Below are 71,585 nucleotides of genomic sequence, written 5' to 3' on the forward strand. Positions count from 1 at the left end.
GGAACTGAAGAATAGCAAGAGTAAAGTGAAATGTTTCCTTACAACCATCCCCAGCAGACTTCACCATGCTGAAGAATCAGCAACCATTTGGAACCATGCAGTCAGGGGAGGAAGACAACTCGGCAGCTCTCAGAGGAACTGCATCAAGCAGGCCTGCACACACATTGTCAGAGCCCCGGAAGGTGAGGAAGAGAGGAACTCACAAAGAAATGATGGGCGAAAGCTTTCTAAAACTTAGGAGAAAAAAGGGGTCCGGATGAAGATCAAAGGACCCCAAAAGGGACCAATCCAAAGAATCAAATTGTCAGAAGCCAGAGGCAAAGGGAATTCTGAGAGGAATGAAGGCAGGCACATGCAAGGGGACCCCATTACACTATAAGCAGCAGCCCAGCAGTCTAGGAGAGCGGAGATGAGATAGTCAAAAGCCATCATGAATGCGTGAAGTTCCCATCCCACAGTGGGAGCACACTCAGGAAAGACTCTCCTAACCTTCCACTGCTCCCTGCTCCCCGAAGTCCACAGGGAGCTCTTTCCTCCAACCCCCATGAAACTAGCCTGCACTTTTTTCATATAAAGTGATTTTTATGCTAGTCCACCATCTTTCAAATATAGGCACGGGCCTGGCTTGGGACTTTCCTGTTTCAGTTTTGTTAATCCACAGAAATCTTCTTTATTGCTTATTATTTTTTTATAGCGCTGGGAATCCAACCCAGGGTCTGTGTATGATAGGAAAATTCTTTAACCGTGGAGCTATATCCCCACTATTTGTTTGTTGTTTTTTGTTTTTCTTAAAGATTTATTTATTCATTTCCTGTATGTGAGTACACTGTGGCTGTCTTCAGACACACCAGAAGAGGGCATCAGATCCCATTACAGATGGTTGTGAGCCACCATGTGGTGGCTGGGAATTGAACTCAAGACCTCTGGAAGAGCAATCAGTGCTCTTAACTGCTGAACCATCTCTCCAGCCCTGTTTATTGTTTATTTATTATAATTTTCATTTCTCTGTACAGAGTACCTATCTGCTGACTCTTACTGACATGAACCGTAACACTCTACATCTTTGAGGGTCTCTTCCTTTAATTCCATGGCCGTGTCTATAGTAACTGCTCTGAACTCACAGGCTTCCATGATAGCTTTGCATTATTTTCTGGTCACTTTGTTTTTGTTGTTGTGTTTTAGTTTTGCTTTTTTTTTTTTTTCTTTTTCTCATGTCTGTAACTTTTGATGGAAACTGGGCATTGCATTGCAATGCTTGTGGTTTTGTTTGATTCTCCTGAAAGTTACTGGTGTTTCGGCTTTAGGAGCCTACTTTGAATTAGTTTATAAAATGAGCCCCCTGTGTGGCACATGAACACTAGTATCTCTACCCAGTGTAGTATCAGCATTTATTTGAATTTTTAGGACTTATTTTTTATTACTTTAAATTTGTATTTGTGTGTGTGTGTGTGTGTTCAGGCACCTGTGGAAGTCGGAGGTCTTGGATTCCCCTGGAGTTGCAGTTATGGTCAGTTGTGAGCCACCAGACATGGAGCTGGAAACTAAACTCAGGTCCTCTGCAAGAGCCTCTTTGCCCTGAGCCATCTCTCCAGACACTTTACTTTACTTTGTAGTTGGGATCCCCAGGGGCTAGTCTCTTTCTACATTGTAAGATAATCCTTTGAACGAGGGCTTGCTCAGACACCTTGCACAAGAAGCCCTCCACACTCTGCTGCCGAGCTGGGTGTGGCTGGGGAAGCAAGCCCTCCCATGTCCCTTTGAGCTCACTTTTGGCTGTACTCTCTTGTGTCTCCCCCACCCCAGCCTCCGGCATACTTGTTTCAGAGATTCACTCGGTGTATAAAGAGATTTTAGTATCTTGGCTCTACCTTGCCTGAAGGATCTTCCGATTCTGGCTGCGTTTCTTTTTTCCCTGGATCAAAGCTATAACCTTAAGCCAGTAAACTTGTAGTTTTCCCAACTTCTTGTCTGCAACTGAATACATAGTCTTTAATCTGTAAACTGCAGGTTCACTTCTGCACCCCCCAAGACCAAACCCGCTTCCTCTACTTAGTGCAGTTGCTGGTTTTCATTGGCCCGTGGACCAAGCCTACCGCAGGTACCAGCAAACCTATGATTTTTCTTATTCAAAATAGTACCCTGCGTGCTAGGCAGCACGGTAAGGCCACAGACCAGTGGCCAATCTAGCACAATAGAAGTTATTAATGGTGGAGCATTTTCACATGAACTGAAAGTTGTTCTTTGTATTTGTTTAGTTGACAAATTCTGTCTGACATGATACTTGTTGCTGCTAAAGGGGACTAGCTAATGTCTCATGTTCACCTTTGAGGTGAATCTTGGCTTGGATTATCCAAATGTTTTTTAACTTGAGTGTTCTATTGCTTACATCTTTTGATTTCAATTATAGACAAGTTGTTATCAGGAGGTTGGTGTAGAGTCATGGAAAGAGAGCCCTGAGATTTGCATAAGTCACCTCAGATGCACAAAAATAAATGGGGAAAATGACTGAGGGAGGCAGTCAGGCTGAGCGCAGAACGCGGAGAGTCAGAGTGAAGGTCTGGTTTCAGTCCTGCCCGACAAGACCTGCTGAGGCTCCCTAACTTTATAAACTGACTGACAAAGGATACAGTCTAAGCTGATGTTCACCCCACACCGGCTCTCCCCTGGGTCTTCTCCCCAACAGCTTTCTCAGGGGCCCTGGGACTTTGTGAAGGTGAAAATAGCTGAAATTAGCTTTCACTTCTGCTCAGACATCTGAAGCCAACATCATTTTCCTGTTATTTTCTGAGTGGTTCCTGGAGTCCATCTGTGCGTTCGTGCGTGCGTGCGTGCGTGCGTGCATGTTTGCGCGCACGTGTGGTGTGGGTGTGTGTGTGTGTGCGCGCGCGCGCGCGCGCGCACGCATGCTTCCAACATCTGTGGTAAGCAGAAGGGTGAGTTTTTCTCAGACTATACCAAGGCCATAAGCAAATTGGAATCTTTCTACTCTCAGCAAACTCTCCCATCCCTCCCACTCTGCCTCTGGGCAGATGAACCAGAGTGGGAGGAAGCTGGTTCCATGACTCCCTTCCTGTTCTCCCAGCCTCAGTCAGGTTCAAGTCCAGACATTCTCTGTTCAAGATTTGGGAAGATGGTTCAATTGGCAAAGTGCTTTTATTGCAAGCAAAGGAGCCATATCTGGTCCTCAGAACTTGCTATAAAATAAAATAAAATAAAATAAAATAAAATAAAAGCTGGTATGCAATTATGATCCCAACCCCTAGAAAGCAGAGACAGGAGGATTCCTGGGACTGACTAGCCAGCCATCTTATCCTGCTTAGCAAGTTTAAAGCCAATGAGAAACCTTGCCCAAAACAAAACAAAACAAAACAAAAAAACCAACAATAGCAAAAAACCTGATACCTGAGGAATACTTTCTGAGATAGCCCTTTGTTTTCCACACATGTGTGCCTATTTGTTGCAGCTGAGCACTTCAGCTGTTTACTCTAACCTAAAAACTGTGATAGGAACTTTTATATATGTTCCTATCAAACCTTTGGGGACAAGCAACAGCCCATAGAACCAAGAGCTCCAAGCCCCACTGCAAAGAGCTTCTGATTGCTCTTTCCTACCAAGACGTGCAGTGAACACTCTTTTAGCCCTGAACTCCCAGAAATGATGCTCCCTTTGGGTTGTGGTGTAGAAACTGGCAGACTGATGATATAATCGATCAAGGCTCCTAGACATTAAAGAGAAAGGAGATCTGCCCACTGGCCCCCTGCGGTGTCTGGGTGAGCAAAGTGACCAGCTACGATGTTGTCTGGGACAGCAAGTCCTCTCAACAACCTTCCTGGCCCCATTTGCCCCTCCACTGATTTAGGAAAGGATACACCCAACCATGGTGCCACAGTCCTTCCCCGTCACTTCACTGTCTCGTCTCTGAGCTTTTACTGACAGGCAAAGTGATCAGTTAAAGAACCTCTGAGATCAGATTCACACGCTGGCCACACCACTGTCAAACATGGAGGGATTTGTATGTACTGAGCATTGATTCCGTACGCTCCGGTCATATCTGTTCTGTCACTGAATGCTCACACCATCCTGTGACCTCACTAATATTAGCATCATTTAAAAGCAAAGCAAAACCAACCAACGGACTGAGAGGACCCCGCCCTAGTTCCCACAGGTGGCCCAGACAGAACTGTCTGAAAAATACTTTTTGGAGATAGTGGGAGGTGTCTTGACCCTAACAAGCCAACTGAGGGAAAACACCAGCCACGTGGTGAACTAAAACCCATGAGAAAACTCTGGGGTGGCAGAGGAGCATCATGACCATGCCAATGGAACTTCCTCAGAAACACCTCTAGGGCTGAGGAACCAGACATCTCCAGAAGACGTAGCCGGAGGGCAAAGATCACATTGGGCTGCTTCTTGGGGCTGTTGATGGAGGTCTGATCACAACGAGGGCACACACACCTCTGCATGCTGTTAGCAGGAAGCCACAAGCCACCAAAGCTGACTAAGATGAGAAGGAAGAATCCATCTGGGGATGGAATTTGTTTTTCTTAACTGGGTCCAGAACTTCTGGTTGCCTCTAGGAGGTCCTTCAACCACATGCACCCTAGGATCTGAATAGCTATGTTGAGAAGCTACTGAAGACCTGCAAGGTAGGTCTGTCAGCGGGCTTCTGGGCAACTCATTTCTCTATACAGCGTGAACAATGCTCTGAGGCCCGTGGGATGGGTGACTGGGCAGGAAGATTGCTTTGGATGTTAGGGATAGAATTCTTGTGCTCCAGGAAGAAGGCACCCAACTGTTTGTTCCTGAGAGGTCTTTGGATTTATCAAAGCTTACCCATCCAAGGCAGATTGTGTGTCTACGGCTATAAGATGGTAAAGGCAGTGAAGGTCCCCCAGAGGACATGGGATGTGGGAGAAGATGCCTGGGGACATAAAGATCAGCTATAGGGCTAGAGGCAAGTTCCCCCAGCCTGCCGAAAAGAAAGGTAGCTGGAGCCACTGTGCAGAGCCCAGTGAGGTCGATGTTAACGTCTGTACTGTCTGGCTCAAGGTCCATGTGTCTGGTGGTTACTCTCTCTACTTTGTTTTTAAATGAAATTGTCTGGCTTTTCAGGTATTCAGGGGTAGGGTGATGGAACTAATTTCATAATACCTTTTTGGCCAAGATATATTTTGTTAGTAAAGTTAACTTGAGGAAAGAATAGTTGATAACACTTTTTGAAGGGATGTTTAAAAGTATCTCAGACTTGGGCTAGGGAAAGAACTCAGTCAGTGAAGTGCTTGGCTTGAAAGCATCAAGACCCAGGTCTGATCCTCTAGCACACAGGTGAAAAACCTCAGTCCTGGGGAGGTGGGGAAAAAGGACACCTGGGCTCACTGGGCAGCTAGTCGCACCTACTCCATGCTCTCTACCTCAGTGAGAGATCTAAAACAAACCAACAACTATCAATAACCCAAGGTGGATAGGCCCTGAGGAAAAACACCTATGCATATGCACACACAAACACACACAGGCGGTGCTTAAAGCATTGATTGACAGCTTCTCTTTTCACTTTGTAATTGGTCATTGATTTCATCCTCTGTGGCTCACACCAACAAAAACCCAGTGTTGCTAATGACCTGGAACTGTGGGGCATTCTCTTGCCATGTCTGCAGGAGGGAGGACTGGTTCTCCTGACCTGACAGGGACCTGAGCCTCCAGTATGAGAGGCAGAGACAGTAGCTATATAGGGGACAATAAGACAGATCCCAGGTTAGGCCAAGTTACCAAGATCAACTTTACCAGGGACAGGACATATTGCTGCTGTGAACTTCTGCCACCATGCACCTCATTCCTCAAACCCACAACACAGCCCAACCAGAGGGAAGACCATATAGGTCCAAACCGTAGGGCGTTCTACAAAGTATAAACCCTCAGGACTGCCAGGAACACAGAAAACAAACACAGGTGATAAAGATACAGTGTCCCTGGTGCCATAGTGCCAGGAATGTATATTAGTTCTGGTGACTGCCTTTTTCTACAATTCTAGAATTGCTTCAAAGTAAAAAGTTCAAAAAATTGTACTCATCTAGCCTCAGAGCAGGAGTGGTCACAGGATGAGGACTCCCAAAGAAACTCGTCTTTGGAACACAGGAGGCCTTTGCCTCCCTTTCTCTTTAGCCAGCTGTCTATTCTAGGATCATATCGTGTTTCCTGCTCCTTACTGTATTTTTCTTCTGTTGGATGTACATTTTTTGAGCCCTCCCTTGTGTCAGGGGCTGTGGGGCTAGGCCCAGCCTGAGCTGCTCTCTATTACTCATGGTTTAGTGTGGATTCAGCCTCAGAAAGGAAGTAGGAGACAGAAAGGGGCAATGGAGCACCTAGACCTACACACAGTGCCTCTCATCCAAATGGAGCCAGTCATCCTTTGAGGTCCACTATCCTTCAGGAATCCATGGCTAGCCTGACAGGGCAGATACACTTCCCTCAAGAGCGACGACTCTGCCAGAGGAAGGAAAAAGACTGATAGATTTGCAGAAAGATGACACATAGATTCGAATCACAGCACTGCAATGATTATCAGACAGAACAGCAAGGGATTACAACCTAGCCTGAGGATGCTTCCCACCAGCGTGGCCTATGTTGTGCTGTGTTAGGGACCTCTCCTACTTTCTCATGGAGAATCCCTTTCTCCAGATTCATAGAGCCATTGCTTACAATGCTCCAAGCCATTTTGTGTTCCTACAAACATCAGCATCTGCTGAGCTCTGCCTTGCCTCTACCAGCCTCTTTAGACCTAAGCTCCCTGGGACAGGGACAGCTTTGCCCATCCAGCTGGGTCCTAGTACCCAGCATGTTGCCACCTATGAGGTGCGATGTAAAACTACCTTTCCTTTTTTTCTATTTCTTTCCTTCCTTCCTCCTCTCTCCCCTCCATTCTCCTCCCTTCCCCCTTCCTCTCCTTTCCCTTCTCTTCCTTTTCCTTCCTCTTCCCTCCGCTCCCCTCCCCTTCCCTTCATCTCTACAGCTAGGAATTGGACCTAAGTTCTCATACTTGCTAGGAAAGTTTTGTGCACTGAGCTAACCCAGGCCCTTGGATTTCTTTTATTCTGAGATAGACTTTCACTGCGTGTTCAGGTTCTCCTTTACCTTGCTCTGTAGCCCAGACAGGAAAGAGACTTGTGGTCCTCCATCCTCAGCCACCTGATTGGCTGGAATCCCAGACCTTTGCCGCCAGGCTTGCAAACCATTCTTGCACAAAAGAAGCAAGAATGAAAAGCTGGGTGCAAGGGAAGGGTAGGGCATGAGGAGGACAGCTGCAGGGGGAGGGCTGAGCTCTAATCATCACTGCTAACCTTGGAGATCCCCATGCTGGTCTCCGCGGTCTGTGCTGTGGGCTCTGAAGCAGCACAGACAGGGGACACGGCATCACGCACTTCTGACATCCTACTTCCCTTGAGGTGGTGCGGTACAGAGGTCTAAACAGGCACATGGCTTGGAACCTGCCAGCTGCGAGAAACTGAGCCGGTGGCTTGGTCGCTTTCTTTCATGTCAAACAGTAGCCACAGCTCGCTCCAAGCAGAGATCTAGGTACCAAACAGAGCCACAAGATGGAGTAGAGGTTCTACTGAAAATCAGTCTCCCCCAAGGTGACAGAGTGGCCCCCAGCCCTCCCTCACCAAAAGGGCAATATTTCTACAACCCTCCAGCAAGAAGTTCTTAGGAGGCCTTGTCATCTCTACCTTGCTTGGCCTCTGTGCACCTGACACCTGGGATGCTGCCACGGACCAATCAGAAAAAATCATGACACACCTGGTCTCCACAATTAATGCAGGGAATGCATAAGTACACAACCTCACAGTGGTATCAACAAGGGCTTTAGATGTGCTGGGCTTCACGGATTAGATCATCTCTGATCTTTAAGACCAGGCCTCCTGTCGTATGTATTGGAGCTGTCAAGTGCTCTGAGCCTATAGTTTTGACTAAAGGCTGCTAATAGATGGTGAAGGAAAAGGTCTACAAAGAATGAGAAGAGAGGTCTCTAGGAGCTGGTGTCATCTATGGAACAGTGTGTGGCCTCTTGCATAAAGAGCCCTTGGGTTTGTAGAGGCGTCCCTTGGGCAGCAAGGTTTGGGCTTCTGACACGATCTGCAAATGGATGATTTCTGATTAATTCCTGTGGGTGGGGCACAGCCCTGCCTCTTGCTCCTGGGTCAGAGGAAAACTATCCCTATCTCTGTCCTGCACACTGTTGTGGAGAAGCACACTCTGCAGAGGCCTTTGTTTGCCATGCCAGCAGGAGGCAGGAGGCTGAGCAGGTATCTAGCATGGCATGGCTCTGTACTGTTAGAAGGGAGAAGAGTGTTGTTAACTTCTGGGATGGGCAGAGACACTTGCTCTCTGATGCCCAGGCCTGGCATTCCCTTTCATATGTGCAGGCTTGGAATGGGGACAGTGATGGGACAAAGGAGACAGGCAGACAGTGGAGAAGGGATGGCGGGGAAAGATGGTTGGTGCTGAAGGATGGATAGGAAAAAGTTTTAAAAGAAGAAAGCAGTGGGGCATAGGAGGGCACATGTTTAATCCCAGCGTTCAGGAGGGAGAGAAAGGTAGATCTCTGTGAGCTCAAGGTTAGGCTGGTCTAAATAGTGAATTAAAGCCCCAATATAGCAAGACTCTAACTCCAAAAAGTTGAGTTAGTTAGTTAGTTAGTTAGTTAGTTAGCTAGCTAGCTAGCTAGCTAGATAGGTAGGTAGATAGATAAGATAGACAGACAGACAGACAGACAGACAGGGGACAGAATGTCTGATGATTCTGCCTGGAGCCAGCTCTGCCCCTTGATCTGGGCTATCTAGCGGGGCCACTGTGAGGTGTGGGTGCTGGTGGAAGCTGTTGAGTGTAGGGCCTGTTACTGTCACTGAGAAGGGCAGATGTAGCACTCTGGCTTCAGATGAGGGCATGACCTCACTGCAAATGGGAATTTGAGGAAATCAGTGTTCTAAAGCAGGCCTGTTCAGCCTGTGGCTAGCTATGAGTGCAGCCCCAACACAAAGTCATAAATGTAATTAAAGCATTATGAGTTGAGGTTTACAATTTGTTTGTTTGCTTATTATTTATGTTTTTGCACTTCATTATAGTTCTAGAGCATGGCTCCACTGGAGTGCAAGGTTCAGGTTAGACACTACTGAGCATTTGAAGTTAAGCACTTTCTAGAAGCTGACCTGAAAGTAGAGGTAGTTTCTAAAGTCTGTGTTGATGTCTGTCTGTCTATCTATCTATCTATCTATCTATCTATCTATCTATCTATCTACCTATCTATCTATCTCAGAGCCATAGCCTAGGATTGGCCAGACATAGGGTGCTGCTGATACGGACAGGACAAGATGGTGACCTGGGTTAAGACCAGAGGAAGAGTCAGAAGCTAGGAGAGAGCTGGAGGTGGACTGGTTCATTAGTCTCTGAGACTTCACTGCTAGAATGGAGCTCTGGCCGGGGCCTTAGCTGGGCAACTTCCTCTTTCTGAGCTTGTTTCCAACAATGCTTTTTGGGGGAGGGGAGCTAAGCTACCTCTCAAACTACTTGTCAGACCTTAATGGCTCTGTGGGTATAGCATGCACTCAGGTGAAGGGTGGTGGATAGGCACCTGGATATATACCAGGATGCCCTGTGCATGGTGGTGGGAACCTACCCAGGGCTCCAGAGCTGGGAGGGATCAGTGCTGAGATGCACACTCAGGGTTGCATCCTTAGAATCCAGCATTAGCCTGCACCTTAGCACAGCAGCGAGGTAAGGAGGTAGGGCAGGGCGGGGCCAGTCGGTAATGGGAGTTGGGGGGTAGGTGTGGGTCATTTTAGAGGTGAGGGCTGAGACAGGCTGCTCCATGGTCTATACACAGAGACTGTGATGTTAGGAGCTAGGATATGATGAGCTCCGAGCTCTGCTCATGTAAGACCTTGAGCTGTGACCTATGACCTCTGGCTGAGGGCGTTTTTACCCCCAGGAGACTCTGGCGCCAGCTGGCCTGAGGACATGATCCTGCTGAGACTGCTACTATGCCCTGTGGGCTATTTGCGTGGTAACCTTCTCTTGTTCCTCTAGGCTGCTTAGTAGCTTGGATCTTTCCTGTTTTAGTTTCTTCGAATCTACATCCTGCCTCCTTTGGGGTTAAGTTTTCCCCCAGATTCCTCAGCCCCTTTAGCTCTCTTGTCAGAGAGCAGGGCACTATGCTGGGCCCAAGAAGCACAGAATTGAGAGTGGTTATGAAGTCAGTCTTGCATGCCAATCATTCATTCCTACAGGAGTCCAAACGATGGGACCTGGGACCGTGGCACTGTCCCTGAGGTCCTTCAGAGTACTTTAGGACAGCAGAGAAGGAAGCAGGTTGCCTGTGAGTTCAGAGGCAAATGAGCAGTGGGGTTAGAGAGCAGGAGGGGCCCCTAGGTTCTTGCCCACTTCCCCTAGAGGCAGGAAGGGCTGGCCATGCGAGAAAAGCTCTTGGGAGCCCAACTAGAGGAGGTCAGCAGGGCTCTGAGGGCGGACTTGTGGCAGCACTCGAAGCCTCTGTATGTTGGAGCCGTCTCCTTCCCTCAGATTCTGCTGTAGGAAGCTATCCAGCCCTCTGTCAGTAGCTTGAGCGGGCTTAGCTGATTCCATGCTCTCATGGAGATACCATGAGGACCACAGATGCCAGGCGGAGGCTGAGCCAGGCCAGGGTCTGGCAGCCAAGGGGCTGTAATGTTTCTCAGCACTAATCAGTCACCGCAGACAAGCCATTTACATCTGACTCCAAATGTCAGTCTGTTTTCGAGCCATGTGATATGGACATCAGAGTCTTCTGATGGCATGAGAAAACAAGAGAACATGTCTAGTCCACAAAACCCATGAATTTAAAAATGGAACCCCACCCCCACCTCGTTTATAGGAACCAATCTCTTCTGAAGATATAAACTAGGAGGGATCTGAGGGGAGCCAGGATGAACTCTGGAAGTGCTGATGATGCCTCCTTTGCTCTTTCTAATGCTAGGCTTGGGGTTTGTGGCCTGAGTCTGGGGGGCTGGGGGCGTGTTCTGCTAGCTCAGCCCTGGTGCTACTAACCCCCAAAGCCCAGTCACAAGGGAAGCCACAGGAGGAGCAGGCTGCTGAGACCAGGGAGGCAGAGCCACTGGGAGGGCAGGCTAATTTAACACAGATGTATCATTTGTCTCCTGACTTCAAATCTGTAAAAATTATGTAACCCCAAAGGTAATGCTGAAAGCAGACATGACCTCTGACTCAGCTGGCTTTGCTTATGTTGGTCCTAAAATCTGCTCTCATTGGTTTGCCCTGGACATAGTTTATCACTGATGCACAAGAGACATTTCTGTGATTCTGTTCCCCCCCACCACCTTCTCTTTCTATCATAACGTAAGCATCTTCCCATGACTCTATGGCACAGTGGTCATTTTCAAGGCTGCATAAATACTGGACCTCTAATTTGCTTTGATTTTTTTTTCTAAACCATTACATAGAGAGCTGTGGTTCAAAAATGAAAGAGCACACGGGCAAAGTTAATCTGAGCTGCATCATGCAGCCGAAGGCTGGCCTTCTCTAATCCCTCCAAGGAGTGACAATTAATTGAAACTCAAAATGCTTATTTGGAGACAGAACGGGTTGGCACAGCGCTGCATTGTAAGCGGTGACGATGGTGGCGGGGAGTTTCATCCTCTGTCATCTGGCTCCCTGACAACCATGTTTGCTGCCCAGCGCTGTGATGTGGTCTTTGGCCGGAGAACAGACTTTCCTGCCTGGGAAATGGAGTGACTCATAAGGAAACAACCCCCAGAGCTTTGGGCTAGTTTGGTCTTAATCAGAAGTCTCTGAATCGTTGGAGGCTTTGCCAGGAAAAGGGTCCTTGAAGGTGGGTGCCGAATTTAGCATAGAAATTCCAGTTAAAAAAAAATATCTCTTTCTTTCTTTCTGTGTCTGTCTCTGTCAGTCTCTGTCTCTCTCTGTTTCTCTCTCTGTCTCTCTTCTCTCTGTCTCTCTCTGTCTCTATCTCTGTCTCTCTCACACACACATCTCTGTGTTGTGATTAGGGTAAGGACAAATGCTGTGTGTGTGCCCTTGGAGGCCAGAAGAGGGCATCAGACTCCCTGGAGTTACAGAAAGTTGTATTGATGCAGGGAACAGGACTCTCAAGTTCTCAGTAAGAGCAGCAAGTATGCTTAACCACTGAGCCATCTTTCCAGTCCATAAATTTCTATTAAAGAAAAGGTTTTTAATATGCTAATTTCAATAGTAACAAAAGCAAGCTCTTACTATACTTCAAAGATAAAAATCAGTCACTTTTTTAGAACTGGCATGTAAGTGTATTTTTCTGGAGACATCATTTTCAATTTCATCACAGTTATAAGGAGGCTGAAATATTTTTTGGAAACAGAGTCTTAAGTAGCTCAGACTGGCCTCAAACTCGCTATGAGGATAAAGATGACCTTGAACTCCTCCTGGTCATCCCGTCTCTACCTCCAGAGTGCTGAGATTACAGGTGTGTGCCAGCATATCCAATTTTTGAAATGCTGAGGTTGGAACCCTGGGCTTTGTGCACGCTACATAAGCATTGCGCCAACAGAACTGCATCCGCAGTCTCATATGCACACAGCCCTGTACATACGGTCTTTGTTAAAGAGAACATGGTGGCAGTTTTTAGACTAAATGGATTCCACCAGCTTCATGTCTCCTTCCTGAGAGAAGAACTCGCCAGTGCTTATGGTTGCTAATAGCTCTTCCCGCTGAACAAATTGTGCGTCCACCTGAAATGTTATCAGCTAAGGCAGAAGGGGCAAAGATAAATCTTTTGAAATGCAGGAGAGCCACCCCATGGAATGTGTTAGTCTATTGGCTTCTTCGAGCCCATGGTACGATTGCTCTTTCCTTTTCAGATTGCTGCTTTTGTTAACAACAGACTCTCCTCCCACCCTTGGTAGCTGAGTGATTTCTTAAATGTATCTGATCTCCCCCCTTGGTAATCTTGTCTTGGATCTCCTTAACGTGTGTGACGGAGGCTCCAAGCATGGACTCATCAGTTTCCCATCTCCCCAGAAATCTTTGCTATGTTCCCCAGTAGCTACTACTGAAGATGGGTTCATTGAAGGAGAAAGGCTTCTTAAGAGGTATGGCAAGCAGTGATGACGTCAAAGTGAAATACACTTACATGCCAGTTCTGGTTATGCTTGCATCTTGGCTGTCTGTGATGTACTGTAGTGGTGTACAGCACTACGGAATATTGGGTCAGTGTGTTAGCCCCATGTAATGGCTAACGGCTCCAGCCAGTGTACAGATGCTGGCTGGAGATAAATGATATCTTTGTAAGTTAAAGTGTACATTCTGTGTAGCAGTAGTGTGTTAGGGAGGTGAAGAAGTGGCCATTTTTTATGCATGGGTTTTTTGGCATTGACCAGTCATTGACTGGTTCACTCATCCATTCAAAAAGGAATTCGGGGGTGCCTGGCCTCAACCAGACTTGGGGTGACTGCAATGGCAAAAGCTTGCCTCACTGCTCTGCCTTTAGTGAGAAAAATATTGAGGATTTTTCTGAGTCACAGTGAGTTTAACATCATGTTACAGTGAACAAGTAGAAGGTTCTGGTAAGAGTCACACTTTCTTTCTGGTACAAAGACCACTTCACTTCAGCATCTTGGCAACAGCGTAAGGAACAACTCTGCTTATAAATGAATGGGATCTGGGAAAGTTCTTGGGTTCTTTGTCCCTGGTCACAATTGTGCGCCATGCATGGCTGAGTCAAGAGGTCATTCTAGCTCATTGAAACACACAAGCCAAGTCAGAGCCAGAACCTGTCCTTGAAATAAATGTGAGGATCCTAATTGTCAATCCATGAAAGGCATACTCATGCCTCTCTATAACTGTACAATCGCAACTGAAGAATGCTGAACATAGAGTATGGAGGCCTGAGGTCCTGGAGGTCACCTTGGATGGTGGGCTGTGTTAATCCCCTCCCACTTCCCATCTACCTGAAGGACCTCGGGCACACTTGGCTGATCTGTCCAGTCTGTTTTCTTGGTTATAAAATGAGGCAGTTGGGGATAGAGCCTGCCTTAGGGCAGAGAGAAATCTGGGTATAGTGGGGACTTAGTGTCATAGGTGGATAACTTGGGAAGGGCTGGATGAGGGACATCAGGAGGAGCAGAGAGACCTGAGGGGACCTTGCAGATGTCTCAGTAAGATAAAGTAGCTCAGATAAAGTAAAATATCAGGGATGGAGGTCACGAGACTGGTCCAATTATGCCACCATGTTGAGGATTGCACAATAGAAATTAGTTGTACATGGATGTAGGAGGAAGACAGAGTGACTAAGACGGCATAGCTTTGGGAAAGGTCTGGGCCCAACAGGATGGGGAGTGGGTCAAAGGCTTAGTTCTGGCCATTTTCGTTCTGAACCATCTTTTAGAAGTCTTAGAGATGAGTTAAGGAGATGGTTCCAGTCCGTAATGTGCTTGCTGAACAAGCGTGAGGACCTGAGTTGGATCCCTAGAACCCATGTTTTAAAATCCAAGCATGATGCTACATGCTTGTCATGGGAGTATCAGGGGGACAGAGACAGACAAATCCCCATGGCTTACCAGCTGCCAAGCCGGATCAGTGAGCCTCAGGCCGGTGAAAGATCCTATCTCACAAAACAAAGTGACCATTCCTGAGGACTGACACTCCAGATAGACCTCTGACCTCCACAAACATGCACGCATGTGCACCCACATGCACATGAATAAACACACACACACACACACACACACACACACACAGTCCCAGCATCAGTCATCTGGATGACACTGTCACCTGCTCTCTGAGTTCTATGGCCCTTTCTCCAGTCCTTTCCCGGCATGAGTATTATGGCCTTATGGTCTCTTCACATATCCTGATAGTTCAGATCCTATGGAATATTTCAAGGATGATTTTCTGTTCTCACACATAGCCGTGAGCAGCCTCCAGGATGTCAGGGAAGAGATAACCTCCTGCCTGCACCATAACAAACAGGGACCACACTTCTGAAGACTGCATACCCTTCCTAGCCAAACTCGGGTCTTCAGGACACAGCAGTCTGAGAGACCCTGCCAGCCTTAGTCCTGCAATAAGGGCTTTTGGCCCTATTGCATAGAGATGGCCCTATTATTAAAACCCCAACCAGTTGGACTTGGGTCAAGGGTCCCCTGTCAGAGAAGGGAGGAACATGTGCTCTCTGAAGCAGGTCTGGGCTTCAGGAGTCATCAGAGGATGATTTCTGGGCTGGTTCCACGGCCTTGCCACTGCACGGAGGAGCGAAGCACCCTAAGGTTCCCTCAGCAGATGCAGAAACTGGAGCTGGGTGAAGGGGGCACTTAGATAGCAATCTTAATGAATCAGGCATAGAATGCACTCCTACCTACCCCAGGTCCTATATGATCTGGCGACATCATCACCCAGCCTTCAGTCTCACACGGGCACTAGCTGCCTTCATCCACAAGGCACAGACTCTGTTTGTTTGTTTGTTTTGAGACAGGGTTTCTCTGTGTAGCCCTGGCTGTCCTGGAACTCACTCTGTAGACCAGGCTGGCCTTGAACTCATAAATCTGCCTGCCCCTGCCTCCCAAGTGCTGGGATTAAAGGTGTGTGCCACCACTGCCCAGCTAAGGCACAGACTCTTAAGCTCAGGCTCCTGAGGGGACCAGGAGTTGGCTCACTGGCACATCAGACATGGCTTGTATAAATCTCATGCTGCCTAGATGGACACTGGCTTTCATGAGTTTATTCAATGCAGCTGGGGTTTCAGGTGCCTGCCAGAGATGGGACTCTTCACTCTGAACATAGATTCTAATCTTCTTCAGAAGGGTGAGGTGGCCCTTCCCACTGCAGAGAGTCTGCTCCTCCCTCAAAGGTCATCACACGGGTGGATGTTGGTAGCATCACACTGTTTCCATTCATGCCCCCATATCTGCTGACAACACCTGTGTCCCAGCCACAGCCTCTCGCCTCTCCTCCTGCCAAGGACCTTCAGCTCTTATTCCCAATCTCTACTCCACGCAGCAGCTACAGTGATCTTTGTAAAAGGTACGTTGGCTCTTCAGAGTATGTGGTGGGCCTTGCTGGGATCGTTGATAAACCCCCGCCTCTCCTGGGCTTGTGGCCTGTTTCCTCTGCTGCCCAAGCCTCACTCACTGCGCTCCAGTGTGTTACCTTTGCTTTCGGATGAGCCCACACTAGGGCTTTGCCTCTTCTCTCCCACTCCCTGCCCGGCAATGCCTCCTTGTCATTCAGACCCAGTATGATGGCTTCTCACCTCACTCCTTACCATGGAGTGAGTGTGCCCATAACACTCACCTCTGCTGGGAATTCCTGCTCAGCGACTGGCTTGTTTGCTAATGTCTTCTTTTGGCTGTCATCCCCTGGCATTCTGAACACTAGCTCTCTGTAGCCCTGGTACTCACCCACATCCTGGCTCTGGAAAGCATTTGTTTAGAGATGATGGGATATTCAGGGAGAAGAATCAAGCCACCTCTGGGTGCCTTGGGTGGTAGAGGCCATGCTGCCACCACAGGAAGCAGCTGATATATCACAGTCTTTTGGGCAAGCAACTTGGTGGCTTGGGTCAGGGATCCTGAATCAGTTTCCAGAGATTAGTCCAAACTGATTTTCCTTCCAAGAACCTACAAAGTGCAGGGAGATCCAGTAACCAACTCACATGCACGTGTCAGATGAAAGTGAGTGCGTGCACACAAATGCTTCTACATGTATACACATGCATAGGAAGAGTTGTAAAAGTGTGTTCAAGTATGCATGATAAGAAAAAAGCTGACAGCCAGGCGGTGGTGGCACATGCCTGTAATCCCAGCACTCTGGGAGGCAGAGGCAGGCAGATTTCTGAGTTCGAGGTCAACCTGGTCTACAGAGTGAGTTCCAGGACAGCCAGGGCTATACAGAGAAACCCTGTTTTGAAAGAACCAAATCCCCCGCCCCCAAAAAACAAACAAACAAACAAACCCAAAAAAGAAAGAAAGAAGCTGACAATAAAATTTTGAGTGATAAAAGACAAAACAAAGTCTAACAAGCTAAGCGCCAGTCAGTGCTCCCACAGATACTGTGTCAGACTCAGCTTCTAGCTCGTTTTCTGTGAGACGCATCCTCTCCTCGACTTTACCTGGCAGGGAAGGAGACTCAAGAGACAAGGACACTGGCAAATGAGCTGTACTTTGCAAACCAATGTCAGGACACAGGCCAGTACCTCTCCTTCCACCAACTCCATTTAATCTGTATTCCATTAAAAAAAAAAAAAAGGCACATTTCCCCAAAGAAGATTAAGTCAAACTCAAATAATCAAGATATTCAAATCATGGAGATACTTTCCTGTAATTTCCTGTGTTATTATTCACCTTTGTAATAAGTGCATATTATTTTATATGAAATTTTGAGTTGTACAAGAAATGAACTATCAAGTTAGGTGTAGGGAGGTCATGTCTGTAATTCCAGCACTCAGAAAGCTGAGGCAGGAGGATCATGAGTTTGAGAATAATATGTTCTACATGGTAAGGGCCTGCCTCAAAATGAGAGATGTATGTAAGTTCACCTTATTGATTTAGAAAGAAATGTTTCATTTTATTTATTACTAGTGTCTATGTGCATACACACACACACACACACACACACACACTCCACAATGAAAAGAGAAGCTCACTAATGTATGCTGTCAACAAGTAAAAATGGAATTTCCTGAGGACTGCCCCGAGGGAGCCTATGGAAGACGTAAGACAGGATCTGGAAGTATCCTGCACATCGTTCTAGTGACTCAGAGAAGGGTTGGGCCTAAGGGACGGGCAAGTAAAGACGCTTGCCCTCAAGCCTGGTTACCAGAATTTAATCCATGGTGGAAAGAAAGAATGGATATCCACAGATTGTCCTTTGGCCTCCACACATGTTCTGTGATTTGTGTGTGCATGCACACAACACACACACACACACACACACACACACACAAATGAATATAATTTAAAATTTGCCACTTCTTCAAAAATAATATATGATCATAAATACAATGCTAACAAAATTAATACAACATTTTTTCAAATTATTCTTAAATTATTTTTGCAAAATAAATTAGAAATAGTAAGGAATAAAGTCCTGGCAATGAGGAGTTGCATGGTCTCTGTGCAGTGAGGAGCTACATGGTCTCTGTGCAGGGATAGAGTCTACGTGGGGGTCTGTGCAAAGAACAGCCATGAGGTATCCAGGAATGGACCTGAGAACATGTGATAAGATTTTGTTAGGAGAAAGATGGAACATTTAAAACTTTTATTACATGATATTTGACTTTCCAATTCAACCATCACCTTTATTTAGTTTCTCTAATTTTTTAAAGCCTTTGATGGTTAAATCTTTCATCTATGTAGATTTGATATTAGGGCACAGTTGTGAGGAGAGGGAACAGCTTCATGCCTCAACAGAAACATCTAGTGTTACAGCACTGTTCAATTGAGTGTCTTTCTGGTGATCCCCAGGGTTTGTCTGATGTCTAGCATGCTTCTGTATGTGTGCTGTGTGGTGTTTGTGATGTGATGTATGTGTGTGTGTGTCTGTGTGTAATGTGTGTGTATGTGATAGGTGTGTGTCTGTATGTGTGCTGTGTGGTGTTTGTGGTGTGATGGATGTGTGTGTCTGTGTGTAATGTGTGTGTATGTGATGTGTGTGTGTCTGTGTGTGTGATGTGTCTGTGTGTGTATGTGATGTGTGTGTGTCTGTGTGTGTGATGTGTCTGTGTGTGTGACGTGTGTGTCTGTGTCTGTGTGTGATGTGTGTGTATGTGATGTATGTGTGTGCATCTCTCTGTGTGTGATGTGTGTGTCTGTAAGTGTGACTGTGTGTGTGTCTGTAAGTATGACTGTATATGTGTCTGTGTATGTGATGTGTGTATACAATCTCTGTGTGTGATGTGTGTGTATGTGATGTATGTGTGCATCTCTGTGTGTGATGTGTGTGTCTGTGTGACTGTGTGTGTGTCTGTGTGACTGTATGTGGGTCTGTGTTTGTGTCTCCCTATGTGTCCATGTGCATCCCTTTGCTATCTCACAGTCATTGCAACTTTTACTGGGGCCTCTTTGACATCTGATTCTTTTTCTTTCATTGTTTTTTTTCTATTCTTGAGCATTTTTATCACCCACCAAGCTTTAGAACCATCTTGTACAGTTTCTGCTGGAATATTGATAGAAAACTCATTTAACTTTTGGAGGCTATGGAAGGAAGGTTCACCTCTGAACTCTAGTCTTCTTAATTAGCGACCAATGACTCAGTCTCCTCCCTTAAAAACACCTTTAAAGTAATTTCAACAAATTCATATCTCTATACAGGTCTGCATAGCCTTTGTTTGGTACATTTCTAGGTAAAGTATTGCTTGGGTTAGTGTTGGAGATAGGAAGATGTTTCTAAATGGCCAGCCAACATGAGTAGGCCGACATGGTGGGAAAGGTCAATGTGATTCCTGGCATGCTAAAAGACACCAGGCAAAAGCAAATTAAAGCAAAAAGTCTTCACTTGCCACCCTTCTATGAGTAAAATAAACATCCACAGATACCTCCTGGTGAGAAGGCACCTCTCAGGGTCTGCTGGTGGCTCACTCAGGGATCATGGCGGGATCCATGGTACCACTGCTCTGCCCTGTATATCCACAAAGGCAATTCAACACACAGATTCTCCTTGTTTTTGGAGAAACTGCTGACTATGCCCTGTAGGTGCTGTTCATTTTCAAGATCAAGAAGCAGAGACCCTTAGAAGAAGGTGAAAAAATAAAACAAGTCACTTAACTGAATAGGGTTTTTTGGTTTGGGTTTTGTTTTTTTTTAAAGATTTATTTATTTTATTTGTATGAGTACACTTTTTCTTTTTAAAGCTTTATTATTTATTTATTCATTTTATTTATACGAGTACACTGTCTCTCTTCAGACAACTATGTAATTGTGCATCTGACCCCGCCAGATGGTTGTAAGCCACCATGTGACTGCTGGGACTTGAACTCAGGACCTCTGGAAGAGCAGGCAGTGCTCTTAACCGCTGAGCCATTTCTCCAGCTCCTGAATAGGTTTTTTTTTTGTTTGTTTGGTTTTGTTGTTGTTGTTGTTTTAGAACCAGGGACCTCTACCTTACAACAAACAAACCTCCTAATTATATGATTTAAAAAACAAAAGCAAATCACAAAATGTTTGCATAGGTTATAGAGTCGTTTTTGTAACAATCTCAAACAAAACAAAAGATTAACATTGCTGTGACAACAGGTCCATGCCAATGATGTAGGAGAGTGTGCAGGACAGAACATGCACCAGCCTCAGGATAGCGATCACTCTGTGGGGAAGCAGAGGACGAGGTAATGATCAAGCTAGGTCGTGTCCTTCCTATGAATAAAACACAGGACGAAGACGGGTCAGGGAAGAAAACCGAGCAAAATGAAGTATTAATGTCCATTATACTCGCGCAGCTGCATTGTTGCTGAGATTTTTTTTTAACATATTTACATTTTCTGTGGCCCATGAGATGGCCCAGCAGGTAAAGGTGCTCACAATACAAACCCGGCAGTCTGAATTCAGGACCCACAGGAGGAAGGACAGAATCAACTCCACAAAGTCGTCCTCAGATCTCCATATGCCTACTTCTACACACACGGTGCTCCCATGTGATAATGGCAAATACAATGAAAAAAATTCTTAAACTTACCATTGATAGTGAGCAAGTTTCAACAGTTACACATTTCTGTATAGAGGACTGATATGAAAGACCAGTAAACTGAGTAGATAGATCACGACCCTCTGTGCGCAGCGCACCACAAAGGAAAGGTGCAGACAGAGCTAAACTGAGGAAATGTCTCCACCATATGACAGAATGATGCGTGTATTAAACATATGTGTCTCATATAAAAATCTCTGGTATTTTACAAGGAAACCAAATCACAGCATTAGAAACCGTGGTTAACAAATATGACACATTTTTATAAAAATAAGTTAAAACTGTCCTATTTATCACTTTCTATTTAACGGGTAGGCAAGGGTAGCTTTTGTTTTTTCTTTTTCCATTGGCAAGAAAATGAAAAATAGCTTTTTCTTCAGTTCTGAGAGCATAAATCAATCTTACTATCACAGACCAGAAGTCTAAGAAACCATGTGCCTATATTTGATACTGAATCCTACATACAGATTCATAACTTTAAAAATATCATTCAAGGGCAAGCGAGATGACAAATGGGTGAAGGGGGCTTGCTGCCAAGCGTGATGGTCTGAGTTCGATTCCCAGGACCCACATGGTAAAAGGAGAGAACCAACTCCTATAAGCTGTCCTCTGCCCTACACACACACACACACACACACACACACACACCAACCATCCATCCATCCATCCATCCATCCATAAGTGTAATTGCAATTCTTTTAAATGCACAAACCACTTAATATTTTACAAGTTTGTTCATAATAAATTTATTTATAATCACCCAAAATTGAAAGTAGCTTATTTGACCAATAGTGGTTCCATAAATTAATGGTAAATATACAGAGTAGCAGTTAGGAAACTTCCATCAAAATTATACTTACTTATAAATTAAATTTTATTTTACTTTTTAATTATTTAATAAATACAAATAAATCATATTTGCTTATAAATGTAGTTCACAGTGTAGTGTTCATGGAAATAATCAAGTTATTAAACAAGATAAACAGTCTGGATGTTTTATGTTTGTGTGTCTATGTAACAGCCCTGGTTATATTGGTGGTAACTATTTATAATAATTTTCTGTTGGTGTAGCTATTTTTATTTAGTGTGATCTCAGTTTTAGTTTTTGGTTTTGGGGTTGAGACAAGGTCTCATGTATCTCAGGTTGGACCTTAAGGGGGGGAGGTGGGAAGGGTGAAATAGAAAGGTAATAAATAGAAAGGTTTAATAAACGAACATAGAAAGGGATAGAAGCTTTTACGCTGCTGTGAGGGGCCACCTGACCTGGTGACTTATTAGAGGACACTCGATGCTTATGGTAATTCCACCGGCAGGAATTTAACCCTGACAAATTAGTGGAGGGGTTTATGCAGAATTAAGACCTTGATCCTGGACATTTACACACACATCTAGGGTAGAAAACGTGTTAGAAGTAAAGCTAGTGTGTAATAAAAGGGACAGACAATACTAAGCTCTAATAATAAGACGCCTGATAGACCGATAGGCAATAAAGACAAAGCAGATACCAGCAGGAAAAGACAACCGTGATGTGTTCTTTCAAAAGCAGGTCGGAAACAGGATGTAGACAATGATCCTTTTTTTTTTTTTTTTTTTTTTTGGCTTTTTTAAAACTAAAACAGTCTTGGAAAATTACATACCAGTGTTAACAATGGCTGTCTCTGAATGATGGTGTTGGGGATAATTTTTATCTCCCATGTTATTTTCTGAGTTTCCTGTGGTAAAAACAAATCACTGTGTAAGAGAGAAAGGACATTGATTTGATTCATAATAGGTTTCGAGTGGATGGAGCTGGCTGGGGGTGGGGTGTCACCTTCCTCCTGTCCCTCTGCCCTTCTCAGTTGGGTTCAGGACACACACTCTGCTTTAGAATTTTGAGTGATTGCCTGGTTTTCTTTGTTTTGCTTCTCTCTGCAGAAGGTATTTAGGAAGGAAGGAAGGCCTTACAGAGGCATGACCTCTGCTAATGTTAGCAGCTTGATTTGATCCGTAGATTTCCACAGATTTTCTTTATGTCTTCAGCTATGTACTGACGCCCCTCTTATTTCTCTTTATGTATCTTGATTGTGTAAATGAAACCACCCAGGAATTTCCTCTGCTTTACCGTGATGTATTCTGGACGCTCTGCCTTCCTGGGTCCCCTCTCTCTTACTACACAGCTGATTTTCATCCATGCGTTTGTCGTTTAGCTACAGGTTTCAATTGTATAGGCTATTCATGAATGTTTTGTTTTCAAGAGCCCCAAAGGATGTTAGCTGAAAACTGAAAGTTTGCCTCCCAGCCATTCCTTAGGGCCCCCCAGAAGCAAACAGTGGGTCCATGTTTTTTCTTTTGTTTGTCTGTTTGTTTTGATTTTTTGAGGGTTTTTCTGGGTAGCTCCAGCTATCCTGGAGCTTACCAGGCTAGCTTTGAAATCAGAGATCCTCCTGGTTTAAAATCAGCCTCCTGAGTGCTGCTGGGATTAAAGGCAAACAAAGCTCCCCTGTACCCCGCCCCAAAGCCACCAAGCTGTGCACCTGCTTTTGCTGCAATTAGAACTTCAGTGAGTCTGGGGGACTGGGGAGAGCACTTAGTCACTAAAGGGCTTGTTATACAAGCGTGAGAACTTGAGTTCGAGCCCCACAATGCCCAGCCATGTAACACAGCAAGGTTTGGTGGCAAGTGCTCCTAATCATAGCACTGGGAAGACAGAGAGGTGCCTGGGCCTTGCTGGCCCCAGCCTGGCCTAATTGGTGAGGAGTGTTCCCAGGATACCCAAGTGGATAGCTCCTGAGGAATGGCAGCTAAGGTGACCCTCTGACCTCTATATTCACACACGTGAACACAGAGAATAAGCAAATCATCGTGGATTCCAACACCTTACTAATCATAAAGGCATGGGAGGCCTGAGCCCTGCTGCCTCTTTCCTCGCCCGCCATCACCCAAGACCCCTCTCTCCTCCCCTTCCCTCCCCAGCTCTTCCGTTTTTCATCAGTTTTCTCTTGTACTAAGCGACTGATTTTATGGTTTAAAGTAACACATTTAAACGCTGACGCTTTCATCTATCTGCTTCCAACCATGTCTATTCACATGGTCTCCGCTTTGAGCTGCCCCGTTTTGCTGCTATTATGTTTATTATGATATTTATATTATAACTTATCACATTATTACATGTAATATATGTAAAACACTAAGCCGTGACACTCATATTCTGTTCTGTGCTCTTCTTAGCTTTACTGTGCCTCATCTGTGAAGTTACTACTAAAATAAATTAACTAGAAAGCAACCATTACAATAATATAATTAGGTAATGTTTTTATCCTATCAAGTAGAATAATTAGATGCACACAAAGGCTTTATGGTTCTGTGTGAGTGACACTGCCATCAGAGGGAAAATTGCCTGGGTGCAGAGCTCTAGTGAGGCATCCTTTGCTTTCCTCCCCGGGGTTCACTTCACAGCCAGTGTCTCTCTCACACTGTCCTGGTCCTAAGCACTGCATTTCCGGTCTTTTTTGCTATGTCCTTTGCGGCTTTCTTCCCCTTGTGAACACACGTGTCCAAGAAGAGCTTCCCCTGGCTTTTTGGTATGATTTGGAATGTCTCCATGGATATAAATGAGCACGCTTAAGTGTACAGTTATGACTTACTGAAAAATAAATTCACTTGGTCAAGCACGAGAGCTTGCAAGTGTAATCCCAGGATTTAAAAGGCAGAGGCAGAAGGATTGACATCTAGGCTGGTCTGCAATACTGAGTGAGACTTTGTCTCAACAAACAAACAAATGAACAAATGAACAAACAAACCAAGACTGTGAAGATGAGCACCCTGTGCAGTCTCCCCACATAAACACTTCCATCGCCCCTAAAGTTCTCCTTAGCTCTGTCCCATTCGGTCCCCCTCACCATCCCTCCGTGCCGATCACCGACCTCTCCCATGCAGCACGTGTGTCACACAGGGGTAGGATGTGGCGTGGTGTGTATTCAGCCTCTGTCTCACAGCACGTCCAATTGTTGTTTTATCTGTTTACAGTTAATGGGCATTTTGTTCTGTTTTGTTTTTGTTGAAAGCTGGCTTGTAACACTGCTGTGATGGTGCATGGGCAAGGGCCTCTGCATTCCTTGTCTTTCACGTCTCTTTGGTAACTGGAAGTCCAACGCCAAACTTCATCCCTCATGGATGGTACTGTCAGGGCTCTGTCTAAAAAGGCATAGCAAGTCAGACATGGTAGTGCATGCCTGTGATCCCAGCACTCGGGAGGTGGAGGCAAGACCGTCGGGAGTTCTAGTCCTGATTTAGTCTCATGAGACAATGTCTCATGAATAAGATAAACAAATAAATAGGTACTTTATTACCAGTGAGACATGTATTCCTAAAGATGTCATAAGGAAACTTGCTATTTTATACAGTAAAATTTTTAATAAAAAAAAAAAAACTTGCTTTTAAAAAAGACATTACCAAGCCTGAAAAGATGGCCCAGTGGGTAAAGTTGCTCACTGATGATCTGAGTTCTATCTCTGGGACCTACATTATAGAAAGAGAGCATTGGCTCCAGGGTTGTCCTCTGACCTTCACACAGATGCCATGTATGTACAAATCTGTGTGCGTTCAGATACACACATATACACTGAGAGATACATGCATGCAAATTTTATACATATGCACACTTATATACACACATATGTACATGTGTATACATGCACATAGGTATATCCACACATACATAGGTATATACACACACATATACATATACACACATAGGTACATACATACATAGGTACATACACACATACATAGGTACATACACACATGCACATGTACACATACAGACAACATACATGATAGATGTAATTTTTAAAAATTTAAAGACATGGGCTAGTGAGATGGCTTAGTGGATAAGAGCACTGATTGCTCTTCTGAAGGTAACTGAGTTCAAATCCCAGCAACGACATGGTGGCTCACAACCATCTGTAATGAGATCTGATTCCCTCTCCTGGTGTGTCTAAAGACAGCTACAGTGTACTTACATATAATAATAAATAAATAATCTTTAAAAACATTTAAAGACATAACCAAACCCAGGATCACCTAATTTCTCCCAAGTTGTCTTCTAGAAGCTTTATAGTTTTGCGTTTTATAATTATAGTTTCATGATCATAATTAGTTTCACAATCTGGCTTGAGTTATTTTTGTGAGAGATGTTTTTGTTGAGATGCAATTCCTTTTTCCTTTGGCATGTGGTATCCAGTGATCGCACTCATCTATCAGAGCGATGACTCTCTTGTGGTGACTTGCCTTGGCCACTTGTCAAAGAGCAGTAGATCATAGTTACAAGAATGGACGTCCGGGCTCTTGATGGTATCCGCACGTCCGTTCTTTCATGCTGCCCCTTCCTGTCTTGAGAATAAGGTGTGCGTTCAGGTTGGATGAGGCTCTCAACTTTGCTTTCCCCTGTAATGTTGGCTCCTCTGAGCTTATCACTCCATAGACACTTGAGAATCACCTTGTTAACAGTCACAAAACAGCTTGCTGCCTGGGATCCTTGTTGCATTTCCTCTGTGCTCAGAACCCATAGTTGGCAAAGGAGTCTTCCTGGTCATGAACCTGGATAGAGCTCCATTTCCTTAGACCTGCCCTCGGGGATGTGTAGTTTCCCTCATACGCCCTCAGGACACATTTCATTGGATCTATACTCAAATATAGATACTTTGGTGTTGATGTAGAGAGAACTTTTTAAAATTTCAGTTCCAATTGATCCTTACAAGTGCGTAAGAACATATGCATGCATTAGATTCCGCAGGTGCCTTAGAATTTTACACATTTATATACTTGTATTTATTGACATTTATTTAGTGTGTGCACATAAACTCAGAGGGGGGGGGGTCAGGAGCCAGCTCTCTCCTTCCATCATGATCTGGGGACTGAATCAGTTTGTCAGACTCGATGGTAAGTGCTTCCCCGACTGAGCCATCTCTGCAGATCTTTACATCCTTTGGTTATTCTTTGGGATTTCTTTATGCAAAGAACCAAGCTGTCCAAGGGTAAAGACAATATTCCTTTTCAACCTTATGCTGTTTGCTGTCCTCTCTTCCTTTATTGTTAGGACTCCTAAAACGACGTTGGATCAGGGTGGTGGAAGTAGACATTCTTGCTGCCTCTAGATTAGTTTTTGAGTTGATTACATTTTCTGTGCATATTTTAGATCACGAGCTCAAACTCCATCCACATCATCCATATCTATCTTATAGTTTCAGTCACTTATCTTCAGTTTTCAGGACTGTTCTTTTCATGCTTGTGTTGGAGAGAGGCAAACAGCCGAGAAGGGGTAAGAGAAGTGCACAGGAAAGTAAAGTATTCTGCAAGCTGAGAAGTACATGCTGGTCCAAAATAATTGTTTCCTCTGTCAAGAAACTATGCAGGAAACATAGCACCATATAATAACTATTTGTATGGAGGACAGAAAAAAGGCATTTCACTTATATACAAGAGGATAATTAGCATTGTTTATGGAAAACCCAAAGAAAGAACTGTGGGATTATTGGTTCCTATTACAAATCTTACTCTGGAAGCAAAGGCAAATAAAACCATCTATCTAGGTGATGTAGTGCATGCTGTCTGATCACATCCTAAAACACGGATCCTGGTCCCCATATCAACTTGTTACAGAACTGTTAGGATTGGGTCAGCTGCTTACTGCACAAAACCAGGTTTCAGAACCTTTGCCACACAAAGAATCTGCTTCCTTAAGAAGTAATGAGCTCCAGATTTAAGGATGCAGCAAATAGTTAAAAGTTACAAAAGACTAGCTGGGTGGTGTTGGCACACGCCTTTAATCTCAGCCTTCTGGAGGCAAAGGCAAGTGGTTCTCTGAGTTCGAGGCCAGCCCCTTCTGCAGAATGAGTTCTAGGACAGCCAGGGCTACACAGAAATTCCAGAGGAGTTGGAGAAGGGACTGAAGAAGCTGAGGGGGTTTGCAGCCCTCTGTCAGGGGAGCAACAGTGTCAACCGGCCAGATCCCCTGGAGCTCCGGGGAATGGACCACCAACCAAAGAGTGCATATGGAGGGACCCATGGCTCCAGCCAAGTATGTGGCAGAGGATGGCCTTGTTAGACATCAGTGGGAGAAGCGGCTCTTGGTCCTGTGGCAGTCCGATGCTCCAGTGTAGGGGAATGCCAGGGTGGGAAGGCAGGAGTGGGTGGGTGGGTCGGGAAGCACCCTCATAAATGCAAGGGGAGAGGGGATGGGATAGGGAGTTTCTGGAGGGGAGACCTGGAAAGAGACAACATTTGAAATGTAAATAAAGAAACTATCCAATTTAGAAGAAGAAGAAGAAGAAGAAGAAGAAGAAGAAGAAGAAGAAGAAGAAGAAGAAGAAGAAGAAGAAACTAAACATTAAAGAATACTTTACAACCTCTGTGCCACTAAAGTAAGACATGAAGGTAGCTATGTTGACACAGGAGCAGGAAATTAACATTTCCATGATCACCAATAGGGAATTTTAAAATATAAATTTCCATGGGATCTCCCTCCAAGAATTTTGATTCACATAAAGGAATTTTATTTTTCGTATAGCCACCCAGTGTGCGCTGGGCTTCTCTGAGGCTTCCGAGTGACACGTAGTCCATGGACCATAAAGGGGCGTGCCTCAAGCTCTGAGTAGCCTCACAAGGAGGTCACCTTCCCCGCTGAAGTTCTGCTCGGAACCCTCAAACTATTTATCGTCAGAAAATCTTCTCTACCAGATTTACCACATTAGGGTGTGGGAGCATTTCCGCAGCAGGAAAGATTTGGTTTTATAAAATTGACACAGCCACAGGAGTGCCTCCTCCTCACTGCGCCTCAGCCGTCACGGATGATGGCTTTTGTGGAGCCACACACACCCTGGGGTCTTCACTCACTCAGCTACATGGCACAAAGCCACAGCTTCCTAACAAGCCCACTGTTCATGCAGGGGAAACGGACAACTCTGGAGCTAAGTAGGATCAGACATGGCGTCTTAGGGTTGCTATGATGAGACACCATGACCAAAGCAGCTTGAGGAAGAAGGGCTTGACTTGTACTTCCACATCACTGTTCATCATCCAGGAATCCAGGACAGGAACTCAAGCAGGGCAGGAACCTGGAGACAGGAGCTGATGCAGAGGCCATGGAGGGGAGCTACTTATTGGCTTGTCTCACGGTTTGCTCCGCCCACCTTCTTATAGAACCCAGGACCACAGCCCACAGGTGGCACCGCACACAATGGTGTGGACCCTCCACCCACCAATCGCTAATTACAAAAATGCCATAAACACTTACCGTCTGATCTTAGGGAAATATTGTTATAATTGAGGCTCCCTCCTCTTAGATAACTTTAGGCTTGAATCAAGTTAAAATTAGCCTTTTAGCAAAGGCTAATTTTATCAATTAGCCTCCCATCAAAGTAAATCCTTTGATGGGAGATGGCTTGGGGCTATCAGAAGTGATCACCTCTCTAAAAAATATTTGTTTGCTTGCTTGCTTGTGCTCTGTCTGTGCACCACAGATGAGGATCTCAGATACCCGGGGACTAGGGTTATAGGTTGTTGTGAATGGCTATATGGTTGCTGGGAATCAAACCAGCATGCTCTGGAAGAGCAGCTAGTGCCTTTAACAGCTGAGCTATCTCTCCAGCCCCAAATGACCTGTCTTTAAAAAATATGTCACACAATTTGGACTGTGTTGCCTTAAATAGTTATGATTCACACTCTACAATCAGGTTAATGGAAAAATCCACATTTTTCTGAATACCTTTCCCTCCTTAAATGTCCTTGGGAAAATACTTGTCTGTGGTTAGATTGGTTGACAGTCTTTCTGGGGTGGCTTTTCTTCTCTCAGGCCCCACTTAACCAATGTGAAACGCATGATGAAATCATAGCTCTAGCTTTTCTAACTGTCAAGGAAAAATCCCCTGAAATGTTGGCGAGAATATTTTAATGGACATGTGGGACAGACTAACTGAACTTTGGTCCATCTTAGCATCTCTACTTTTGTGTGCTTCCTCTACAGCACATATCACCTTAAATAACATCTGTACCAGGAAAAGATGCATCTGGATCAAATGGAACCTGTGGTTTTTGGTCCGTGTATAAGAAAGGGAGAGAGAGAGATGCATGATATGTACTATAAAAATATAGAACATTCTATAGGACTTGCAATTTACAAATCAAGGAACATGGAACCTGTCAAAGTTGGGGCAAGAGACTAGTGATCACATATTATGTATGACTGTGTTAGAATCCCAAGGGCAAATCAAGCAAGAAGCTAGCATAAGATAAAAATCGGATGACTATTGGGTGAGCTTCTGCTGTGTAAGACACAGCACATTGTTAATAGAGCTGGAATGTTTGAGATCAACTGAACAAAAGATTATAGAGTTCTGAGAGCCACAGCTGGAGCTGCTTCAAGTTCAGGTGTGTGTGGAGGGGATGATACAGAGCTGCAACAGCATTGAAGACTGGGCTTGCTAGTCCCTGACTGCAAGGCGGTAGAAAGACGCCTGCTGTCCCTAACTGCCGTGTGCAGAAGGGGACCAGTAACACATGGTTACTGACTGCACTGGCTGGTGTTGTGTGTCAACTTGACACAGGCTGGAGTTATCACAGAGAAAGGAGCTTCAGTTGGGGAAGTGCCTCCATGAGATCCAGCTGTGGGGCATTTTCTCAATTGGTGATCAAGAGGGGAGGGCCCCATGTGGGTGGTGCCATCTCTGGGGCTGGTAGTCTTGGGTTCTATAAGAGAGTAGGCTGAGCAAGCCAGGGGAAGCAAGCCAGTAGGAAACATCCCTCCATGGCCTCTGCATCAGCTCCTGCTTCCTGACCTGCTTGAGTTCCAGTCCTGACTTTCTTTGGTGATCAACAGCAATGTGGAAGTGTAAGCTGAATAAACTCTTTCCTCCCCAACTTGCTTCTTGGTCATGATTTTTGTCCAGGAATAAAATCCCTGACTAAGACACTGAAGTTACTATAACCATTGGTTCTTCTGGTATCTAGCATGACACAGTGCCTATTAGACATTTAGGTGAGTTAGGCACTGTTCTAAGATATGCTAATAATGAGTAATACTAATTAAGTCTTTATAACACCCGGGGAACAGAAATAAACACCACACTAAATAAACACACTAAAATCCTAAGCAACTTACTGAAGGGCAAATAATGATATACCAGACAGCCCCTGCCACTCCAAAGCATGAATCAGAGTCAGACAGACCTGAAGCCATGTACTATACCCTAGCAGTGACTTAATCCATGATATCTGCTTTTAACCAGGGGTCCCCTGTTTCTAGAATAATAAGCATGACTTTCTAGGCTAATGGTGCCAGCTTAGGTACATAAATGTCTCACTGCTTTTCTGAGTCCAAAGATCCCACTGGCCATTGTCTTTTAACCCACTACCAAACCTTCAGGTTCACTATACCAAATCCTTGGCCCCCAGAGACAAGACAGACAATTCCAATACAAGTCAGAACCACCTTGGAAATGATAAAGCCCCCGTGATGGAGAGAACCCTGATCCCACAGGCTGCTCACTAGTTCAGGCTCTGACCTGTGCTAATCCAAAATATAAAAGAGACAAAACCAGAACAAAAATGTATTAGGTGTCTGGTTTGTTCCTTGCTTCTTTCTTGTCTTCTGCCTGTGTGTGTGTGGGGGGGAGGGGCTTGGAATTGTCTGTTAATGATGTACAGGTTGTTGGCCTTTGACCTTAAGCCTGTGTATCTGCTCTCTATTTATCAACTTGTGCAAACATCCGCGCACTGAGCCTAGGTGAGCCCACTTCAGTAAGTGTATGAACAATCACCCTGGCGCTCAGCCTGGTCACGACAACTATTCTGTGCAGGAGCAGTGTTCACACAATTGACTTGATATTCGTTACCTGGTGCACTTTCCCTGTATTTTACACACGCAGACATGGTCAATTGTCACAAGAAAGCATAATTAAAATGCATCTGTGACCAGCTGAAAATGGACTGTGGAGACAAAGCAAACAGACAAGGCAGAATTGAAATTTTCAGAGTGCCAAGCCCCTATCCCAGATGGGAAGTCAATTGTTCAACTTTCTCAACCAGATGCAAGGATACCTTCCTCAGAGGGTTTTGTCCATGGTACCAAGAATGGACTCATCCCATCCCATCAACCAGGAGCCCGACTCAGGGAAGTGAAATGATCTGCCCGTGGTCATCAAGCCAGTGGGCAGGTTGCTCTGAGCTCTGGTCACCAAACCCCTGACCACCATTGCTGGCACAGTGGGGAGAAAGAAGCAGCTTAGAAAGCTGTGTAGGCAGGGGGCGTCCCATGCAGGGAGATTGCAGGAATCCAGACTTGAGGCTGAACTGTCCTGGCAGGGTCACCTGTTTCCTCTGTGAGCTGGCCCTGCTGCTCTGCCACCTTCCACGTAACCCGAAAGCCTCCTTAGCTTTCTTGCTTCAGATGCAAGGACTATTGCAGCCAGGCCACTGATGCTATCGCAAACATCAAAACTGGAGGTGCCGGGAGCTCTTCAACCATGACACACACAGCAGGTGTGAATAAGGGGCTTCAGCTCTGATTTTAACTGTTGCCTTCACCACATCCCCTGTTTGGCTGAGGCTGGTTTCGGGCTTTGAGCATCTCCCCAGAGGCAGACAGGGGCCTCTCAGCTCTTGCGAGAATCTGCATGGAGGTCAAATTTATTTCTAAGCAACAAATATCTCACATCCTCCTTTGGGTAACCCACAAAATGTACGCGCGCACACACACACACACACACATACACAGAGGAAAACACACATGCACTCACACATGCACGGAGAGACAGATTCATGCCCTCCTCCCATCCTTTCCTGGAAGGGAGGCTGTGTCTACTGGATGAAGCCAAGCCTCATGGAACACCAGGGTTACATGTGCTCCCTCTTCTCTGGTGAACTGTTGCACTCTCACTTCAAGCACCCTGAAACTGCAGGGTTAGCCAAGCCTGGTCACAGGAACCTTGTCACACAGCCTCCTGAGAGGAGACTAGGGTGTAGCCAGTCTTCATCGAGAAGGTATGTATTCCCTAAAGCCCTGGAAAGTGGGTTGTTATGGACTGTAAGGAATGGGGTCATTTCATCATAGGAGTCGGACTCCCTGTCAGGGTCTTTAAATATTCAACTGTGCTGGGTAAGTGGTCATGTTTTCCCAGGAAACACACATGTGAGGGCTGACTAGATGGAAAATGAGTGTGGTCATCTGGACAGGAGCTCAAGTCCAGAGAAGGTTCTAGAACCTGCTGCTCATTGACTTATCATTGAGCCTGGGACATGGGGAGATCACATCATGCTTGAGACCCAGCCACGTGCTGTCCATCCAAGAACTATCCTTTCCCCAGGTCCTAAGTACCACGGTTGCTAGGCAAGTTGCTAAGATGTTCTTTTAACTTTTCTTCTGCACAACTTTTCTTCACTTAATCTTGAAATGCTCCTGGAATATAGGCAGTTAGATGCAAGAAAATGAAAGTCACATGAAGTCCTATCATCCAAAGTAAAGAATATTAGCATTCTATAAATACCTTTTGGGGGATATTGCTTTGTATTAACAGCCTCACATACATAATTTAAATTTTTTTAGTTTAAAAAAATTTCTACATATCTTTATTTTGTTGTTGTTGTTTGGGTTTTTTATTTTAATCTGCACCCTTCCTCTATCAATAATCAAAATAAGTGAAGAAAACATGTTTTATTTTGTTGTCTGAATTTGGGTCTTTCCCATGTCTGCTAAGTTTCTTAACCAAAGAGCAAACCTGACCATAGAGTCTATCAGTTTGTCCTGTGCATAAAGCATTCATCTAGCTCTGGCTTCAAGGCGCCCTATTCGACATGCTCACCAAGATCTCACCATTGACAGAGGAGCCTGTGGGACAGCAACATGGTGGCCCACTGGCAACATAAGACTAAAACCCAGACCACCAGACATGGGTCAGGCTCTTGTCCCTGAGAACTGGGACCCTTGCCAGCTGATGTCCGGATCCTAAAATAGTCACTTTCCCTCTCCGGGTCATGAAGAAAAAGATGGAGGCCAGCTTAGCTCTTCCTGCCTCTTCTCTCATGCTCTGATATAGGAAGCTGCACTGTCACATATTCCTAACCAGAGGGGGGTTTGGTGCAGGTAGCCAGGGTCTTGAGGTCTCTTGTCACTGTTTGCCATCTGCTTTCCTACAGGATGGGCCTACTGAGCAGCAAGAGGCAGGTCAGTGAGAAGGGCAAGGGCTGGAGCCCCGTGAAGGTCCGCAGCCAGAGCAGGACTCCCCCGCCCCTGCCACCCCTGGTGAGTGATCAGCCCCTTCCTGACAGAGTTGAAGGCACAAGGCAGTCCCTGAACCAGCCCCTTTGGGCTTATGTGTCTAGATGACCATTTTGTTCCATTCCCTGCTTGGTCATAAATCTATTAGTTTAGGGTATTTGGAGTCATGTCTGGACCCATGTCCTACCCTGTCTATCACTGCGGGCATCACCAAGATTCTAACAGAGACCTGACGGGAGCAAAGGCTGCTGGTTCCCTTTCCTAGATGAACCCTGGCCTCTCTTCTAGCTATATCAAAACATCATACAGTACTCTGCACACAATGAGATGTTTGTTAGTGAGTGAATGAATGAATGAATGAATGAGAAGATGGCCAAATTCAAACTTAGGCCAAGTTATTTCCCCGGAGTGACACACTAACAATTGGACGCCTAGAGCTTCACTTGTTAAAAGCTGTGTACTGTATCCGTACTTTAGAAAGATGACAATTCCAGCCGATTTCACTTGTGGGAGATACTTAGAGGGCTTAGGTGCTCCTGAGTCCTGCATCAAGGCCCTGTCTTTATCATTTGGCTCATGGGTCTAGGTTACAGCCCATCATGGATGGCCTTGTCACAGCAGCAGGAGCGTAAGACAGCTGCTCTTACTGTATCTGCCTTTGCTACAGTAGTAAAATACTGTGACAGAGGCAACTCAGAGAGGAAAGGTTATTTGGGCTTTAGTTCCCTGGGGATAACAGTCCGAGGGTCCAGCATAGCGTTTGTGAGATTTAACCACACTGATACATGGTAGATATAGCTCATTATTTTTCATTGTTTTGCCACAGATCATAAGGGTTCTTACCAGGATGAAAAATACTTTATGTGTGACTATTACTATATTAGGCATATCTTCGTGCTATGGCCTGGCACGAATGTGCAGGAGTCTGCTCATGGGATAGACACCCTGTGAATATTTATTGAGTTTTAGGGAAACACAATTTTCAAATATCTTTCTTTGCCAATAAATGCCTGTCCACAACTTCTTCTTTAATGGTAGAGACAGGATTTTGACTGAGGTGACAGAGCTTTTTCCCTCTGAAGTTAGGCATCTCCATACATGATCAGGACAAGGCTGGCAGGTGGCCTGGGGTAACAGCGTGCTCCAAGGAGCTGATACAGTGTATACAGAATGTATCTAAGTATCCTGTATGTGGCTACCCTCCTTCCTCAGAGCAGTAATCTACTCACCTGGTTTTCCAGTGTCCTCTAGTCTGCCCTTGCTAAAGACTGCTCACTAACTCAGTGTATTTCTGCCCAAGGTTGTCTTCAACCACCTTGCCCCTCCGCCTCCTGACCAGGACCCAGATGAAGGTAAGAATGGGGTGTGAGAACACCTCTCCAGGGACGTGGTGTGTTAGAACTAGAACAGTTGTGGTGGGCCCTGTAGGGCTGGAAAGCAGCAAGGGAAGTTGGGAGCTAAAAAGGAGAACAAGGAAGGCGTTACTGGAGCGTATCTGGTACCATCAAGGCCTGGCTTGGAGACTCTAATTCCTAAACTGGAAGGGCAATGGGACTGCTCTGTCCTTCCCTCTCAGCACAAGGTCTGGCCCATTTGGAGGACACCTTCTTGCCTCCCTCTTTCCATGTTCAGTTGCCCCTGAAAACCTTCCAGCCATCTGTACCACCTCCTTCATTCCAGACTCCACCATGCTCTGATGGGACCATGGTGGTCACATGACCATGAACCTCCTCTGGGGCCAGGACTCAGGCTTTGAGGGATTCCTGGATGGGGCTTGTTCAAATCAACCCGCGTCACCCATCCATACAAACCATTCCTTCACTCACTCACTCACTCACTCACTCACTCACTCACTCACAATGTGGAGCGTGCAGCACACAAACCACTGTATCCCAAGACTGGGCAAGATGTCACATTTCTGTCCTGTGAGAGCTCAGCCTGTCATCTTTATGAGCCAAGTGCTAGAATGAATCAGTGTGTTGTCATCTGATGGCCTTTACCCAGCTAAGAACACAATCTTTCCCATCACTTTCTAGTAGAGGGTGTTCCATCTTTAAAATGGAGGCTCGAGGGGAGGGGGGCAAATAACTGACTGCTTTTGGCACAAGGGTTTGAGTCTTAACACGGTGAAGGACTCCTGCCGTTCATGCTGAACCTCCTTCCACCAAGGGAAGCCCCCGGCCTCAGACCATACCACTCACCCGTGACAATGTTAGGTCATCTGTGAGCTACAAGTCTCCAAGAGATTCTGCCAGGTATTAGGGAGCCTTGCTTTCAAACAGTGATCATTTAAAGGGTATCTAGCATGCTCCTGCACCATCTGCTGCCTCAGGACCACCGGCTTGTCAACATTCCTCCAGGAGAGACTCAGAGCCAAGAAGGTCACAGTGCTGAAAGCCAGGGGTGACCCCAGAAAGCTCTGGGTGCCATAGAGAGGGCAGGGCTGGAGTGGCCACATGGCTTTTGGGATAGAGGCTGGGAAAGGATGCTGAGGGGATGCTTCAGAGGCAAGTTGGATGCAGGATCAGCTACTGGCTCTTAGACTTGGGCCTACAGCCCTCTGAGGGCTGGCAATGGCTACCTCCATGTAGCTGCTCCCCCACCCCACCATCTTTGTCTAGGCCTTAGGTCTGAAAGAAAGATGAGCTAGGCAGTGAGGACTGGCCTACTCCTGGAGTAGCCGTGGGTCTGGTGTCACTTCCTGAGAATCATCTCCTCATTGTCTTCATTCCCCCTACATGAAGCTACAAGTAGCTTCCCTCTTGCTAACGCTCTTAGGAGCTGGAATATGGTTCGCACCACACAGTCCCCCAGACCTCCACTTCTGTTGTGGATCCCAGCAATAGTCATCTCTTCCTTGTTCTTTCCAGAGGAACGTTTTGTGGTGGCCCTGTTTGACTATGCCGCTGTGAATGACAGGGACCTTCAGGTGCTGAAGGGAGAGAAACTCCAGGTCTTGAGGAGGTAAATTTCCAGCATCCTGTCCCCAGTCACCAGGGACCCCCTATTGTCTACCTCCCTAGTTCACCCACCCCACCCCAGGGGCACCCCTAAAGGGTCTTCTCTCTTGCTATTTCCCTCTCCTGAGTCCCAGAGTTCTCAGGCTTGAGCCATTGTCCTTCCCTCCAAGTCTTTCTGGCAAGGTGATTTCTACTTCTGGCCTTCTGGCTGCTGATAAAATCTAATGGGAGCCTGCCTGGATCCCACACAGCCACTCCACTTCGGCGTATTCCCCGCCTTCTTCCTCAGGACACCCTCCAGCCTGCTTGTGCTCTCTTCCCTTCTCCCTTCCTCCACCCTTCAGGCCCACACCACACAACTCCAAGGTCTGCAGTGGGTTTGAGATGAACCCGTGAGTGAGTGCCCAGATCTCAGACTCGGCAGAGTTTACCAGTTCCTCCCTTGTCATCACCCCTCCCGGGTTTGTTTTCTTAGCCAGTTCCAACTCTTTCTGTAACTTTTGAACCTGCCCCATCCATTAAGACAGGGGCTGCTTAGTAAAGGGCATGGTCCTCAGGCCATCAGGCTATACAAACAAATCCACCCTTCCTCCTCTGCATGTGACCCCTTCTGCCTGTCACATGCTCATCCCAGTGGGCGGGCCAGTCCACGGCACCTCCTTATCACCAGGCTGTCTGTCGCTGCATTACAGTTTCCTACCAGACTGGGATCTGTTGTAGGGCTCTGGGAGCTGCCCAACGCATCTTGTGGGAGCCTCTGACATATTTCTGCCTCCCCTTCTTCCACTAGCACTGGAGACTGGTGGTTGGCCAGGTCACTCGTCACAGGAAGAGAAGGATATGTGCCGAGCAACTTCGTGGCCCCAGTAGAGACCCTGGAAGTAGAAAAGTAGGTGGATAGACTTCGTCAAGCCAGAGGCCTCAGGGTATGGCAGGACCAGGAAGGGAGCTTGACAGAGCTTCTGGCTCTCTTCTAACTCTCTGAGTGATGCCAAGGGAGTCTGTCTTGTCTCTGAAAAAAGAGCTACTGATCCCTGGCTTCTCTGGGTGAGACTACCAGCAGTGTCTGGTCCCCTCCAGAATCCATAGCAAAGCTCTATGTCCTGCGACCATTCCCAGCACTGCCAGAGACAGGCTCAGTCCTCAGAAGGCGTCTTCAGCTTTCATATCGCCAGCTCTCACACAGCAGGAAAGACTCACATGGTGCAGAGGCATGAGCATGCCCCACCTCATGGTGGCAACACTGCCTCCTTCCCTACCCTTCCCACACACCGTGGGCCCTGGGCCCTGGGTTTCCCCCCAGAACCATGTTGTATCAGTTGTTTCGTTTAAAATACAGTTTAAGGAAGGATTCGTTTTGGATCATGGTTTGAGGGAATACAGTGTATCACGGTAGGAAAGATACACCATGCTTGTGATGTTCAGAGAGTTCCTGGTGGTAGGAATGCACAGCTGGGTGCCTCTCACAGCCCAGTGGACCAGGAAGCAACTTGAACTCCATCAGGACAGCTGAGCTGGCTTGTCACCTCGAGTGCCACTCCCATGGCACTCCACTTAGACCTCATAGCTCGAAGGTTTCACAGCCTCCCAAAACAGCACCACTAGCCAGGGACCACATCTTTAAATACACACAAGCCGGTAGGGAGCATGTTATATCTGACCACAACACGTTTTGAAAAGCTCCCATGCTAAAGAGAGGTGACTCGGAAGGAATCCAGGCCCAGAAAGCCACTGGCAGTACCGTCTAGCAAGGAAATTGCCGATGCATGCCAGGGGAAGGGTGGCGGATCAGCAACGGTTACCTGACCCGTGCTCTCACTTTATCCAGGGAGAACGTGAGCCTAGAAGTCGGTAGCATGGAGTGGGGTTGCGGGGACCTAGGGGCCATCTGACTGAACAGGATTCGAGGGACAGCTCAGGATAGGCTTAGGGGTATTACCAACTCTGAGGCTCACCCACTCTTGCTGTTTTCCAGATGGTTCTTCAGGACCATCAGCCGGAAGGATGCTGAGAGGCAGTTGCTGGCTCCGATGAACAAGGCTGGCTCCTTTCTCATCAGAGAGAGTGAGAGCAATAAAGGTAGGTGCAGGGTCCTGGGAAGCCTCCACCAAGGCCTTGGTCCGGAGTGGCAGGGATACCTGGTCCATGGCTTCTGTCCTGAGTCTCTGCCTGGGGGCTGCTTTGAGGCTGTCCACACCAGGTATCCTCCTGGCCCCAAGACTGGCACCACTGGATAGCAGGGTAGTGGAAAGACCCAATGCTGCAGTGGTCACAAACTAGTGAACTGAGGCAGATGGGGACTGAGAAAGGAAAGGTACCAGATAGCCACCAGTCCCCCAGTACATTTTGGAATCAAAGAGTCAAGATTGGAGACTCTTTAAAAAGCATCTTAGTCAGAGAGTGGCAGGTCTCTGATTCCTCACAGGAAAGAGCAAGGGCTGTGGCAACCTCCAGGTGCGGTGGTCAGGAGTGCAGCCTCTTGGTGAGCTTTTGCAAGCAGGTTGTGAGAGACAGATTGGCAAGGAAAGACACAGAGGAGAAAGTCTTGAGATGAGGACAGCTGTGTCTGGAAGCACCACAGTATCAAGGTCCTCATACAGAAAGGTGTGCAGGCCTGACCCCTCGTGGCAGAGGGTGGAACTGCTCCTCAAAGACGTGCCCATGGGAAGGGTGGGGTGCCCCTCCTCCGCGCCCCTAAGCCTACTGCTAACTCTTCTCCTAACCTTCATATAATGGACCCATTTCACAACTAATTTGAAAATGGTAGGTTCTGTGGCAGCCACAGGGCTGGACAGAGACATTTTATAAAGGCTCAAGGAAAGAAGTTTCTTAGCGGGACATTCTTCCTCTGAGCCTTGCCACCTGCTTCCTTGTCTGTACAAACATGTTAATGCAGACTGTAAAGCACGCCGTGAATTTGGAAAGACCTCTGGCGAATGGCTTGCTGTGCTTCTGGGAAGGGCATCTGCATGGGAGGCCCTGATTCTCTGGGGGAAGCCATCGTCCCTCAAATCAAAGAGATTTAAGCTCCAGTCGTCTGGAGGCCTCTCACTTCTCAGTACTCCAGGCACCCCAACAGAGGAACCATAGATAGCTGAGAAACAGTCCTGTCTGCTCCAGAGTTCCTGATTCCCTGATTTATGGACTTGAAGGGAAGTCCAGGTCAAACAGTCAATAGGAAGTGTTATGGGAGAGCAGAGTTAAGACAAAAGGAAGGGAATCTGCTGAAATGGCTGAGAACTAACTACAGAATTTGGGAACCTTCTTCACATCTCACAAGCCCCAACTATAGCCCTGGGTCTACATTACTGTGTCTTACTTCACACATGTCTATTAACCCTCTAGGTGCCTTTTCCCTGTCCGTGAAAGATGTCACCACCCAGGGGGAGGTGGTCAAGCACTACAAGATCCGCTCACTGGATGATGGAGGCTATTACATCTCCCCCCGGATCACCTTCCCGACCCTCCAGGCCCTGGTGCAGCACTATTCAAGTAAGAGGCATTGGGGGGGCAGGGTCCCAGAGGATTCTATCATATGGCCCTAAACTGCACGAGTCAACTGGGCGGGGGTCTTCCAAACCAACTTTCAGCTTAATGATTTCAAGATCAGAGAGGACTAATGCTTGGCGTGGGGCTACTCGGAATGTAGCAAAGACGTGCGGCCTCAGAGAGTGCAGATCCCAGACTTCAAGTCCTGCCCGCCGCCGTGGGAGTGGGGAGACAAGGGACACACTGCGGACAGTGTGGTTCTTAAGGTGAATCTGCTCTGGTGACCTCCAGAACCCTCCTTTCTTCCATGAAACAGACAAAGGGGATGGCTTGTGTCAGAAGCTGACCGTGCCCTGTGTGAACCCGGCCCCGAAGAGCCCCTGGGCCCAAGACGAATGGGAAATTCCCAGGCAGTCACTCAAGTTGGTCCGGAAACTTGGGTCTGGGCAGTTTGGCGAAGTCTGGATGGGTGAGTTGTGGCGTCCCAAGTTAAATCTCTCTACTCTCTGTTCTGAGCCTGAAGTGGCCACATGGGCAGCACACTCCCTTTCCTGAGAGGCCTGTGAGGAGTAGAGCAGAGCCAGGTGTCTTCACAGATGAGTTATTAAAGCCCACCTGCCAAGGGACTTACATCATTACTTTGTCTTCCCTAGAGTAGAAGAGACTCCAATCCAGCTCTCCCAATTCTTAAGCCAGTTCCTCTCATTCTCAGCCAGATGCTGTCTTCATGGTTGACGTACATGGACTTGACCATGTCACTAGGTCCTCTAAACTCCAGCTCTCCAGACAGAAGCCATACATCAGAAAATGGAAGCCAGGAGCCAGGAGCTCCGGGGTCTGTGCAAACAGAAGTCACACTTGCTGGTGTGTGACTGTGGGGTCCTGACCCCAGTGGCTGCACTGTTCTGTCATAGCTGCTGCCTGCTGCTGTTTACCTAAAGCACTATCTGGGTGTAACATGAGGCCTTTGTCTTGTTCTGCTCTGGTCCATGTCTCAAAGTTCCATTCTGATGTCTCCTTGAGCCTCCTATCCAGAACTAAGGCTCCTCTCTCCGGAGCTGCAGACCTGGTCCTCACCGAGTCTCAGCACCCCTGGGAAGAACAAGCCCCAGTCACTGCCTGACACACTTTAGTGGGTGTCATCCCACACCCCAGACTGCATGAACCCCAATACATCCTGAGGCTCTGCTGTGGAATTTCCAGAGGGAAGCTGGCATCATACATAAGATATGAACTCCCATCATCCCCCACAGGAACAGCATATCCCAGCTCGGACCTTGGGCCCAGATAGAGTGAGGCTTGAGTCTGTGGTCAAGGGCTTCCTTCAATGTCTGAATGACATCTTCACTCTCCCACCTTTTCAGGTTATTACAAAAATAACATGAAAGTGGCCATCAAGACCCTGAAGGAGGGAACCATGTCTCCAGAAGCTTTCCTGGGCGAGGCCAACATGATGAAAACCCTGCAGCATGAGAGGCTGGTCCGTCTCTATGCTGTGGTCACCAGAGAGCCCATCTACATCGTCACTGAATACATGGCCAGAGGTGGGCTCCTCTTCCCCTCTACAGAACAGGGCTTAGAGAGCAGAAACAAGAGTGGAGCATGCTGCTAGGTTTGCCTGGCCCAGGGGGCTCCTACAGGGGATCCGTGAGCTTTGTCTTATGAGAGGGGAGATGAGAAAGAAGATAGAATCGATTTCAGAGAGCTGTGTTCTCAGCTCAGGGGAAGCTCAGCCTTCCAGGGCCCCAGTTTTCTTCTGGAGTGTATTTTCCACTCCCAGAGCAAGCCCTGTGTTTCCAGAATCTCGTTTTTGCTTCCAGGGCACACACATCCTGTTTTGATCCCCACTGTGGTGGGCAGAGCCTGGCAAACTAGGATGAGCTGGAGACTGGGCACCCAAAAGTGGATCTAATAATCCCAGTTCCACCTCTTCCCAGTGATGGGAACTTTTGCAGGCCTGTGAACATTTCACAGTGTGGGTGATAAGGGGAATGAACCAGTGCCTCCGCAGGGGGCAGTCGGCCAGGGACCAGACCTGGATCAGCCTTCGACCTACGGGACCTCAACCCCCATGGCCTTGACATCTCCTATCCTCCTGTAGGTCCTCAACGTTACCGTGCTAATTGTAATACTTGTTACAAAGAGGGGCAGCATCACAGGCTCTGCGGGTGCCTGCCTCCTGGCTGCAGTTTTCAGGAGCACCTCCCAGGCAGTGAGCTTTGAGGAAGAGCTGCACCTATTACACGCCCCAGCTCTCCTGATGTTTTCTTGTTAATGTTTGGTCCTCAGGGGAAGTCTGTCCAGGAGGGGAGTGGACCAGGAAGACACATGGGAACCCCATACTGGAAAAGAACACTAACCTTAGGCCCAGCGCTGGCCCACTCCCGCTCTACTGACCCAACAGACCCCAGACATGTCCCCGAATTTGACTGTGAACTGACTTTTGGAAGTCTGGGAGCTAGCGTTCCCTGAAGCCTGAAGCTCCTCAGCTGTAGGCAGACCTCTCCACACAGCAGGCCGTCAGTCAGGCTATAGTCACTTTGCAGTTGCTCTCTTTCTTCTCCTAGGGTGCTTGCTGGATTTTCTGAAGACTGATGAAGGCAGCAGATTGTCCCTTCCAAGGCTGATTGACATGTCAGCCCAGGTTGGTGAGCTATGATGCAGAGGAAGCCAGGAGGGATGTCACCCTACTCTGAACTTTGTGACTATACTGAAGTCCCTGGTAGGAGGTGGTGCTGGTCACACGTGGGCTGGTCAGTGAAGGACAGAAAGGCTGAAGTAGTGACTACGAAATGCATAAACCCCTAGAGGAGGGCAGCTGAGAGCCGTTACTCACTGCTGTCTTTTTCCCTGCTAGCAAGGAATGACAGGGAGCTGCTGTTGACGTCTCCCACACTTGCCTCTTAGCAAGGAGGGGGTGGGAATAAAAATCCCACCTCCTTTCCTCTAGGGACATGTCCCTCCCACCACCCTTACATTTGCTTTTACATGGGCCTCCCTACTCTACTTACCTCAGTGACCCACTTGGCTGCAAGGGAGTCTGGGAAATGTAGTTCCAATTCTGGGCAGCCATGATGGGGTAGGGTAGTTCTATTAGGAAGGGAGAGGTGGTAGTGGGTGTTGGAAAGCTGGAGAATAGGCAAGAATTCTGTTTAGCAGGCAGGCAGCCATGCTTTGCTCTGACTTCCTTCTCCAATGCTCTCACCCTGTCCCGAGACCCCTAAATCTTGGTATAGCCCTGGAACTGACCTCAGCCTGATGAGGTATGAGTCACACAGAGTACAAGGCACAAAACTTTCTAGGGACATCCCCCCCCCCCACACACACACACACACTTCTACCATCAGGAATTTTAGGAGCCAGACCACAGCTGTCCTGGATTGATTGGCCTTTGGTTCCCTTTGAATCCATCCATGTATAGACGTCTCCAGCCTCGGCTGGGAGAACGCAGACTCAAGATGGGGCGGTATCTTTCTCCCCCGGGGATTTTAGCTGAGGGCTCTAACTGGCAGGAAGACACATCTGGTGACTGTTGAAACTGGAACTCTCAGCAAGAAAGCTGTGGTCTGTGGCCAGCCTGTGAGACACTGTCAACACACAGAGAGCTATAAGGTGGGGGGGGGGGGGACTTCTCACCCACACCTTAACCCACTTGCCCACTTTAGCTTCCGACCCCGTCCCATATTATCTGCGGCTGCTATCAGCTCAGGAACTGAGGTCACAGTGTCTTTTTCCACTGGGTTAGCAGAGATCTGTTGAGGCAGTGGTTAGGATGGATGCAGAAACTTAACCCTGGCAACTGGCTTTGAGGCAGGCACTGTCTGGACAGAAGCCCATCCACCGTTCCTTTTTCTCCTCTCTCCTCACCCATTCTCGTTTAACCCCGCTGCACAAAGACTCTCCCCAAGGAGAAACTGGGCCCTCTCGGTGTGGCCTCTGTAGCCACAAGAATGGTGCTCCTGCTCTGGGCAGACTGCCTTGGACTCAGAGTCCCAGCCAGTGCCCAGGAAGAAGTCTGCCCTTATCGGAAGTCATGTCTACCAAGGCTTTTCTGGGCAAGGGGGAGGGGTTATTGCTCTTGAGCCGTTTGCTGCCCATCAATGGATGAGCAAACCTCCTTGATGATGTTGGGTACAAAGCAGCAGGGAGGAGGTCTGTGGAGAGCCCTGGCCCCTCTTTCCTCTGCAGCACCCTTTCCGCAGACACGGTTTGGCCTCCCTCTTCTATGTTTGTATAGATCTTTTTCTTCCTAAAGCTGATCTGTAAGTATTAGCCAGGGCTGCCTAGACAGAAGCTGTTTAGTCTCTGGCCTTTCAGCCCTCACAGCCCCGCATTAGCAAATGCATGTTGACAGAATAGTTTCACAAGGGAGTCAATGAGGAGAGTCGTGCATAAAGTTCAGGCCAGGCCGTGGAAACAGATGCAGGGCCAGGAACTCAATAGGAGAGAAGTTGATAGTTTCTGTACCTAAGTTCCTGGGCAGGTAGCATCCATTCAGAAGCTGGCATCCTGCAGGAGCAGGTAAGAGCTGCAGTCACCTTTTCCATGCATCCGTGAGTGACTAAAGACTTAATGGCCCAGTCCAGGTGCTTGGGACAGACAAGGCTCCTCTTCAGGGACAGTCTGTGCCTCTGGATCCACTCTTTGCTCACCCTGGACAGGTGCAGGGTCAGGCCCTCAACCACAGTCAGCTTCTTCAACACTGGCCTTAACTCTGTGCCCTAGAGGTGGCTTCTCATGTTCCAGGTCATAACTATAGCCTCCCAGGGAAGTGACCCAGCCCAATGGACATTAGTGATTCCAAGGCATGATTGGCTCCTCTGACAGAAGAGTCCACTGAGGGAGTAGTGCCGTCCTTCTGTGCTCTGCTGCTACAGCCTGTTCCGTCCTGTCTTCTCCCTGTCTCATGGAGGCTGTCTGCAGTCACAGCCTTCTTTGCTGTGCTCAGCCCACAGAACATGGAGACAATTGTCTGAAAAGGGAGGACAGGGGTGGGGATGCCAGCCTAGCTGTTCGCTGACAGCTTCGCTGCTGCCCCGAGTCTGGGTTGGTCTCATGGGAAGAGGCGGGCACCTTCTCTTGCCCGGCTCCCCACTCAGCCCTGTTTCTTCTCACCGGCCAGGGAATGTGAGGCTGGCTTTACGTACGTACGTACTTACGTACGTACGGGCTGGTAGGCTCCATCCTTGCTGCCCTTCACTGTGTGGCCTGTCCCCTCAGGTTGCAGAAGGGATGGCTTATATAGAGCGTATGAATTCCATCCACCGTGACCTGCGGGCAGCCAACATCCTGGTGTCTGAGACCTTGTGCTGCAAAATCGCTGACTTCGGCCTGGCCAGGATCATTGACAGTGAATACACTGCCCAAGAGGGTGAGCAGAGCGTGTGTGCGTGTACATACACACACACACACACACACACACACACACACACACAGAGAGAGAGAGAGAGAGAGAGAGAGAGAGAGAGACAGACAGACAGACAGACAGACAGACAGATAGATAGACAAGTAAGCCTTTGAACTTCTCAACTCTTTGGAATCCCCTTAAATGTCTCCTTGCTGTAGGAGGTACCCAGGGGGACCCATGGACCTTGAGTTTGGGCCTTTCCCAGCTAGCACAGAACTTCCTTTCCCTGGATGGGGGTTGGGGTGGCAGAAAAGCACGGGGCTGGGGACATAGCTCAGTCAGCAGAGTGCCTCCCTGGAACAAAGCCCATGAGTTCATATCCAGTAGAGTATAATGGGGACACGCTGGTGCATGGCTGTGATTCCCAGCTCTCTGGAAGGTGATGGCAGGAGGATTAGGAGTTCAAGGTTACCCCTGGCTACTCTTAAGTTTGAGGGCAGTCTGGAATACATAAGAACCTGTCTCCAAAAACTCAGAAGCAAACAAAACAATAAACCAGATGAAAGCGTGTATGGGTAGCCCTGGTTTTGTTGTTGCTTTTGCTTTTTGTTTTGTTTTGTTGGTTTGTAAAGACAGGTTTCTCTATGTAGCCCTGCCTGTCCTTGAACTGGCTCTGTAGACCAGGCTAGCTTTGAACTCAGAGATCCAACTGCCTCTGCCTAAGTGCTGGGATTAAAGGTGTGCATTACCACCACCTAGTGACACTCTTTTTAAGGACTCCTAGGATAGTAGCAAGCGACTGTGCCTTCCTATATCCTTGTGTATTCCGTGGACACATTCTGCAAGCCCAGCAGGGGGAGCAGGCAGATGGGGTGGGGCTGCCGTGGGTGGATGGGATGGTGGGGCGGGGATGCCGTGGGCGGACGGTCGGTCGGATGGTCGGCAGTCCCTGGAGCTACTGCATTTCCCTGACAGGGGCCAAGTTCCCCATCAAGTGGACTGCCCCGGAGGCCATCCACTTCGGGGTGTTTACTATCAAGGCTGATGTGTGGTCCTTTGGAGTCTTGCTGATGGAGATCGTCACATATGGGCGTGTTCCCTACCCAGGTAGGCACTGTCCCTGTCCTTCCCACTGTCCTCCTGGGACATCCTATGGTGATTCCCCAGGCTCACTGTCTATGGGTATGTCTGTCATACTGGTGAGAGCAGGGTCCTATCACAGGGTCTGAAGCCCAGACCTGCATTGTGGTTGTGGGCTTCCTCTCCTTCCAAACCTATTGTTCAGGGTCGCAGGACTTCATCTTTTCCTTGGACAGAGCTCAGGTGAATCCCCAGGAGCAAGTATGGTGAATGCCAAGGGATGGCTTGTTGCAGGTTGAGGACAAGGTTTTCAGGGTGGGATCTCCAAAGTCCAGTCCTGAGTCAAGGACCAGGACCCCTGCCTAAGTCAGGAGGGCCCAGATAACAGCTGTGGGTGGGTGTGTCCACAGTGTCTCCCTCAGTGAATACTTCCATGGGTCACAGCCAGCAGAAGCTGCCCATGATCATGGGAAATCCTACATCTTCTTCCCAACTCTCCTCCAAATAATGCAAAGCAAAGCACATCCTTAAACATGGCACTGGGTCTGGGAAGATGGCTTTGGGGATAAAGTGCTCGGCAGACAAGCATAGAGGATCTGATCCTGGTTCTCCAGAACCCAGGGGTGATGCTGGGCACGGCAGAGAATGTCTGTAACTCTGACATCCCTACAATGAGATAGGGGTAGTGATGGGAGAAGCCCTGAAGTTCAAGTTTGAACCGATGTCTCAAACTTGAATGAAGGCAAGGACAGACACTGGAGGCTGTCCTTACCTTCTGCTTATAGTTCTGCTCTCAAACACACACACACACACACACACACACACACACACACACACACACACACACAAGGGGAGCAGAGTGAGAGGGAGGGAGGGAGGAAGGGAGGGACAGATAGAGAATTGGGTTAGATGGCATCCGAGCTAGACAAAATGGCTCGAGCTTGTGATTCTGACCCTTGGGAGGCTGAGACAGATAGATCTTGAGTTCAAAGCCAGTCTTGCCTATATAAGAAGAACCTGTCTGAAAAACCAAAGTGGTATTACAATCCTGACACCTGTGTGATGTGATATGCCAGAGTTAACACTGGCCATAGCATATCAGAGCCTGCTCTCTCCCTTCTAGTGCTGGTCAGGGCCTAGTCTAGTGCCCCTCAGGGCCAGTGACTGGAGCAGCACCTGCCCTGAAGCTCCCTGTCCACTCTCCTGCAGGAATGAGCAACCCTGAGGTCATCCGTAGCCTGGAGCACGGCTACCGAATGCCGTGCCCAGAGACGTGTCCACCGGAACTGTACCGTGACATCATCACCGAGTGCTGGCGAGGACAGCCGGAGCAGCGGCCTACCTTTGAGTTCCTGCAGTCGGTGCTGGAGGACTTCTACACAGCCACAGAAGGCCAATATGAGCTGCAGCCCTAGCAACCAATGGCTCTACAGGGCTCCCTGCCTGAGCCTCCTGTTGGACTCTGACTTTGGGTTAACATGTTCACACTTAGCTCTTCTTCCAGACTAGGTGGGCTGCAGAGTCAGGGTGCAATGGCGTGCCTGCTTCTCAAGTGAGAGAACCGGGAGACAAACATGGCTTCGTAATGGGGCACGGCATCTCAAGGCACGACCTTGGTCCACCCTTCACTGGCTGTGTACCTTTGGGCAAGTTACTTAGCTGCTCTGTGTCTTTTATTCCTTGAATGTAAAACAAGGAAGGATTGTGTCAGAACTTACCTCCAGTTGTGTTCAGACCCGGGACTGTGCCGAGATCAGTTTGACCAGTTAGCGATGGACAGTATGATGGTGGCAGGCAATCAGAGCTCCTGTGTCTCTTACCTCGAAAGCCTCGACAGCAAGTGCCTCCCTGTCTGTTGCTCCAGAACAATGGGCCAAGCCTCCAGGTAGCCCTGGCTGTGTGTCAGCCCCTCCCCTCCCCTGCCTGCACACTTTGGGACTTTTCTAAAATAAAGTCATGAGAGTTTTACCTTTTCCCAGGTCTTTACTGGCGACATGATCAGACGAGGTACAGGAGATGTGTGTAGGAGGTGGGGAGCACTCTGCTCCTCTCCCCTTCCACCAGCAAAGGACACTGGGCGTGATTGACACTATCTTTCCTGGCCAGCAGGTGGCGATCTCACCCCGCAAAGCCTGTCTCTGGGACTCCATGGAAGTAAGCACCTTGAGTTTCAAGTTTCCCTAGAACAAGGACAGAAAGCCATGAGGTGGGGTAGTGATCTCCCCAAGTGTGGCGGCTCTCACCTGTTTTTCTGTCTCCTGTTCATCCTGATTTGTTTATATAGGCAGGGGTTGGGGGTTAAGTTTATAAGTAGAAAGGGGCCCAGTTTCCATAAACCCTCAACACACTTCACACTTGGGTTCACACGCTACACTCCGTGTTACACTCCATGTCCCACCAAAGCCTAAGATCCATCAAGCCCAGATTACACAGAAGAGTCTTCCTGGCCTCGGAATCCCCCAGCATCTCCCCTCGTGCTGAGGCCACAGGCACCCATGCTCATGTTTGGCATGTTATGTGAGCAGTGGGGATTCAAACTCAGGGCCTCATGTTTGCGGTGCACGCTTTCTCCCTGAGCCGTATCCACAACCTGTGGCCTCGTATTTAAATGTCCTCAGTGCCAGCTGCCCAGTCCTGGGACTGCCCAGGATCCAGATTTTGGCAGCTGAGCTGAGTGAACTACGGAGGAATATTATTTTCCAAGAATTCTGGCTCCACGGCTCCATGTGCACTCTGCCCAGCTCTGCTGTAGAGGTGAGATCAAAGGCTGGCGTTCTCTCCCTTGGCTAGCCCGTTGGATCCTATTAGAAACCAGGAGGAGTTCTCTCCACAAGGGGGCGCACTTTGCCTGCACTGAATGAATGACGGTTCCTGTGCGTTCTAGTTCACATTTATTCAGGACAAAGAACCTACCATATCCCAATCATGGAACAGAGTGGAGGAAGTATATGTAAAGAAAAACGGGAAACACATGAAAATAGGGATGGGAAACACATGGGGGATGGGACCTTAGGGGGGGGGAGTGGCTGTGGAGTGTGTTGTGTTCTCCCAACATGGTGGTGGCCATGTGAGCCCCTGGCAAGGGGACTCCTGAAACATCTGGTCGCATGATGGCTGTCCCCTTGCCCAGAGCTCTGGTGAAGGACACAGCCTGAGCCTGCGGACCCTAGGACCATTCTTACCTCAGAGAGACATTTGTTTTCCTAGAACCTGGGCATAACACCTACAAAATGGGTGAGAGTGGGTTTCTGGGACCAGGTAAACCCTGAGTTCAAGTCAAAGAGCTTCCTCTCACAGGATATGTGGTACAATGATTCACACCTCTGAGCCTCAGTTTCCCCATATGGGAAATGGGCACACAGCAGGTGTGTCTTGTTCTGAGCCTTCATCTCAAAGTGGAAAAAAAAGGGACAGAGAGACAGGGCAGGAGGCAGCCCAAGAGACAGGAGAGACACACAGACCTCCCACAGGCTCATTGGGATAGCCCACGACCAAGCTGAGTCTGAGTTGAACATCATTAAAGAAAGGTTGACACCCCACACACACTGTTTAGAATATTCAAACTATGCAAATGGGACCTTTATAAATGGTCAACGTTGAGTGTGAATGGCCAGTTTATGCAACCCTGGGAAGCTCTCATGTTACAGATGACACCGAGGCCCCGGGAGGTTAAGTTAACTTACCGTGCAGCTGGTTACAGGCATCCGTCTTCAGAGAAAGAATCTGATGATGTCGGGGTTAGGAAGCTCACCTTGTGCTGGGTCAGGAGAGGAAGAAGTAAGTTTCCTCTCATCTCGCACAGCCCTTGTCGACTTGTGTGTCTTCCACAGCTGCCTTGTAAAGGGTATCAGACAGAACACAGTCCCACTCCGAAATGCTTTCTGGAAATCTCTTGTCTATCCCAGTGTGAGCTTGAGCCTCTCACAAGTGTGAAATGGAGGTCAGAGGAAGAGTTTTCCTGAGGGTCTGGGGTGGGCAGCAGGGGAAATCTGCGTGGCCAGCTGCTTGGCGACAGATGTGATGAAATCAGCATTTGTGAACTCTCCAGTCAGACTGTCTGCTTCCAGAGAAGTCCTTTTCCCTAGCCGGACACAAGGCACTTCTATTAGGAGCACGAGCACATGATGGTGTCTTTAAAACAGTCACACCTACAAACAGAGCTGCGTTTGGGCCAGCACGGCACTTCACAGTTTTCAGGGCCTTCCCGTGCTGTCTGCCCTTGGATGTCTTTACTTATCTAGACAGCAGACAGAAAGAGACACCCAGTCTGTGGCTCACCACTGTAGCCCTAGGAAGGGGGGTGGGGACTTTTGCTCCCAACACCGGCTGAGTGCCCAGCACTGTTGAATACAGCCATGGGGGGTGGGGGGGACAGAGGATAGCATTCATATGAGAAATGGGGAACGGGCATACCCTGGGGAATCGAGCAAACTGCAGGCCAGCAAGGCAGCTGACGGATTGTAAAAAATGACAGGAAGGAACCAAGAAAGGGAGAGGCAGGCCCTGCTGCGGCTTCTAGCCTGGCAGGCTCTGCTGCTGGATGGGGTCCCAGCTGTCCCTGTCTTGAAGAGTTCCTCTTCATGAAGCCACCATCCCATGATTCATAGAGTCACATCTCTGCCTGATATCACTGGAGAGTATGCAGAACACTCTCAGGTGCGCAAGCCATATAGCTGTCACGGAAGGTGGCGACTTTATTACTTTCAGAGGTCACACTTAACCCTGAGGAGAAACATCCAGGAATAAGACAGAATCCCGAAGGGGACCATCTGTCTTCATCCCCCCCCCCCCCATGAAGCAAGGATGCTGTGCTTCCAAACAAGAACGCTAGGACATCCCCCAGGTCATCAGTGCCACCTGTGTGTCACTGTACCGAGACCTCAGACATGTTCTCCTCAGGGCACTTCCACGGGCGAGCGGACTGCAGTCCTGCTCTCACTTTACCGATAGACAAACCAAGACTCTCAATGTGGGCTTCCTGCCAGTCATCCTTGCTGGGGCTCTGACAGGTGGGCGGAGCCTCTCCCTGACTCTGTGGTGCCTTCCTCGGCTAGTGTGTCCCCAGAGGAGTGGAAGCAGATTACACAGAAAGCTGCAGCCTGGGCAGAGGGTGGCCTTTGAATTCCCAGGGCCTGACCTTAGTTCGTGTCCACCTTGCTATGCCTGGGTCACGCCACGGAGGATCTCGCTATAAAGGAGCCACCCCTTGGCTCTGCCTCAGCTGGGCTGGGGAACCCTGGCCAGTTACTTTTCTTCTCCATCTCATGGGGATCGGTACAAGGCTCTGAAATCTTCAGGCACAGGGTTCGGCATACAGCTGGATGTCAGTACACAGACATTTCCTTCCCTCAGACACACTTGATAGTGGGAAGCCAGTCTGTAACACCTTCCTTGAAGTCACCCAAGGGCCTAACCTGTCAGATTCCAGCTCCCCAAACCTCCCAACTTGTTCTCTCTCCTGTCCAACTTGCACCTTGGCCCCTGGACCACCAGGTCTGTGTGGGCTGCACAGGCTGAGGGAGGCTGACAGGAGCCAGTCTCAGGGCTGGAGGAAGATCCCCGAGGACTGATGAAGTGGAAGGAACACTGGCCAGCAGCTGACAGGGACAGAGGAGGTAGGAGGGCGAGGGGAATACACTATCTCAGACTGCTGCTTTCGAGAAAGGCCAGGGTACCATCTAGGGCCATCTCTGTTGGAGCCCTTGCCAGCACCAAGGTCAGTCTGCTCTTGTGGTTAAAATTAGCCTCCTGATCATTGCCCTGGACTGTGAGTGGCCTTTTCCCATGAACCTCCAGGACTTGGTCTGTCAGAGACCCAGACTGGGCTTTATGCCCTCTATTCTTCAGAGAGCAGGTAACTACATATAAGACTGTTCGGAGGTGAAGATGGCAGGGCACAGGTGTGTATAGGCTGCATGTGTACACACAAGCAGCCAACCAACTCAGGAAACCCAGGCAGGGAGTGAGGTAAAATCCTGTTAGCTTAGGACCACTCCTTTGTTAACGTTAAGTTTCACTCACCTTCCAGATTCCCGTGTGACAGCTGATGATGTTCCTCAGGATATTTCTGGCCCCAGTGCTGCACAGTAGCCCCGCCCCCACCCCTACTCCTACATGCCAGGCAGTGTTTGGATGTGTCTGAATAAGTAAGCCAGGGAGCAGAAGGCATCTTTGGCCAGGCTCTGCCCTCTGGAAAGCTAGGCAGTGTCTGTTTCTCACTATGACCCCAGCCCCACGGCACCGGAAAGACTCCATTGTGTTTGCACTATATGACTGAATGGTCGGGGAGCCAATATTTTACTCTTTGTCCACAGCCCATAGATAATGACACATTAAATCTGAATAACCCTGAAGCAGGGTTTGGTACAGGCTGGAATGGTGGAAGAACCGAAACAGAAGAATCTCACTGTTCACCAATCCAGGCCAGACATGCCCAGGGTCCAGCCTGCTCGCCCTGTGTGGCCTTCTGCAAGGCAGTCTCAAGTTCAGCTTCCCTCTGGCAAATGCATTCTCTAAGCAGGAGCCAGATGGGTGTGACCGGGCCTCTGAAGTCCTCTGAACCACAGCATGAAGCTCTATAAGGTAGCTGCTAGGGTTTTACAGATTGAGTTGGGGAGGGGGGGACGGATGATGAATTAAACAGCCTGAAGCAGATGTCCTGCCCATGAGTCTTGCTGGCGACTCTCTGAGTGACCTCTGATCAAAGTTAAGGTAAGTGTCAGTGGGGAAGAAAATATTTGCAGAGCCTGTAAAACAAAGGATTACTGAAAAGAAAACCTAAGGGTGGGGTGGGGGCTTCCTGTTCCTAAACACCCTGGAGACAAGGGGTAGATAAGAGTAGAGCGGTGTCTGTCGGGAGAGCCCCTCACAGCCTGGAAACAGAAACAGTGCTCGGTGGTGCACAGTGCAAGGAAAAGCAAACTAAACACAGGTGCATCACACTCTGCCATTGGAAAGCAAGGTGGCATTGGTGCCAGGACAACACCTGCAGAAGATTCAGGGGACTGCTGATGTCATAAGATGATTGTGAGTGCTCTGGGCATGCTCCATCCACACACGCACGCACACACTCATATGCACACGCACACATGTACATGCACACAGACACATGCATGCACATTCATGCATGTGCACACGAACTCAAGTGCACACATGTGCTCACACAGATGCATGTATGCACACACACTCATATGCACACATGTGCATACACATGCACACACAGACATATGCATGCACATGCATGCACACATACACACAAACACACTCAAGTACACACATGTGCACACAAAGATGCATGCATACACATACACTCTCTCTCACATACACACACAGACATATGCATGTACATGCACACACACAAACACACTCAAGTACACACATGTGTACACAAAGATGCATGCATACACATACTCTCTCTCTCTCTCTCTCACACACACACACATACACACACACACACACACACACACACACACACACACACGCATGCACATCTGTGGGGTCATTGCACATCTGGAAAGCTACCCTTCAGCAAAGCATACACTTTCTCCAAAGACAAACAGGCAAGGGCCTGCCTTCAGAACCTCGATGTTAGGCATGAAAAGGCTTCAGGGACGTTAACTGACTGCTTTTGGATGAGTGGGCTGGTCGACACGCCAGGATGGGAAGCTGTGAGACAGAGACACAGGATGGGAAGCAGAAATCACCCCTGGACTGATTGCATGCACAACTGTATCTGTTAGCCACATACTTACATAAGTATGCAATGAAGGACACATGATACCCACCCAGGAGAATGTCCTGACCTCTGGAGAGGGGTAGGTGGGCTTCCCGGGCTACCCTTGGAGCAAAGGTGCCCACTCCCTGGATACGCTGATGAGTCTGGAGGAAGAAAAGGCCAAGCCCGTGGGCAGTGCTGGATGATCTGTGCAGCCTCGCCTGGTGGCAGGGAATGGAGAATGTGACCCCCACAGGGGCTGTGTCCCACCCTGGAGCTCAGTACCAGGCCTTGTGCACCAGCTGGGCTCCACCCCACTCCAGACCATTCCCACTGCATTTGTCACCTCTGTGTTACCTGCCTTCTGCTGTGTTATTCCTCCAATGAAGGGGAAGCAGGTGGGAGGTCCAGGAGGCTTGTCCCCCAGCCCGAGGCAAAGGTACATGGGGGCGGAGGCCAGTGTGTGTGGGGGAGGGCGGGGGGGTATTTGAAGACACCCACCAGACCCAGCACCGCTCAGAGACAGCTGTCATTTTGTCCCTCTCCTTTCCTATGCACCAGGCTTTAAATGTGGCCCTGCTCTGCACCAAGTACTGAGTGAAGCAATATCGTCTTTATAGAGTCCTAGCAGGTCAATCCCAGAGTGCCCTTCGCAGATGCGGAAGTGCTCAGAGATACCAAGGGACTGAGCCACCAGGAGACACATGGCAGAGTAGGGTACTGTCACTGTGCATCCGTGGGACAAGGACTTCTGTTCAGACCCCAGTGGACCACAGCAGTGCCAGCCCTGGCTCCCCTCTGTGCCTCTCACCCCACCAGTGACTCACTCTGTCTCTCTGTCCTTGAAGTGAGGTCAGGCTAAAGGAGGAGAACATAAACCAGTACCATTAGCAAGCTAGTCGCTGTGAAGGCGAATCTACTGGACTGAGCGCTTGGTAGGATGGATCAGGGTTAGGGTTAGGGTTAGGGTTAGCTCCGGGTACCTAGGCTGCTCTGAACTAAGCCAGGCTGCTTGCCAGCCACACTGTCCCGCCAGCAAGACAAGTGCAGAGAAAGTCCCCCGTGGGAATAGGGGAAGTGTCAGGTGTGTTCTAGCTGGCTCATGGGAATCCAGAAATTCTTGCACTTAGAACCCAGCTAAGCTCACAGGGTCAGGAGGCGACCGTCTGTATCCCTCATCATCACCATCACTACCACCACCATTATCTCCACCACGGCCATCATTGTCATCACCACCACCCTATCACCATCATCACCATCACCCTGTCACCATCAACTCCACTGTGCCCATCACCATCACCTTCATCACCATCATCATCATCATCACCATCTCCTTCATCATCATCTCCATCCCCTTCATCATCATCTCAATTCATCATCCTCTTCTTGTCACCAGTGACTACTAGTCTCTGCATCTCTGCTTGACCCATTTTAAAACAATCTATAATGTCTTTCCCATCTCTTCCAACTACGCAATTATGACAAACCAAAGCGGAGTTTCTTAAATACTGTTCTTGGGGAAAGAGCATTTTCCAAGCTGGTTCAAAAGAGTCAGCTAGAGAAGCCTTCAGTCTGGGATGCGGATTTACAAAGCCTCCCGAGACCTGCCAGAGGTGTTTAGGAGCTGCCCACTCTTTGAAGCCAGCCCTGGGGCTGGAGAGATGGCTCAGTGGTTAAGAGCACTGACTGTTCTTCTGAAGGTTCTGAGTTCAAATCCCAGCAACCACATGGTGGCTCACAACCATCTGTAATGAGATCCAGTGCCCTCTTCTGGTGTGTCTGAAGACAGCTACAGTGTACTTAACAGATACAAATAAATAAATCTTTTTAAAAAAAAAAAGCCAGCCCTGGAGATGCTGCTAGCCTTTCTCCAGGCGTGTTATCTCCTAGGAGGCCTTACTCTTAAGGTCTTCAGTTTGACAGCACAAAGGCTAGGATGTGAGTTCAGGTTCCACACGCCCCCCCCCCAACTCCAGGAGCTAGCATAGCTTCCAGAAGGAGCACCCCATCAGGTGGCCTCTCAGAGAAGTGCTCAGGAATCTAGGATTTGGACAAAATCCTGGGTGAAAACCAAGGGTCCAGACAGCACGATTCTGCCTTTACAGAGGTCTCACTGGAATCTCAGAGATTTAGTTTTGTCCTCACTCGGTTTTGATCCCAGCTCCCTCTGTGTTCTGTTGCCATTTCTGAGAGGAAGATGGTATTCCGTGGCTAAGCAGAGACCCTTAGACCCTCCGAGCTGGAGGACTTCACAGTCCCCTGGTCACTTCTGTAGACATCCAAACTCTGGGAATTCTATTGGTCAGTCAAATATTTTGCATGTTGGTGTTTAGTTTGGTTTAGTTTAGTTTAGTCCTCCTACCTCCTGAGGCAGGGTGAGGGCTGCCCTTAGAAAGCCCTGGCTCTATGTACCCTGGCTGTGGGGGGACGGTGATGGAAGGCCTAGAAGTGCTGATTTGGGGAACTCCACCACCATCTTCATGCCCCAGGCACCAGTGATGATGGCTGTGTATTCGCTGAATCTGTTCCCAGAGCAGCTGACAATACAGGGACCCCCATGCAATGCCCAAGAAGAAAGAGAGGGCAGGGTGCGTGTGCTACCGAGGAGGGGCATGGAGTCAAAGGTGGATGTGTCATGGGAGAGACAAGTAGATCATGGAGGGTCAGGGTGTGCCTGGCACAAGGGACAGTCTAAGGCAGGGATGTGTGACTCACACATTACCTTAGAGGGCTGGACCTAGAGCAGAGGGCAGTCACCGCCTTTACCCAGAGTTAACAACAGACCTGACTGTGCTTATGAAGCCTCTAGCCGTAATCTACAGACAGCCTGGTAGAACAGACCAAGAACATGGATGGGGAGAGGTCACAATCCACACACCACTGGCCATCAGTGGCTGAGGCTCCTGCTGGGGCTCCTCAGGACTAGGGTTGGGGAGGGAGGCTGGAATCAATGGTCAGAGTCCAGTCATGGGCCTTCCCAGCAGCTCTGCATCGCTGAACATAGTCCTTCTCCACCTCACCCTGGACCTCAGCAGCCGCTGGCTGGGGGCCTGCCTGAAGCTGGGGAGATCGTGTCTCTCTGATCTATAACCCCTTGAGGGGGCTCAAAAGAGGACATTGAGGTTCAGAGAGTGGACATGTTAACCACCAGACAGACACGGCTCCTGGTTTCTGGGTTTGTATCTTTTTTTCCTCCAGCTCAGGCAGTAAGGTGGGCTGACAGACTAGGTGCCATGCTCCCCCAGTACCAGTGCTAGGGAGAGTATTCTGCCAATGGCCGAGACGGTTCAGTGCAGGGCACTCAAGTCAGTGTGATGTGAGAGTTCCAATTGGGATTTCCCATCATATTCTCTTAGGTTCACATGATGCGCTTGGGTATTGGCCTAGAGGCTATGGAATTGCCATGGTTACTGATTAAAAGGACTAAAGGACTTGGGGGGTGTGACTCAGTGGCAGAGTCAGTGTGATCATGTATGGGGTGCTGAGCTTGATCCCCAGCTCTGATGTTGCTATTAAATGAATACATCAACAGTACTTGGTTTAATTTACCTTGATTGAGATGAAGAACCTGGAAGCCTGTGATAGACCCTTCTCTACAGTCTGAGACATCCTCAACTCAAAGTCCAGACATTTGCGCTGTGGCAGGGGCTGCAGGAGATGACCTTGGTCATCTTAGTGATGCTGTATTTTTTTGTTTTTGTTTTTGTTTTTTTTAGATTTATTTTATTGTTATATCTAAGTACACTGTAGCTATCTTCCACCAGAAGAGGGCATCAGATCTCATTATGGATGGTTGTGAGTCACCATGTGGTTACTGGGAATTGAACTCAGGACCTTCAGAAGAGCAGTCAGTGCTCTTAACCGCTGAGCCATCTCTCCAGCCCCATGCTGTGACTTTCTCTCTGGAATTTGGTTGCAGCTGTGACTAACCCTCATGAAGTAATGGCTGTGTCTATAGTTGCTATCCCCCCACACCTGAGGCTGGATGAGTGTTCCTATGGAAACGTTTGTTCCTTGGTGAAGGTTCAGGTGATGAGCACTCTGTCCACCAACCCCAAGGACGCTCGGCCTCCTCACCTCTCTCTGAAAGTTCTTGTGTTAGACAAGGGCTCTCGGTCCCAGGCTTGGGTACAAAGCCCTAACAGAAATTCCTGTGGACTCTGTCGGGCACCTGTGCAGGGAGGTGTGGGCTCCAAGGGTAGACAGGTCTGCCTGGAAATTCTGCTTCTGCCACATGCTGGGGCATAGTAACTTCAGGCAGGATATTTACCCTGACTGTTGTGCCTCAGTCTCCTTAGCTATCCAGTGTGGAGCCTAATAGTGACTCCTCCAGGAGAACGGGATGGGGTGTGGAAGGGCTCAGGAAGTGTGATTTAGGATTTCGATCCCTGTCCATTAGGGCATCAGGTGCCTGTTTTGCACCTACTATGGGGCCAGCTTGGCCCAAGGCATGAGGAATATCCCTGCGGTTTCCTTCCTTCTCTCTGGCCACCCTGGGCTGACCGCATCATGGGTGGTCTTAGGCCATTGCAAGACTGTCTTCCTGTGATAGCTCGGGGTCACACAGGTCGACGGGCTGGCAGCTGTCCACTCTCCCTGCTGTGGGAAGGGTGGTGCTGGAGGCTCGGGTCTCTCATCTCACAGGAGACTGTAAACACTAAGCACCCACAACTACTTTGCACGGACCCGGAAGCACCTTGCCCTCAGCTGGGAGCCTCAGACCAATCTGCAGTGTCACAGCATGGGGGTCCTGCCCCAGGAGTCAGCTCTACCATGAATGCGCTCACAGGAACTTTATGCGGGATGCATGACAGATGTTGTCCTGAGGCTCACCCTCCCAAATTCTGTTCCCACAGCTTTTCGTGACATTTCTCATCTGCCCCATGGATTACACAGACCACTGGGGACCTTAATCTCCTGTTCTGCAAGCAGAGAATCATGGTCCTTCTTGCCTAGTCTTGAATAGCTATAGGCATTGAGCAGCGCCATCATTGGACTTTGGAATGGAGGACACTGAATTCTGCCTCTCCAAATGTCCATTTCCAAGATGATAAGGGAAAGGCCAAAGAAGCATCCTGTAGGGCATCTGCTGGGGAAGACACTATGGAAGCTGAAAGGCCAACTCAGAGCTGGGTTAACATGGTCCAGGTGCTATTCCTACACCCTCTTGCCCCCCTTCTCTCTTTCTCTCTCTCTCTCCCCTGTTCAGTTAGGTGAGAACTATTAATCAAACCCAGAGTTCATCGATACAGCTACTTTTGCTAGCCAGAGAGCTCCAGGTATCCTGTCTCTGCTTCTGAAGTTGAAATTACAGATGGGCTGCCACGCCCACCTAACTTTACCTGGATTTCTGGGAATCTGAACTATAGTCCTCAGACTTGCATACTAACAACTTGAAAAGGCCCTCTGAAACCTTGTCCCTTGGGGCTGTAATAACAAAGTCCCACAGGGTGGCTTCCATGTAACTGAAGCTTAAAACCCCAAACAGTGGACACCAGGACGCCAGTGTCCTCTTCTAAGCCATAGCTGGCATCTTTTTTGTCCTCACATGATAGAAACAGGACCAGAGAGCTCTCTGGGTCCCTTTTATAAGGGCACTAGCCACATTCATGAGGGCTCCAAACCTAATTGCTTCCCAAAGGCTCCACATTAGTTCAACATGCATGGACGGCCCATAGACATTCTGTTCACTGCAGCAGGACTTGTGGCTAAGGCCCACATGTGGTGATGGCCACATATCAGCCGTGAGGGCATGGGCTTCCGTGTCTTGTTCTGTGTGTGGTGATTAATACCACAGCTGCAGAGGCTGGAGGATCAAAAAATGCTTTGTAAACTCCAGCCTCTGTTTTGTTTTGTTTTGTTTTGTTTTGTTTTGGAAGGGTTTTGGGGGGGACTGGACAGGTAGATAGTGATAGTTGCTGTTTTCATTGCTGTTAAAGGTCCCAGTAAGTCAATATCCCCCAGTTTTTCCTGGATCCAGACTTACCAGGGCTGTCTCCAGACTCATAGAAGACAGGTTACCCAGTCCAGGGCCACCTGAGACCAGCAGTGAGGGGGGGCAGGGATGACACCATGGAGAAGCATAGCTCCCACTAACAGCATTCAGGCTCTCTCTCTCTCTCTCTCTCTCTCTCTCTCTCTCTCTCTCTCTCTCTCTCTCTCTCCTGAGTAAGTGGCCTGCACTCCACTCTACCCTCTTCCCAGTGTCCTGGGGCCCATCATTCCAAGGGCAGTGACATGCATAGACACAGAAAGGAGGATGGTGGGGATGATGGTGTGGGGGATGTGGGAGATGCAGGATGAGCATCTATGGAGTCCTAAACCTCAGTTTGGGAGGTGAAATAGACCTAGGAGTAGATTGTTAGACAGAGGGATTGTGCTCATGGCACTGAGCGTTCCCTTTAAGACTATTAAGATGGTATCTTTGATACTGAATACATTCTGTCATAATACAATAAAATGTAAACAAAACTAAGGTAAATTCCTAACCTGGAAAAAAAAACTCAAAAGGAGTTTGTGCAGCTTGTCTCCTCCAGGGACAAACTCAGGGGGCTCTCGGTGTCTGTGTTTTGATGAGGAATGGTCCCTCTAGCCCGGCAGTGGTGGCGCATGCCTTTAATCCCAGCACTCAGAAGCCAGAGGCAGGCAGATCTCTGAGTTCGAGGCCAGTCTGGACTACAGAACAAGTTCCAGGACAGCCATGGATACACAGAAAAACCCTGTCTTCCACAGACGAACAAGCCAGGCTTGGTGATGATCGACAGTCTCAGCTACTCAGAAGGCTGAGGCAGAACTGACAGCTCAAGGCCTTCTTGTGTTATAGAGATTTCTCAAAGCCAACTGGACAACTTGGTCAATAAAACAAGAACAGCAAGAGAACTGGGGAGGTAGCTCAGGGGTAGAGCCCTTGCCTAGCCAGGGGCAAGTTCAGGACCTGAGCTGGACGCAGCCTCCTATGACCTGTGCTCGACTCTGACTATTATAAGATTAACGTTTTTTTAGATTCCACTCAAGAGTGAGTGACAGGATGTGGATTCTGTTTCTCTGTGCCTGGCTAATTACACTAAACATAAAGTCCTCTATTTCTAGTCATGTTGCAGCTAATGTCAGGACTCCACACTTTTTATGACTGCATAGCCTTTCCGTGTATTCGAGTGCCACACCTTTATCCATCCACCTGGGCTTCATCCCATCATGGCCATTATGAATAGTGGCAAGAAGAGTATACCTTTAAAAATAAATGTCACTAATTTCTATAGGACTGTCTTTGTGGACATCGGGGGCCATTTATCATAAATGTAGGTCTTCATGGTCTTCCTTCCACCTTTTCTTGAATAAAGCCATTTTCTCCTCAAGAAACAAGCAACCGGGGAAAGGAAATGTTTTATTAAATATTTTCTTCTATTTTCATCCTAAGTGTGTAATAACACATAGCACATGACCTTGAGACCACGGGCTTGGGGTTTGGGGTTTGGGCTTGGGGAATTGGAGCCACCACACTGTTCCCAGGGAAGAATGCTGTTCTTCCAGGCAATGTCACCCCTGAGACTGCAGGTTCAGTCTGAGCCATCTCTTCTGAGTTTGGCATCAGAGAGAGGTGTGCTGGGATGGGTGGAGTGTGGGGAGGGGCCAGCGGCCATGGGTCACTGCTGCTGTAGACATAAGACTCACAGGGCAAACATCTGGTTCTAAAAGCATCGTTATGGGCCAGTCCGAAGTCCCAAAGGAGCGTGGGAGCTCAGGTATAGAGACGGAAGCCCCAGCATCGGGCTCTGTGAAAAGCTCAGAGAGAAGCATTCTTGCTCTTCCTTGAGCACAGTCAGCCTCTTTCTCTTGTGGCTAGGATGCTCTCTCTCTCTCTCTCTCTCTCTCTCTCTCTCTCTCTCTCTCTCTCAGCTCACCACTCACACCTCAGCAAGCTTCAGGACACACTTTCACCTGGAGCAAGACCTGGCGCACACAGGGACCGGGACGGAGTCACACGGTTCTCAAGGGCTCACAGATAGGAGTTCCTTTTCTCACTCCCCCCTCTCCCTCTTCACCTTTGGGATACCACATCCACATGCTCCCTCTCTGTCTGCCCTTCTCCCCTCGGTGTCTATGGAGATCCACAACACCCTCACAACACCCTCACAGTGAGGCCGCTTGATGGGAAGCCTTCTTGGAACACTGCAGTTTTTATATGCACCGCTTTCCATGAAGATAAGAAATCAGGACTTGTCTGTAACTCTGTTCTCAGGTGATCTGATAGCTTCTTCTGTCCCCTTCTGTCAGGGACACAGTGGTGCACAGACATACACCAGGCAAAGCACCCACCCGCACATTAATTAGTTAGTTAGCTAATTAATTATTAACTAGCTAAATTTAAAATGTGGGTGACTCTTGAGAAACAGCAGCAAGGTTGTCTTCTGGCCTACCTACCTACACACACACACACAAGCACATGCATGCCTTCATGCACACACAGAAAGGAGTGAGGGCACTGGTACAGGTTGGGGGGGTGTCTCTAGCTCTAGACCTCTCTCCACCCTGCCACTCCAGTCCCCATCCTGCCTCTGTAGCCTTCTGGTCACCGCCTCCACCTCCCTCCTCACGGCTTTCCCCTGGCAGGGTGGCTATCTGCGACCCATCAGCTGAACGAGGCATTTGTCAACTCTAATGGATGGAGAGCCCAACCCTGACATGCTTCATGCTCCCTGGGGGGCTTTGATCTTCTTGTCTACACACATCCATGAGAGGACTACTGAGACACCCAGAATGAGGCACCAGGAATGCCTTTGCAGAGGAGCTTTGGCCTGCAGAAGATAAGAGTAATGAGCTGCCATCCCAGGCCATTAGGGCCGGAGCTCCAGGGGACTCTTCACAGAAAAGTTAGCCAGGGGGCTGGCTTCGAGGGATCTCCCTGTCATTACTCCTTGTTGGTGTTTATATCTGTGGGATGTAGATGAAGAGGCTCGACCCTCTGGTACCGCCTCCCCTCCTCAAAGATTACACTCAACTGTGGCTGACACTTGCCAAGGTCTCCCTTTCCAACATGGGGTCACATATGGTTACTGTCATGGGTTTTGGAGTTGGGGCTTGCTGGGGGCAGGTATTCTTAGGGCCTGGGGAGTCATGGCTGCCTTAGGAGAGTTTTCTATACTGTGGTAAACCCGTCTGTCCTCTCCCATGTTGCTCCCATCTTTTGAGGGACCAAGGAAAGGAAACAGGATTGCTGTCCTTGCTGAAGTCCACACGTGAGATTGGCAGGAGCTAGTGTTTGTGGACAGGGGTGGACACCCACATTATCAAGTGGCATCAGTGCGGTAGACAAAGGCCCCACACGTTGGTCAGGAGAGTAAGCAGCTGTTCTGATCCCGCAGCACTGACCTGTCAGCTCAGTTCCCTTCCACTGGCTGGCAAGCTTGCACCATGCGTGTCACTGGGACAGGTGTGAGGTGACAGCTGCACGGTGACGGGACACATCCAATAGTCTGATTCTTCCTACAACAGGGGACTTCCTACAACTATGGGGCTGGAAGCAGTCCTGCAAAGTCATCAAACCCTCTCTCATATTACATTTCTGAATTTCAGTATCACTAGGAAATCCTCCCTGTCCCCTCCTGAATGTGTCTGCCAATGGGCGTCTCACTTCCTCCCATCTTTGACACGCTGGCTGCTGGACGCTCTTTCGGTGTTGGGCTGATACCTGTTTGCCCAAAACATTGACAGGAATCTGGGCTTTCCTCTTGGCTCCTGGCTAAGCAGAACAAGCACAACCTGTGTCCATGTCTCTTACATGGTCCATGGCAGGTCTTGCTCTATACCTGTCAAATGGTGAGAGGACTTGTCTATTCCACTCACCTTACCCAGGCCAACACTAACTCTCAGAGAGCCTTCCTGTGGATGAGAAAGATGCACTTCCCAAGCCACACTACTGCCACCTGGTGGACATATGCTGTAACGGTCCTGTAAAGGCCAGTGCCCAAAGGCCTTGCTTTGAGTGTCAGAGGATCATTGAGGACCCTGTCACAAGTGCCTACTGAAGCCTAGCTCTTCCTACTTTCTTGCTGCCTAAAACACTTCAGTCCCCACAGGGGTCACCCTCCCCTGCCCTTATAGCTCTGGACCAAACCTGCTAAGGGGCCCCATCCCATATCCTTAAGTTTGTAATATTCCTTTCATCCCACAGTCTGACCAGGGCATTTCTGAGTGGGGACTTGCATGAACCCCATTGTCCCTAGAAGTCATATACAGAGCCAACATCGGTTATCACAGTCCCTACCTAATCCTGAAGTCCTCTTTGGGGCTACAAGCTCTGTGGAGTCAAATGCTATCATAGAGCACAGATTGGCATGAGCCAGCTGCCAGGTTATGGCCCTTGATTGCATCAAATATCCTTCTAGGGCTGTGGTAGTCTCACCTGTAATTTGGGAAGGAAAGCCTGTCCTGTCTTTATTCCTGAGGACACAGGGTCACATACACACAATGAGTAAATGTAAGGACTGTCTCTGTCTGGAGTCCCTTTCTGTACCTGATCATTGTCTCGAAGAAAGATCTAAGTTTTAGCTACCACTTTTCCCTGCTGTACCCAGAACTTGCTCAGCCTGGCCGGTTGGCCGGGTCCTCTTTAGCTGTGAAGTGAGTTAGGAGAGCTAGGAAGGCCCTTCAGATGCCAGGAATTCTTTACAACATGTCTATTTCGGTTGCTACATTGCTGTCTTAAATTTCTGAGATGCCGGGGCAGCCAGCCTGCCTCTGACCACTCATGTGCCTCCCATCCTGGCCCTGACCCTACCCTCCTCAGTGCCCTTTGTGGGCATCGCAGCCTGAGACTCCCTGCAGCCCACAGTCTGAGCCTGGACTCAATCCAGAGCAGAGCCAGGATAGGGCCCAGTTCTCCTCAGAGCATTTGAGCCAATTAAAATGACGAATGACTGAAGCTTATCTTGCCTCCTCTGCCCTCTCCCCCTCCACTCTGCATTTGGACCTTCTCTTCCAGGGAAATGGGCTGCGAACACCTTCCCTCCTCCAGGCCTGCGAACCTTCCAAAGTTGGTGATGAACACATGGCTGTTCCTCTACCTCCCCACCAGACTACCCGTGTTCTGGGAACCTTGCTCAACAAAGGAGAACAAGGAAGAGGCAGGGGAAATGTGGAGAAAATAAGACCACTGGCTTGTGCTGGCGAGATGGCTCAGTGGTTAAGAGCACTGACTGTTCTTCCGAAGGTCCTGAGTTCAAATTCCAAGAAACCACATGGTGGCTCACAACCATCCGTAATGAGGCCCTCTTCTGGTGTGTCTGAAGACAGCAACAGTGTATGTAAGTACAGTGTACTTACATGTAGCAATACATAAATAAATAAATACCACTGGCTCAAAACCTTTTAAGATTGTGTGTGTCTGTGTGTGTCTGTGTGGGTGTGGGTGTGAATATATAGCTTGGGGTCAGAGGTTGATGTCTCCTTAGTCCACTTTCCACCTTACTTTTTGAAACAGAGTGTCTCACTAAATCTGCAGCTTACCAGATCACTGATTCAGTAGAGTGGGCCAGGAATACCCTGTCTGCCTCCCCTGCACAAGGAGTCACACACCATCGCACCTGACTTTTTAGAAAATGGGTTGGGGGCTCAAACTCAGGTCCTCATAACTGCAGGGCAAGCACTTTACAGCTTAAGCCGCCTCCCCAGCCCAAAGAATGTTTATTATTTATTTATTTATTTATTTTAGGTAGAAATCCTTGGAACTTATTTCGAGCTCTGCCCTTGGGCCTTGGAGTTCTAACAAAAGTCGGTGTAATCACAGTGAGGATGACCATACCCCATGCCTTCCTGGAAAGAGGTCCAGCCTGCCCAGGAAAGAGGCAGGAGATAGCCACATGAGAGCCCATCTCTCGACTAGGCTGTCTCCAAGGGAGGTCTCTCTCCAAGGAAGTCCCAGCTCTGTGGGAATCCTGTCCATCAGGGGGGCCCTTCTGCAGGAAGAGGCTCATCTCCAGGGAGGACTGTCTAGTGTGGAGGCTAGCAGGTAGAAATAAGAGACATGGATGGTATGTTATTTGTGCCTGCTGTGGCCACCACAAGACATCTGTCCTAACTGTGACTCAAACTTCCACCTCTACGTTTAGCTGATTTAAAGGTCTCAACTGTCATCAACAAAAAGTTAACTTGAGATCTAAATGGGAGTTTAAAGTCATCCCTTTACTTCTATTATATCTCCAATGGACTCCTGCCTAGCCTTCAAAACCCAATCCTTTATATGCCCTCCCATCTCTGAGGCTATAATTATTCCATTGAGTTCATTAATATTTAGTGAGTGTCTGCTACATGCCAGGCACACTTGCTGGCCCAGTGAATGGCTGAATAACTAGGAGGAAGGAAATTCTTCCCTCTTCTAGGCATGTGCTTAAATTGAAGGAAACAAATATAGAAATTTCCTTAAAGCTAAGCCAGGTGAACCCTCAACAGTAGATCCAAGGCTGTCATTGGGGTGCATGCCTGTAATCCCTAAGCTGACCTCCTGGGCGCCGTGGGCCAGGCAAGCAGCCACTTCCTGTGGTAATACACAGCTCAGTGCAGGCCCAGTTATGGATCCTGGGATGATGGGGCTAAGAAGAGCTCAGGGATCCATAAGTTAGCCACTCACAGAGAGGGAAGGTGGCCCAGTACAGGGCAGGGACGTAGTTTAGACAGTGGACTCACGGAAACCCAGCACAGTCAGTAGACTGTACACTCCTTGCCTGCTTATAGCATGTGTGGATGCTCAACAATGGCCGGCCACCTCTGTACTCCCGGATCCTCATGTCCAGGTGCTGTATCACACTCAGACATGGCTGGTGGTATTGGCGCTAATGTTGTGATTGATGGAGACAGAAACTAGTGCATGTGTGAAGCATGTTCCATGTCCACATGTTCATCCCTCATAATCCCTCATAATGGCCCCATATAAACTTTCAGACTCTGGGGAAAAGATATCTTTACTAGATCCAGGTTGAAAAGAAGGAGAGGAGGCTTAACAAATGGACCACTTGCCCACATGCCCACAGCCTTTGTTCCTGGGGGAACATGTAGGGATGACAGGAGCACACGGGGCAAGAGTAACAGCCCGAGGGCTTGTTTAGAATCACAGGCACCAGCTCTCTGAGAGCTGTGCAGCTCCTGCCTTGGCTAGGCCCTGGACCCATCATGCCTGCAGGCCACAGTAGGAACAGTTGTTGACAGCATTTACCAGGTTACAAGGCTGGATGATTGACACCCTGTTTACAGCATCCACCATGTTCCAGGTACAATCATCCATGTTCCTGGATGATTGGCACCCTTTGCTCTTCCTCTGAGCACTCTCACCAAACATCCATCATCATTTTCCCCTTCCAGGTAGAGAGATGGAGAGCTGAGAGCAATCAGCCTGCCCCCAGTCATAGCTTGTCCAGTTGGCATCCACCCTAGACCACTGACTTGGAGCCGCCTGAATCCTACAGCCTGTTCCCTGTCCAGGAAATTAGCCTCCTTGCCTGATGAGTCACCAATGGACGGCATGAGAGGCCAGCTCCTCCCAACTTAGAATCCCGGTACTGCTGCTGACTGAGACTGGTGGTGCCGTTCCCAAGCCAAGTGTGTACCCACCCCAGTCACCACCCTGTGGCACAGTGAACCATTAGCGCTTGGCCCACTAATCACAGGGGTGAGAGGAGGAAAACATGCCTATGTCTGAGGTCCGAAGAAGCAAGTCTGCCCCCACCTGGCTGCACAGCCTTGGGCTGCCTCTCCCCTCTAGGCCTCGGCTTCCCTTTCCAGGCATTGAAGGGATCTGTTAGACTCAGAGGCTACATAACAGTGCTCCCTAACCCAGCTAAGCTTGGCTACCTGGAGCCGGTTGTCCATTCTAAGCCTTGGGTGGTTTTTCTACATAACAAAGGTGTGGTTGCCAAGTGCTTCCTGTCCTCACTGTTTAGTGCATAGGGATATTAGCTTTGTGCAGAAGGGTGTCCTGCAGGTTGAGAAAAAACAGCCTCCACATGTGGAATACTTCAAAGCAGCAACGCTGGTGTCACAAAACAAGTGTCTGCAAAATGCTTCCAGCTGCCTTGGCCCCACGAATGTCCTCGTGCCTTCCCGGGGCCATAGTTGGCTAATCACGGGGAGAACAGGGCCCACGGGGCCCTTTCCTAGAATGGCTGTTTCTCAACAGCAAACCCTTCCACACACAATAAACTAGAACTTTCTGGCTCCCCCAGGCCAGCTGCAGCTGCTGTCTGAGACATCACGGTGCCCTTGAGAAAGCAGCTCAAGGGCGTGAGCCTCGCCTCATTCCATCCTGGGCCTCCCTTGCCTTGCAGCCCACGACCTTGAAGATGTTGCACACTGTGTGGGCTGGACCGGGCCATAGTGATGGTGGGCAAGAAATGGGAGCTGGAGACAGAGACCGTGAGCTCAGAAATGGCGGGGGTGGAGGGGGCGGGGAGGTGGTCAAGGCCAGAAAACAGAGAGGCGCAGACAAGAAGCAAGTTTCAGTAGCTTCTGATGATAAACATATTTCTTTAGTAGTTCCCTCAGCTTGGGGCCTGAAGACACTTCCCAAGCAGGAGTCCCTCTTGCATCCTCTGTCCTGTACACTGACAGTGCTCTGTGACTCCAGCTGGGCCTTTACCATATTCTATACCCCATGTGTTGCCACAGTGAACCCTCAAGCTCACTCACCACTCTAGCCTGTCCAGAGCTCCACAATCAGAATAATCTTCATGGACTTTGTTAGGGGCTGGGCTGGGTTTTCCAAACCCAGGTCAGAGTCTGGGTATCACTGGATCTGGACAGGGATCTCTAAGGGGGGGCATTTAAGGTAAAACAAAATCATCCAGTATGGCTGATGTCCTTATACAAAGAGATCAGGGCACAGGCACTCACAGAGGGGCACCGTATGAGGACGTGGGGGAGGATGGTGTCTGGCAGCAAGGCCTCGGAGGAGCTAGCCATCGCCTTGATCATGAGCTTCCGGTCTGCAAAGCTGTGAGAGAATAAATGTCTATTGTTTGAGTAACCAGGGCTGTGACCCTTTGGTGTGGCAGCAAAAGAAAATCAACCCGGGAACTGGATATAGAGGCATACTGGGCATCGTAGCACTGAAATGGCTGAGGCAGGGGCCTCGTGAGTCCCAGGCTAGCCTGGACTATGGAGCTAAAAGAAAGGAGGGAGGGGGAAAAGAGGAAAGGAGGGAAGGAAGGTAGAGATAGAGGCAGGGAAGATTAGGTCCCAAAGAATCCCTAAGTCTCAGACTTAGTGCAACCCTCAGTGCAAATCCTAGCACTTTTCACCCAGCCCCCAACCCAAAGCTCTCCAGCCCAGGGGCTGGGCTTCACCATTTTGGATGTGAGCTCTTGGACCTCTTGGCCTCCTCTCCTCTCTCTTCTTTCTTCCCTTACTCTTCCCTGCTCTCTCTCGTCTCATGGCCCGAGTCAGTCTGGACATTCCAGATGCCATATCTCCAAAAGAATCTTTACCTCAACCCTACCTAGGAGTGGTCATGGCCTCATTTTCAGGAAGGAAGGAAGAGAAGGGAATGAGGGAGAGAGGGGGTAGGGAAACACAAGGGCCAGCCTTATAGTCCCAGCAATGGGAGCTAAGACCAGAGGGTCACTAAAGACAGCCTGGGCTACAGTCAGACACTGCCTTACTGCCTCAAGACAAAATAAAAGATGAAAAGGAGAGACAGGAGAAGGCAGGAGGGACACAAGCCTTTGTAGTAATTTTGACTCAGTCAGGAGACACAGTTCCTCAGCTTGATGAGTATAAGGAGAGACGATGAGTCAAAGATGAATCCATCAGGTAGCTCATGGGTCTGGTGGAGATCGGAGACATGTGAGAGAATTCATTTACTCAGGTTCACCTCCATGTGGCACCCCTCAGTCCTCACCCAGAGCCTTTCTCTAGACTCAGGCATCCATGTGGGCTTCTGTCCCTTGGAGAGATGAGAGTCTGTTCCCCTTCCTCAGGCCCCAGAGCAGGGAATGGGTCAGGCTGTACACATGTTCTATCACACTCATTCACTTCCTTTGAGGACTTGCCCCCTGCTTCAGTGTCTATCCCCAGACTCCTGGGATTAGATGCTGCCACTGAAGCTAGCTGGGTGGCCTGCAGAAGGAGGGAGAGCAGGATGAGAGATCCCCACTGCAGGCTACCTGCAAGGTTGCTATAGCGGATCCATTTTCCTGCCTCACTCCAATAGAACTGCACTTCATGTGTGGAACACTGGGTTCTAGGATTTGGTTCTACACACTGGACTCTAGGGTTTGATTTTGTATCAGCATGAAGATGCACCAAAGTAGCAGAAGCAATGTGTGTGTGTGTGTGTGTGTGTGTACATGTATATATACATACATTTTGTGTACACACACACACACACACAAACATGCCTAGCTTAGAGCATCAGATAGAAGAAAACAAATCTGCCTGGCTCCCTGCCCATCTCTGGGTTAAGACCACAGCCATCATACTGTTACAGCTCAGTTCATATCTTCTCTTGGTGGTGGTGGAGGTGGAGTGTATGGGGTGTGTGGGGTGTGTGGGGTGTGTGGGGGGTATGTGTGTGTGTGTGTGTGTGTGTGTGTGAATGGGGATGTCAAGTGTCTTGCTCTATTGCTCTCTCTCTTAGTTTTTGAGATACAGTTCTCTCATTGAACCTGAGATACGGTTCTCCCATTGATTCAGTCTCTAGCTGGCCAGTGCTCTCCTGGAATTGACCTGTCTCTGCTCCCTGATGCTGAGGTTACAGGCACTCACGACCGCGACAGTGCTCAGCTTTTACCTGGGTGTGAGTGTTGACCTCAGGCCTTCTGATCTTCACAGCAAGTGCTCTTACACACTGAACTGTCTCCCTAGTCCTTTGTTTTGTCTAACTTTAAATGGTGGTTAAGTCATTGGTCACACATACACTCACACACTCAGAGAGGAAAAAGAGAGGGAGAGAGGGAGAAGGAGAGAGAGAGAGAGATTCAGATAAGCAGATGAAGTGAAAATACCTTTTGACCGCTTTACTTGCCCCCTCTCCAAAGACCTCTTTCAATG

At 48.5% G+C, this 71,585-nt stretch overlaps 1 protein-coding gene across 2 annotated transcripts; it reads left to right on the forward strand.

Annotated features, from left to right (window-relative positions):
* Positions 1 to 4,159: 4,159 nt before the first annotated feature.
* On the forward strand, positions 4,160 to 48,807 carry Blk (BLK proto-oncogene, Src family tyrosine kinase). 2 transcript variants are annotated; one of them, XM_052191220.1, is made up of 13 exons: positions 4,160 to 4,646; positions 33,877 to 33,982; positions 35,259 to 35,310; positions 36,829 to 36,922; positions 37,709 to 37,807; positions 38,894 to 38,997; positions 40,264 to 40,410; positions 40,724 to 40,876; positions 41,772 to 41,951; positions 42,954 to 43,051; positions 45,628 to 45,778; positions 46,730 to 46,861; positions 48,044 to 48,807. In XM_052191220.1, the coding sequence occupies exons 2-13, from the start codon at positions 33,878 to 33,880 to the stop codon at positions 48,247 to 48,249; spliced, it is 1,521 nt and encodes a 506-aa protein (XP_052047180.1). In that variant the 5' UTR covers positions 4,160 to 4,646; position 33,877; the 3' UTR covers positions 48,250 to 48,807. The 2 variants fall into 2 exon arrangements, with proteins under 2 accessions (XP_052047180.1, XP_052047181.1); XM_052191221.1 differs by having other exon boundaries at positions 4,162 to 4,646; positions 42,975 to 43,051.
* The last annotated feature ends 22,778 nt before the right edge of the window (positions 48,808 to 71,585 follow it).

This window comes from Apodemus sylvaticus, chromosome 8 (assembly GCF_947179515.1).
Source record: "Apodemus sylvaticus chromosome 8, mApoSyl1.1, whole genome shotgun sequence".
Classification (NCBI taxonomy): Eukaryota; Metazoa; Chordata; class Mammalia; order Rodentia; family Muridae; genus Apodemus; species Apodemus sylvaticus.

Excerpts from the sequence above, each read along its gene's own strand:
- Blk (XM_052191220.1), top strand. The coding sequence starts at position 33,878 with ATGGGCCTACTGAGCAGCAAGAGGCAGGTCAGTGAGAAGGGCAAGGGC. Across the intron at positions 37,808-38,893 it reads GAGACCCTGGAAGTAGAAAA|ATGGTTCTTCAGGACCATCA; the intron begins GTAGGTGGATAG and ends GCTGTTTTCCAG. Across the intron at positions 38,998-40,263 it reads AGAGAGTGAGAGCAATAAAG|GTGCCTTTTCCCTGTCCGTG; the intron begins GTAGGTGCAGGG and ends TTAACCCTCTAG.